Genomic DNA, 70,810 nt, shown 5'->3' with positions numbered 1-70,810 from the left:
ATATCCATCAAGCGCCCCTGTAGAGCTAGTCTGGGCGGTGAGCGGCGGTTCTACAAGATCTGTCAAGGCAGCATAGCCCTCTGCTAAGGCGACAGATGCATCCTCTTCTGCATCAGAGAGGAAGAAGAGAAGCATCAACCCACCGAAGGCGTCATCATAAGTACCTTATCCATTTCTGTGATCTTCATAATGCTTAGTTATTTTCTTAACTTAACACTTTTATGTGTTTTGTTCTGATAGCCAAGAGGCTATCACAGACCAAACACCTCTTGATGAAATTTGGCATATGAATCTACCTATATACCGTTGGACAGGGGCTACTTGGTAAGTCATTTCTCCCTGGGGAGAAGATTATATTTTCAGTTGTGTTGTCTTTGTCGCTGATTATTGTCTTTGTTTCAGAATATTGCCCTGATGTTGAGGGTGAGGTTGCACGCCTGGCGGACCGTGTGGCGGCGATTCCTCATGCTAAGAAGACCAACAAGAGTTTGGTCATATTGGAGGGCCGACTAGGGCAGACCATTGGCCTGCTCGAGAGACTGAAAACAATCTGACGACTAGGGTAACTCACAACTCGAGTGTGAAATCAATCCTTCGCCCCCTCCCCCTCTCGCGACCACGCCGCCCCCGTGGGCGGGCGGCCGCACCCCGATCTCTCCCCCCTCCAGCCCCCCTCTTCCCCTCCTCCCTGCCGCCGTCGCTGGCGCCCGCGGCCGGCCTGGCCCCGGGGTCGCTGGTGGCGGCGGCCCCCTGCCTTTCCCCTCCCGGTGGCTCTCCGTGTCAGGACCCCGATTCCAAGTCACATCGATCTAGCCGGTAACACCTCATATCACTTTGCGGCCTCACGCACGGTATTCCCACGGGTGTCGCCTTACCATGGCCCGGGACCGTTTGCGCCTTTTGGCTCACGTATATGATAGTGTCGCTAGCATCCATATGACAGAGAACCCGGGCCGACATGACTAGTCGTGAACCCAAAGTGGCACTAACTTACGAGGACAGGCATACATGAATCAACATCGAGCATGTCGGTCAGCAGCGTGCGAATTCGGGTTGTAGCACTGTGCTAGCAGGACTCCGGTGAACCGGGCTGTAGCAGGCTAGGCAGGACTCCGGATGTCACCGCGTGACATTTCCCCGAAGGGACAGACACAGGAACGAAGTGAATCACATGCCGGCTAGTCAAGTGTTCCGGAGCAGTAGTGCTGGGCTAGCAGGACTCCGGTGAACCGGGCTGTAGCGGACTACTATGGCTCATGGAAGCACAAGACTACATTTCCCCATAAGAGATGCTACCAAGGACAAACAACTAGGTTGTCGGATCCCACACATACCAAGCATTTCAATCATACACACAATATGCTCGATATGTGCAAATACAACATGGCATCACAACAAGACTCTATGACTCAGAGTATTTATTCATTAGGCTCCGAGGAGCGAGATATTACAAACATGGGTCTCATGACCCAACATTCAAAGCATACAAGTCAAAGCACATGCAGAAGCTTAACATGTCTGAGTACAGACATCTACAAATTAAAAAGGCTGCGAAGCCTGACTATCTACCAGATCCTGCCGAGGGCACAAGATCGTAGCTGAGGTATCAAGCTAAACGTCGAAGTCCACACGGAACTACTAGCGAGACTGACGTCTCTCTGCAAAACATAAAATAGGCAAACGTGAGTACAATTGTACCCAGCAAGACTTACATCAGAACTATCTACATATGCATCAGTATCAAAAGGGGGTGGTGGAGTTTAACTGCAGCAAGCCAGCTTTGACTCGGTGGCTATCCTAAACTACAACTGCCAGTAACTCTTTTGAGGTGGCGCACACGAGTCCACATATTCACCATATCAATACACCACTATGGATCCGCTCCGTCTCCCTACGAGAACGCCATCCATAGCACTCACGCTTATCTTGCGCATTTTAGAGTATCCACTTTCACTTGTCTATGAACTATACAGGCAACCCAGAAGTCCTTTTCCGCGGACACGGCTATTCGAATAGATGATGTTAACCCTGCAGGGGTGTACTTATTCACACACGCTCTCGCCACTTACCACCATGTACACATCGTGTATCTCGGCAACCTTCAAGCAGAAGCCTGGCTAGGGAGTCGGCCACGACCTGACTAACCACACAAGTCTCTCGTCCAGGTTTATCGCCTATTCGGGTTCTATCCGCAAGGAGATCCAGCCGGGGTGTCGCTCACGGCCCCAAATGATGTGTGCAGGGTTCCCAAGCCCACCATCCGGGTGCCACTTGGTACACCGGGCCACTGTGCCTAGTCTGTCCCAAGCCCACCTGTACCGGGTGCCACTTAGTAGACTACTAGCACTACCTACAAACACCAGAAACTAGTTGCAACTCCTGGACAGAGATCATGTTGATTAATAAGTCGAGAGGGGTCGAGTTACCAGAACCCAATGTGTGGTAGTAACTGTTCATGGATCACAAACACAGAACTCAGTTCCTGAGGACGGCTTCAATGAGACAACCCACCATGTACTCCTACATGGCCTCTCACCGCTACCTTTACCAAATCGTGTTCACACACTTAGCTCTCAACAGTAGGACATGTTCACCACATTCCAATTCATCCCCGATGAATCAGACCTGACTCAACTCTAAGCAATAGCAGGCATGACAAACAAGCATGAATGAGTAGGCACATCAGGGCTCAAACAACTCCTACTCATGCTAGTGGGTTTCATCTATTTACTGTGGCAATGACAGGTCATGCAGAGGAAAGGGGTTCAACTACCGCAGCATGTAACAGTTGAATCGTTGTTGTCCTAATGCAGTAAAAGAGAGCAGGAGCGAGAGAGTGGGATTGTATCAGAATGAACAAGGGGGTTTTGCTTGCCTGGCACTTCTGAAGATAGCATTGAGTCTTCATTAGTGTCAACGATCACAACGTCGGAACATCGCCTACCGAGATGGGACAAATACCGGCAACAGAGAAGAAATACAATCAATGCAATGCAGAACATGATGCATGATCATGACATGGCAATATGAATGTGTTTTGGGCTAATGCAAGCTAGAACAGATTGAGATGAGTCCATTTGAACCAAAGATTCAAATGCAAACCCATTTTATAGAGTCATATAAGTGCATTATCTTGTTTCATCTAAACAGCAAGGTTAGGTTGCTCTAACATGCATGAAACCAGCACAGATGGATAGATTGGATTTTTCTGATCATTTTTCATATATAAATGTTTTCATTCTGAGCTATAGATTATTTTCTATGATTTTTAGAAGTTTATAGGATTTTCTGGAATTTCCTATATAAGAATAAATCCAGAAAAAGGTTAACTGCGTCAGCATGACGTCGTGGTGACGTCAGCAGGTTAAAGACGCCAGCCCAGGTCAAACCTGATGGCTGGGACCCACATGTTAGTGTAACAACTAACTAACAGAGTTAGTTAGTGTTACGTTAGCACTAATCTAGGTTAATTAGGGCCTAGGCCCACATGTCAGTGAGTCAAAACTAAGTTAATTTACGCTAACTAAGCTAACACCTAAACTAAACAGGGGCATGGCCCACACGTCAGTGACCCTGGGGGGTCAAATCCCTGGTCAACCGGGGCTAACCCACCGGCGACTCGACGCCAGCGAGGCCAGACGCGGCGGCGAGGTGCGGGATTCCTCCTCCGGTGACCAAATGGCCGGCGGAGGGCATCTACGTGATGCGGACGAACTCGCGCATCGAGTGGTGGTGGCGGTTGGGCTCGGGGTGGCCGGGGTTGTCGCCGGCGTCGTCCTTGGCGGTCGCCGGAGCTCGGGTGAGCTCGGGGTCGACACTACGGTGGCCGGGGAGGCTCGTGCGGGGCATCTACGTGCTCTACGTGGCGCGGGAAGGAAGTTGAGCACAACGGCCGGACCGCTAGGTGGCCGGAGGCTCGTCGGCGGCGGTCACAGGCGGCGGCGCGTGCGGGCGAGCAAGGTGCGGCGGCTACGGTGCACGAGAGCGAGAACGGAGAGGGGGAAACGGTTCGGTGGCTCACGGCGGTTGCAGCAGGCGTCGAAGCGGGCTCGGGGAAGGCCGGACAGCGACGATTCGACGATGGGGATCCGCGGCGGCCGACGATGAAGAAGAGGTCGGGGACGGCGTTTTGAGGCATCTGGCGTCGAGTGGGTCGACGGGGAGGATGAGGGCGTCAAGGCGGAGGCCATGGACACGTCGGCGAGGCGAGGGAGGGCCTGTGGCCGTGGCTACGGCGAGCGGTGGTGACGGCGGCGCTCGGGGGTGTTCGGGAGAGAGCCAGGGAAGGGGATGGGTCGAGGAGGTGAGCGAGGGGGTTCCGGGGGGCGTGGCGTCTCCAGCCAGCTGCAAGCGGTCGGCGGCAAGCAGGAGGAGGCGTGGCGAGCTCGGCGGTGTCGCGGTGTCCCTCCTCTGCCTACTGGCAGAGGTAGGCGATGACTGGCACCAGGCCAGTGGGTTGGGCCGTGCTGGGCCAGGCCAGGTAAGCGCAAGGTAAGTGCTTTCTCCGCCCTGTCTTCTAGTTTTGTTCTGTTTTCTATTTATGCAATTTTGTTTTAATTTGGTTTTTCAAACCAAATTGCTTTTAAAAATTCTAAAAAATAGTTATGGGCACTAAATGAATTATTCCAGAGCCCCTCAACTAAATCCAAAATTGTTGGAGCAGTTAAAATATTTATAGTATTTAAATGCCCGAATTCAAATACAATATGAGTTAATTCAAATAACCGGAATGGCCTAAAAATATGTGCATCATTTTTGGCAGAGGTTTTCACCTTTAGCAAAAATCATGAACTTTTCTAAAGGGCATTCTGGGTTTATTGAAAAGATTTAAACTTGAACCTAGTTGAATTGATTTAGTGCCAGGGCTTGGTCATCCCTAATTCAAATTTCCTTTGAATTTAAACATGATTCATGCTCACTGATGCAACTATTTACAGTCATGAATCTAGGGCTGTGACAACTCACCCCCACTAAACAAGAATCTCGTCCCGAGATTCAAGCGTAGGGTAAGAGGAAGAGGGGACACAAAAGCTAACACAATCTTCTCGATCCAAATTCCCTCATCGAAGATGTTGATTCATTGCTTCAAATTGATCTTGTCGTCTTTGCTTCCGGGATCTTCATCCAACACGATGACGATAGAAGAAACTCTATAGGAACTGATCTTCTTAAAGATCGAGCAACTTACGATCAACTCACGGAATGAGATGTCGAACATCTCTCGAGCTACGACACGAAGCATACATCCAGAGGGATGGAGTGAAACAGAGAATGAGGATCCAAGTTGATAAGCACAATTCCATGCTGAATAAGATGGTGCATGGTTTCAAGATAACGAGGAGTTATCTGCCATGATTCCATAATGGCACCTTAGGGAAGGTGACTTGTAGAAATATTCCCTTAAGTGGCAAAAAGAATTACTTTTGATTCAGAGATCATTGAAACTCTTTATACCAGCCTAAGGCAAATCACAACAATTGTTTGGCGGAGTTCGGAAGAACGACACACTCGGGCTAGAATGGACGATGTGGACTACCTTGTTGAGACGACGAAATGGATGATTTTTGCATATCATTGGAAATGAATGGGACTCATGGTAAGTCCACCTTTGAAGATGGACCTGGACAGCAACTACTGAGAAGGGCAGCCCATGGAAAATTGGCACGATGGGGTGCAAGCTGGGAACAAAATGCAAATGTTGGGAATGTTCCAACCATCATATCTGCCTGAGATTCAGATCTGGTTGGTGTCAGGATATTCCAGACTCATCAAGTCTAGAAAGAAAAATGAAAGTTTGCAACACAAATCGACGAGATGACGTTGCGAGATTCTCGGGGAGTGAACTACGATAGCAAGCTCCAAAACATGAGCTGGTTCTGCTACACACCTGCGAACGCGCTGTCCAAGACAAGCATGACCACGTAGTAGTCTTACAACAAAACGCTACCGAGTTCTGGTAGGGAACCATCATTGAGGATAACAAAATCTTGTGCATGAACTAGTATTAGCACAACAAACTCATTTTCCTTGAACAAATCAATCAGTGGCTTGGTGTGCTAGGGAATACATATGGAGTGGAGGTAATTAATCTACCAAACCATAGAATACATTCGCACATGCATAACTGACTTGGGATGGTACCAGAGGAAACAAAAACAATCTTTCTCGAACTCACGGCGGCAACTTGCACCAATTGCACATGAATTCGAGGAACTCACTTCTTCCATTCAAGCATAAGCTTCATGAACGGAACACGAAGGCATTGCTTACAAAGTTTTCAACACTAGGTTGATGTTCAACATGAATCCTGGGGGAGACAAAATGCTGCTGTTGGGCTCAACAGCAACTCATCGGAATTCCCATATCACTGGACTTCCACCATCATGTGAACACAGTGATAACATTGGTCAGACCCAAGGATGTAATGGTGTATGCTCGAGGGATCAGCCACGAGTAGGACAACATTACGAACATCGTTGGTTCTGATTTGACTTGACGATAGCCCACGGTCAAATCAATGATTGGATAGGACAATAGCGCCAACAATTGATCACGAGGATCAATCGATGAAGATATCATCTTTCTTCAACATACACACCCAGGGATAACCCTTTGGAATGAACTAAGTTAGACAAGATTTTATCTTCCAACTCTCCAAGTTGTTGTTTAGCTTAACCAACTAGCTCAGGGATATCCAACACGGATTCTTGGAGAAGGGGTGGTTTACAAGAAACCAACTTGATCACGAACTTAACATAGCGGTCAGGTGACAACCTGGTAGCACTCCCGAGAAGATATTCGGAAAGTCACGAGCCATCGATATGTTATTAAGCTCGGGAGCAATCTTGCTTTCGAGGCAAGATGATGTGATCAATTAAGCAAGGGATAGAATAATCCTAACTCATTGATCGAAGAGTGCACCGGAAATAAGGACTAGGTAGCACGATCAACCCTAGGGTGATGATTCAATAACCAACACGCTAAGAATGATATTAATGTCCATTAACTACCAAGCAAAGGGTTGCTAGGCGTATTGATTTCACACATCACGATTCACTTGTCGGTATTCCAGTTACAATAACACAGAGACCGAGCAATGAACGATGATGGCGAGAAGTATCACTATATCAAGAGTTCATAGGAGGTGGTGCAATTCCCATGACAACCCTGACATCAAGGCGGTAATACTTCAGGGAAGAACAGAATCAAAAATTGGATTGGCATTTTGATCTGCGGAATACAACTACTTGACCCAATCCTGGATATGGATGAGGTACTGGAGTTTGTTTCTCCTAGTCATTTCGGAATAGAATGGCTTGACGGACCACAAGAATAATAGGCATCGATAACACGGATGCACAACTAGTCCTGACTATCAATTGATAGACAGAGGTCACAATACAACTAAAGAGAGACAACTCAAAGGAACATATGGTTTTCTGAGTTGCGGATGCATAAATTTAGTATGTCAAACAAGTTCAACATATTTCTTCCAGATAATCCATGCAGAAAGGTAGGACTGGCATATTCACAATGCAGAATGGAGGACTCATCAAGAGCACTCTTATTGTGATCTTTTGGTTCAAGAACTTTTGCCATAAGCAGTTCATGGTATTTGGAAGAAGGATATACCACAGACCTCGAGGACTATCGCAAAGGTTACTAATATCCTAAAGGTACGAGCAACACTATCAACACGAGGTAAGTAGAGTGAATCTCGGGTCAAGAACCCAGGAGTAGAATACCTACTACTAAATGGCATCACGGGATGCTTTCAAGAATAATGGCTAGAATCATCACACTGGGGACACAAAGCATTGCTAAATTACTGAGTGGCTCCCTAAAACACCTAGGGTCATAATAATAGCTCCAACATATATGTCGAGGCAACAGAGTAACTCAACTCACCGATTAGTGTGCTTAATCCGGCCCAAAAGGACATCAGGTACGGGAGGAAGGGATTTGCAATGCATCAGACTGTTTAGAAACCTGGGATGACTCGAATAGCATAACGACTGTAAAATGCTCAAAAATACTTGAGACATCCTGCAAAATAGTGGCATGACCACTCAACATCACAATATCAAGGTTCTGAGGCCAGCTATGAACATACGGAAGTAGTAGAAACTGAACTGAGACTTGAAACTATCAATTCTATAAGTCTATGGATTAGTAACACGTCATCCTGATAGATAGATGAGAAGGCCTAGTTCTTAATCCCCGTAGGAAAGAAAAGGTTGACTCATATCAGAAGGCATAAGGTAAAGGAGTAAAAAGAGCCTTACGTCCCCTTCCACAATCAATTCCCTTACATAACTAAAGCATTTCTAGACTCAACTTCGACCAGTTTGGCTTGGTAATCCTACAGGCAGTCAGGCTCTGATACCAAAGCTGTCAGGACCCCGATTCCAAGTCACATCGATCTAGCCGGTAACACCTCATATCACTTTGCGGCCTCACGCACGGTATTCCCACGGGTGTCGCCTTACCATGGCCCGGGACCGTTTGCGCCTTTTGGCTCACGTATATGATAGTGTCGCTGGCATCCATATGACAGAGAACCCGGGCCGACATGACTAGTCGTGAACCCAAAATGGCACTAACTTACGGGGACAGGCATACATGAATCAACATCGAGCATGTCGGTCAGCAGCATGCGAATCCGGGCTGTAGCACTGGGCTAGCAGGACTCCGATGAACCGGGCTGTAGCAGGCTAGGCAGGACTCAGGATGTCACCGCGTGACATTTCCCCGAAGGGACAGACACAGGAACGAAGTGAATCACATGCCGGCCGGTCAAGTGTTCCGGAGCAGTAGTGCTGGGCTAGCAGGACTCCGGTGAACCGGGCTGTAGCGGACTACTATGGCTCATGGAAGCACAAGACTACACTCTGGCGCGGGGCGGAGCTGCGCTGGGGGGTACTCCTCGGCGGCGACGGTGTTGCTGGCGGCGGGGTGCCTCGTCGCAGGGCAAGCGAGCGGCTGGACGGCGGCGTCGTCGTTGGCAGCGGGGTGGCGCTGCGGCACGTCCTGGCGGCGGAGCTCGGCCCAGATCTAGGCCCTACGGGGCCCATCTGGTCTTGGCCAGGCCGGTGGCGGGGCGGGTCGGCGACGTGATTCCCGGGAGGTGGGGGAGCGGCGTTGCGCGACGGGGGCTGGCGGTGCCGACGCCAGCCTGGTGCAGCACGACTGGCGGGGCTTAGCGGGCCCGTTTCAGGCATGGCCGGGCCAGGGGTAGCTTGGTATGCCCCGCTGCCGTTTCCGGTCGGCTACCGCGACGGTGCCGGAGGCAAGGGCTTCTCGCACAACGGCGGTGGAGGTGGTTCCCTCCCGCTCGGTCTTGGTGCTGCTGCTCTTGTCGTGTGGCGCTTCTCTTCGGTCTTCTCGGCCTTGTGTTGGTGCTCGTAGTGAGACGGCGTGGGTGGCGGCGCAACCGCGATGGCGCATTGGGTGGTGGTTTGGTTAGTAGGCTCCGGATGGGCGGTGGTGTTTGGCGTGCGGGAGAAATCCTTGCCGGCTCGTCCGGCTCCGATGTGGTGACACCGGCGGGTGCCACCATTCCTTCTTGAAGGGTGTCGGTGGTAGCCATTCTCCACTTCCCTCCGCGTACCGGGGGAAACCCTAGGACTCGTCCGGGCAGCAGCATCGTCGACGTCGCATACCTTCTTGGAGGTGCTGCTTGGTACGCGGCACTCGGAACCTCGGGCTATGGTGTAGTGTCTCTGGAGGGCACAGCGGTGGCGGGCCTTCCGCGCTTAGTCGAGCTGCCGTTGTTGGCATTTGTTTCTTCTTCCTTTCTTCTTTGGGCTTGTTGTGCTGCTCGCCCCAGCATCACGTTTGTACTGTTGGTTGGTGCTTTGGAATACAAAGCGGGGGGAAACCCTTTTTCGGTAAAACAATCTGACAAGGAGTATGCACATCCTTGCGGCTGGATGAACTTGCTCTAGTCGAAGTCCCCGATTTGGTCAGCCGACTGCTGCAACCTCCAGTTCCTATCACCCAATGGAAGGAATCGCCTGCACGGGCCGAAGAAGGAACATCATTGGCTCTAGTGCAAGGTTGTTTTCCTCGCGCCAAGGGCCTCACCTCTGCCAAGAAGGTCATGCCTCTCGATGATGAAGGCGTACATGTTAACCTTGACGAGCACCTCCTGAAGTTCCAGTATGTTGCCAACCGAGCGGCCACATTTACAGAGCTGGACAACTTCGTGGAGGAGACCATCGATGATGCTGAAGTTGAAGAGGAGGAAGACTAGTCCGATGAGTTGTGACCCAAAAAACAATGCCTTAAATTAGCCTCAGAATGTCGAGTGATGGCGTGAGACTTTAAGTTCGACTAGTGGTGGTGCTACTTCAAGTTTTATCACGCTAGGTGCTTTTTCTAAACCCGACTTAATTTTCTTTGCTAATTTTCTAACTCACTCACCTTTGGTTCTTTTGCAGTCAATCATTTAGCCATTCAGTTTTTTCTTTGGCTTTTGCTCTTGCCAACCAGGCAGACGAAATATAGTCAGGTTGAAGATAAGGAGTGGGCCTTAGGGACCCAACCAACTTACTTTTATGTTTTTACTAAGAAAGCAAGGAAAACAAGTCAGTGACATACCGACTGGCAATGCACCCGGAGGGTGGAACTTATGAAGAAAATCACCAAAGGAAAATTAAATGCAATTCCAACTGAGTTATATGGCTCAGAGGCGGTGCAGGCCCCGGGTGTGGTGAAGCCCCTGACTGTGGTGCAACCCCCATGGCACAAACCCCAAGCGTGTTGTAACTCTTAAAGGTAAATCAGTCGAAAGATAAAACAGTAAGTAAAGAACTTGCAAAATTTATTTCATCGTGTAGCACCCGGAATTGAAAGACAATAGTTCAATAATCTTAAACAAAAGTGAAAAAATCATGTGTAGAATCGTCGAAGGAGGTCCGCATTCCATGTTCGCTTTGTCTCCTCATTTTTCTTGAGGTCGTACAGTCGGTTCATGCTATCACTCAGAGCTTGGGAGATAACAAATGATCCTTCGCAATGTAAGGCTAACTTGTGTTGCTTCTTCTTAGTTTGGCGTAGTCGGAGCACCGAATCACCGACTATGAATGCTCGTCCACACACTTGTCAACTATGGTATCTTCACAAGGTCTATTGGTAGACGACAAAGAGAGGAAGTGCAAGTTAGTGGGCTTCTTCAAGGAGGTCGACTCCATCTTGGCGTGCATCTTCAGCTTCAGCCTATGTGTACGCCAACACTCGAAGAGAGTCATGACGTACATCAGCCGACATGATTGCCTCCACTCCATACATCATAAATAAGGGTGTGAATTGAATGGAGCGATTAGGAGTCATCCGCGGCCCCAGCGGACTGATGGTAGTTCTTCGACCCAAGCTCCGACAGCTCTCTTCAATGGGTCAGTAAGCGTGGTTTTAGTCCCTGGAGGATTAGACTGTTTGGTCACTCAACCTAGACATTGGATTGGGGTGTGCTACGGAAGCAAAATGCAGCTAGGTGCCTTGACTATGTGTAGCCATCCAAGTTTTTTACTAGTTTTGCTTCGATCCATTTTGTGAATTTGTCGACTGCGATAAGAAGATGAGTGAAACCACCCAAAGATATTTTGAATGGGCCAATCATATCCAAACACCAGACCACAAAGGGACATACGAGTGGAATGGTTTTCAGCCCAAAAACTGACAAGTGTGGTTGTCTTGCATACATCTGGCAGCCCAGGCACTTTTCGTCAAGATCAATCGTGTCAGCATGCGCACTTGTTCTGAAAAAACCGGCTTGAGAAGCTTTAGCGATCAATGCCCAGGAGGACGCGTGGTGGCCAATGCTACTTCTTGAGCTTGCATTGTTATTTCCCTTGAAGAGGAAAGGGTGATGCAGCAAAGTAGAGATAAATATTTCCCTCAGTTAAGAACCAAGGTATCAATCCAGTAGGAGGAACAAGCAAGTCTCCAATAGATGCACCTGCACAAACTAACAAACACTTGTGCACAACGCGATAAAGGGGTTGTCAATCCCTTCACGGTCACTTGCAAGAGTGAGGTCTAATAGAGATAGATATAAAAGATAAATAAAAGGCAAAATAAAGTAAAGGTAAATAAATTTCAGCAAGGTATTTTTGGGGTTTTTGGTTTTATAGATCTGAAAATAATATGACGGAAAATAGACCCGGGGGCCATAGGTTTCACTAGAGGCTTCTCTCTTGAAAGAAAACATATGGTGGGTGAATAAATTACTGTTGAGCAACTGATAGAAAAGTGCATAGTTATGATAACATCCAAGGCAATGATCATGAATATAGGCATCACGTCCGTGACAAGTAGACTGAAACGATTCTGCATCTACTACTATTACTCCACACATCGACCGACTCCTGCCTGCATCTAGAGTATTAAGTTCAAAAGAACAGAGTAACACATTAAGCAAGATGCATGATGTAGAGGGATAAACTCAAGCAATATGATATAAACCCCATCTTTTTATCCTTAATGGCAACAATACAATACGTGCCTCACTACCCCTACTGTCGCTGGGTGAGGACACCGTAAGATTGAACCCATCACAAAGTACCTCTCCCATGGCAAGATAGATCAATCTAGTTGGCCAAACCAAATCAATAGATCAGAGAGAAATACAAAGCTATTTTAATCATGCATAAAAGAGTCCAGAGAAGACCATAATATTCATAGATAATCTGACCATAAACCCACAATTCATCGGATCTCAACAAACACACCGCAAAAGAAGATTACATCGGATAGAACTCCAAGAACATCGAGGAGAACATTGTATTGAAGATCAAAGAGGGAGAAGAAGCCATCTAGCTACTAGCTATGGACCCGTAGGTCTGTGGTAAGCTACTCACACATCATCGGAAGGGCATCAAGGTTGCTCTAGAGGCCCTCCATGATCGAATCCCCCTCTGGCGGGGTGCTAGAAAAGGCCCCAAGATGGGATCTCATGAGAACAGAAGCATGCAGCGGCGGAAAAGTATTTTTGCGGACGCTTCTGATGTAGAGGGAATATTTGGGTATTTATGAAGGAAGAATTAGGGTTAGGGAGTCCCGAGGGGCCCACAAGCCTGGGGTGCGCCCCCCTAGGGCGCGCCCTCAGGGCTTGCGGCCCTCTCATGGCTCCTCTGGCCTCCTCTCCAAGTCTCCTGGGTTTCTTCTGGTCCAAGAAAAATCATCGTAAAGTTTTATTCCGTTTGGACTCCATTTGATATTGATTTTCTGTAGAAGACAAAAACAAGGAAAAACAACAACTGGCACTGGGCACTAGGTTAATGGGTTAGTCCCGTAAAATGATATAAAATAGTACCAAAATGCATATAAAACATCCAAGATGGATAATATAATAGCATGGAACAATAAAAAATTATAGATATGTTGGAGACGTATCAGCCACAAGTGTGTGAGTGAATTTCAGTCCAGATTTTTCCAGCTTATAGATTTTCACCATTTACCGATTGTGGGACCACTGGTGGCTCGACAAAAGAATTCCCCACAACAGTCAGCTCGTCAAGTGCTCAAGAAAAATGCCGGGTGGAATTTTCATCCGAGCGGAACTAAGTTTGGCCAAAGCACCAACAACTTCAATTTAGCTCTCGGGATGTGGACGTCCACTTCCAAATTTTCAAATTTTCGTACTGCGAGTAGTAAGCAATCATTGATTCGCTCCTGGTAATCCACTCTTTCGTCACTTGCTAGACGACGAGATATGAGTCGCCACAGACCAGCATGCAGGTAATGCTGAGTGAAATTGCCATTCAGAGCCCATAGAGTAAGGTTGTGACATTGTTAGATGTCATGAAGTTGATCTACAAGAAAGTTAGCATATCACCCTTAGGCGGTATTGGGACTACACCAACCCCCACACCAACCAACATTTTAGAGACATCAAAATACATGGTCCAAATATCCGACTACAACTATGTGAGAGTGTTGGGAAATGTAGTAGAAAACAAAAAAATCACACCTACGCACACCCAAGATCAATATGAAGATGCATTACAGGTTGGGACCACGATCATTACCATCACTGAGTTGTAGTGGAAGAAGAACATGTCGGTGTAGATCGCACTTGGAGTCCCTGATGAACGACCCACGAATGAGCCCTGGGAGCCAGGAATCCTTCATGATCATCTTCAATCTTTATTGAAGCGTCATCGTGACGGCCAATATTTCGTTGTCGTGGCAACCTGATACATCTCTAATGTATCTATAATTTTTTATTGTTCCATGCTATTATAGTATCAATCTTGGATGTTTTATATGCAACTTTATGCAATTATATATCATTTTTTGGGACTAACCTATTTACTTAGTGCCCACTGCCAGTTGCTGTTTTTTGCTTGTTTTTTGGATTTTCAGGAAATCAATATCAAACAGGGTCCAAACGGAGAAAAGGCTTTGGATTAATTTTTTATGGACTGGAAAAGACCCTAGAAGGTTCGGGAGAAGACTTGGAGAGTCATGAGGGAGCGACAAGCTCGGGAGGCGCGCCCCCCCAGGCTTGTGGACCCCTCGTGGCACTCTTGACCTAATTCCGCCTCTATAAACTCTCAAATATTCCCCTGACATCAGAGAGCCATCCGAAATACTTTTTCCGCCACCGCAAGTTTCTGTTCTCGTGAGATCCCATCTGGAGGCCTTCTCCGGTACTCTGCCGGAGGGGGAATCGATCACGGAGGGGCTCTATATCAACTTTGCTGCCCTTTCGGTGATGTGTGACTAGTTTACCTTAGACCTACGGGTCCATAGCTAGTAGCTAGACGGCTTCTTCTCTCTCTTTGATCTTCAATACAATGTTCTACTTGATTTTTTTGGAGATCTATTCGATGTAATACTTTTTGCGGTGTGTTTGTTGGGATTCGATGAATTGTGAATTTATGATTAGATTATCCATGAATATTATTTGAGTTTTCTCTGAACTCTTTTATGTCTGATTATTATAGCTTCATATTTCTCTCCGATCTATTGATTTGGTTTGGCCAACTAGATTGATTTTTGCAATGGGAGAGGTGCTTTGTAATGGGTCCGATCTTGCGGTGCTCAATCCCAGTGATAGAAAAGGACATGACATGTATTGTATCGTTGCTATTAAGGATAAAAAAGATGGGGTTTATTCATGTGTGAGCAGGGACGGATGAAGAGGGGGCGAGGGGGGCGAGACCCCCCAATGATCGTGCAGTCCCTTGAAAAGATGACATGTTCGCTACATTTTTTTACCTGTGTGCTTGGCTCCAGCCTGCTTCGCCCCCTATTCCCATAATCCCATCGGCCTTTATATATAGCCCATGTACAACCAGTGCAGCCCATTGAAGATTTATAGGCTAAAAGCACAAGGCTGAGCCGAGTAGGCCATCAGGCCCTGTTAGTTGACTCTTGCTTGACTAGATAGGCACGCACCACGACGCGCCCATGAGGCCATGACTACGCACCCTTCACGCAGCCGATGCACATATCGCCAATCTCTTCGTCTGTTCATTTGATTGTTCGTCTCCAAAAAAATAGTGATCGGATCTCTGACTGCCTCCACGCCGGCGCGCTGCCAACGCCCGTCGAGAATCCAGGATGGGAAGGGGACGCCGCAACGCACGGACATGCGCTGATCCACAGACATGTTGCCGGCAACCCGAAGGCCGGAATCCCAGACACAATGATGGCAGACAACGGGATAAGTGGTACCAATACAAGGGGAAAAGGTAATTTACTTTCAAATGGATTAGTAGTTCATGCCTTAAAAATTGTAGAAGTATAATCATACAAACTATAGGCCTTAATGATTAATCATCAATATAATTTTTTAAATTATTTTGTGCTTGTGTAGGCATGACGAGGAAGAGAGAATCAATTCATAATTTTTTCAAACCCGTTGGTTCAAGCTCTCGGCCATCGAACATGATGCTACTGCAGACAATGTTCAACCTAGTGAACAGAACCAGCCTAATTGTACCGATGGTGATGCTCAAATTGATCATGATGTTTCATGCCAGAAGCTACGGAAGAAGCTAGAATTATAACCACAAGTTATGACCGAGAGCCCGGGCGACGTCTTCAAATTTGGGAACTTCCTCCTGACGAGTATGGTGCTGTTAGGCGTTTTTATATATCTAAAGGGGCTTATCAACCAATCTTAAAGCCAGATGAGTATGAATTTACTGGGACAGGGGCTGGCCGTAGGCGATTCCAAAGTGATTGGTTCACAAATCATTTCTGGTTGGAGTATTCACCTCTAAAAAATCGTGCCTATTGTTTGCCTTGTTTTCTCTTCTCAAAGAAGCCAATTGGGAAGTGTGGTTCAGACACAATCACAGTCACCGAATTTGATAAGTGGAAGAAAGTTAACAATGGAAAAGAATGTGCTTTTCTTAAACATATGGTCACTACTCCTAGTTCGGCTCGCAATTTTGCAGTTCGGTGTTATGAAAACTTGAGAAACATAATTAATCATGTTGATGAGGTGATGAAAAAGCAAACTAAGAAGCAGGTTCTTGATGCAAGACTAAGGCTAAAGACTTCCATTGATGCCATGAGGTAAGCAAGAATTATTTAATTTCAAACATTTATAATTTCTTAATACTGGACATCTAATAATTAATCTATGTTGATTGCATCAGGTGGCTAATGTTCCAAGCATGCCCCTTTAGAGGAAATGATGAGTCTGAGGATTCCAAGAACCAAGGTAATTTCAAGGAAATGATTAAGCTTTTGGCTTCTTATAACAAGGATGTACATGAAGTTGTACAGAATGCTCCAAAAAATGCAAAGTACACCTCACCAACTATTCAAAAGGAAATTGCTAGCATATTTGCTGAAAAAGTGAAGACCTCAATTAAGAATAACTTGGTAATAGCAAATTTTCTATCTTGGTTGATGAATGTAGAGATGAGTCTAAAAAAGAGCAGATGGCAGTAGTTCTTCGATTTGCAAACATAGAAGGGGTGATAAGATAACATTTTCTTGATCTTGTTCATGTTAGAGACACTAGTGCTAGCTTTGACTCTCAAGAACACAATTATTGCCGTCCTAGTTGATAATGGGTTGAATGTGCAAGATATTAGAGGCCAGGGATATGATGGGGCAAGCAACATGAGGGGGAGTGGAATGGGCTGAAAGCTCTAATTCTCAAAGAGTGCCCTTATGCATACTATATCCATTGTCTTGCACATCAACTCCAATTGGCTCTTATTGCTACTTCAAGGGAGGTACATGAGGTCCATAAATTTTTTTCAGCATGCAAATTTCATTGTTAATACAGTTAGTGCATCTCCCAAACGCAATGATGAGCTATTAGAAAATCAGGCTGCTAAAATTGCTAGAGAGATTGAATTGGGAGAGCTTGACACAAGAAGAGGGTCCAATCAAATAGGATCTTTACAAAGGGTCAGAGACACGAGATGGAGTTCCCACTACAAATCTATCAAAAGTTTGTTAAAGATGTTTGCCACGACTGTTACAGTGCTAAGAAGTGTAGGAGCTGATCATTCACCTACAAGGAACTCAAGTGGTGATGCTGGAGGTGCCCTGAAAATCCTACTCACATTTGATTTTGTGTTCATTCTACACTTAATGGAAATAATCATGAAAATCACGGATGTCTCATGTCTCAAACTTCAACATAAATCTTTGGACATTGCAAATGCATTAGATTGTGTTTATAACACAAAGGTGTTGCTTGATGAACTAAGAGAAGATGGATGGGACATCCTTTTTGAAGATGTGAAATCCTTTTGTGTGAAACATGAGATTGACATCCCGTACATGGATCAAAAGTATGCATCTTTTCCTATCTCTATGATTATTTAAATTGGAATGTAGAGATTTGGCCACTTACATACTTATCTCATCAATGTTTAGATCATGCAACTAATTCATATTTTATATATATATATATATATATATATTAATTTTAGGTATGTTGATGTGACAAAATCTTGAAATAAGCATGACAACACCATAGTTATCCATCATTACAAAGTAGATGTGTTTAATGTTGCAGTAGATCAACAAGTGACAGAGTTGACCGATCAATTCAGTTCTCAAGTTACTGAGCTTCTAGATCTTTGTTCATCATTGCACCCCGAGGCATGATGCCTTCAACAAGTCAAAGATATGCAGACTAGTGGAGAAATTCTATCTTGCAGATTTTTCTAGTCAAGAAATAGATCGGTTGGAGTGCGCTACCACATTTCCAGCTTGATACATTCAACCATCCAGAGATCAAGAACCGCAAATCACTTGCTGACCTAACAAAAGGAATAGTTAAGACTGGCAAGTCTTCTGACTATCCAATGGTTGATATGTTGTTACGATTGGTGATAACTCTCCCGGTGTCAACTGCAATAGCAGAGCGAGCCTTTTCTGCAATGAAACTAGTCAAGACGCGGGTTCGAAGCAAAATGGGAGATGATTTTCTTTGCCATTGCACGCTAGTTTACATTGAGAAGGAACTTGCAGCCAAGTTTAGCTCTGAAGAAATAATCAATATCTTCGATACTGGTGCTCGTAAAGCATAATTCAAATTGATAGAAATGTAATTTATTCTTAATATTGAATAAAAGACATATACTTACTATCTATATGTCCTAAATCCTATTATTTACTATGGTATCTTTTCATATATCCTATGACTCTTTTGTGGCAAATATATATATCCTATGATTTTGAAGGTTTTGGTTCTTGCCCCCCATCTCAATTTTTTGGCTTCGTCCTTGTGTGTGAGTTTACTTTGTCTACATCATGTCATCTTGCTTAAGGCGTTACTCCATTCTTTATGAACTTAATACTCTAGATGCATGCTGGATAGCGGTCGATGTGTGGAGTAATAGTAGTAGATGCAGGCAGGAGTCGGTCGACTTATCTCGGACGTGATGCATATATACATGATCATCGTCTTGGATATCGTCATGATTATTCACTTTTCTATCAATTGCCCAACAGTAATTTGTTTACCCACCGTATGTTATTTTTAAGAGAGAAACCTCTGGTAAAAACTATGGCCCCGGGGTCTATTTTCATCATATATCAAAAACCAAAAATACCTTGCTGCAATTTTCTTTACTTTATTTTATTTTGTGTTTTATTTATCTATCTACCTATACAAGATTTGATCCTTGCAACTAACCACCGAGGGATTGACAACCCCTTGTTCGCGTTAGGTGCAAGTATTTGTTATTTTGTGTGCAGGTGCTGTTAACGAGGTGTTGCGTGGTTCTCCTACTAGATTGATAACCTTGGTTCTTAACCGAGGGAAATATTTATCTCTACTGTAGTGCATCATCCTCTCCTTCGAGGAAATCCCAACGCAGCTCACAAGTAGCAGGAAGAATTTCTAGCGCCGTTGCCGGGGAGACATCATCAACATCTATCAAGTACCTATGCATAAAATTTCATCTCCTTGCATTTACATTATTTGCCATTTGCCTCTTGTTTTTATCTCCCCCACTTCTAAAACCTTTTTACAAAAATATGAAAACATTTTTTGTTTGCTTTTTTCGTGTTTGCTTCTTTGCTTGCTTGTTATCTTGTTTGCCTAGTCACGATGTCTCAAGAAAATACAAAATTGTGCGATTTTTCCAACACTACTAACAATGATTTTATTAGTACTCCGATTGCTCCTCCCGCCACTAGTGTGGAGTCTTGTGATATTAATGCCGCTTTGCTAAATCTTGTTATGAAAGAACAATTTTCTGGTAGTCCTAATGAAGATGCCGCATCCCATCTTAACACTTTCGTTAAATTGTGTGATATGCAAAAGAAAAAAGATGTGGATAATGATATTGTCAAATTAAAATTATTTCCATTCTCACTACGAGATCGCGCTAAAAATTGGTTTTCGTCTTTGTCACGAAATAGTATTGATTCTTGGGATAGGTGTAAAGATGTTTTTATTGACAAGTATTTTTCTCCCACGAAATTTTTTCCCCTTGGAAATCAAACTATGAATTTTAAGCAACTTGATCATGAATATGTTGCCCAATCTTGGGAGAGGATGAAATTAATGATAAAAATTGCCCAACTCATGGTTTAAGTTTGTGGATGATCATACAATTTTTTTATGCGGGATTGAACTTTGTCTCAAGAAATCTTTTAGATTCCGCCGCGGGAGGTACTTTTATGGAAATCACATTAGGAGAAGCTACTAAATTGCTTGATAATATTATGAAAAATTATTCACAATGGCATACCGAAAGAACTCCTACTAGTAAAAAAGTGAATTATGTTGAAGAAATTAGTACTTTGAGTCATAAAGTAGATGCGCTTATCAAAATGGTTGCTAGTAAAAGTGCTAATATTGATCCTACTAAAAAAGTGCAGGTGCTGCTAATGAGGTTGTGTGATTTTCCTACTGGATTGATAACCTTGGTTCTTAATTGAGGGAAATACTTATCTCTATTGTACTGCATCTCCTCTCATCTTCGAGGAAATCCCAATGCAGCTCACAAGTAGCACCTCCACTCTTGCGTGATGTTGCACTAGCACCATTGTCGGCGTCGTTCCTCTCAACCTCCTCTCCCGTGTCCTACCACCCTCGCGCATTCGTTGTTTCTCTCCGCATTCTCTCCCATGTCGTGCTACACTAAAGCCATCGCCGGCATCGTTCCTCTCGGCCTCCTCGCTCACATCCTACTACACTGGGGTCTTCGTCATCACCGTTCTCTCCTTCATGTTGTTGCACTAGCGCCACTGCCGGCATCGTTCCTCTCAACCTCCTCTCCCATGTCCTATTACACTTGTGCAGTCTTCGTTTCTCTCGGTCTCCTCTCCCATGTCCTACTACACCGAAGCCATTGTCGGTGTCGTTCCTCTCGGCCTCCTCACTCGTGTCCTACTCAGTGTTCAAAATATCATCAGATTCACTGATTTATCGCTTATCGACGATTGGCCATTAAATTTATGCCTTATCTTTGCTATTTATCCTTTGGGCCAATGTATTGCTCTGACAAGCGGTTAATTGGGAATCTAGCGATTAATTGGGCCGATTCCCTGTGTGTGAGGGGATGGATAATGTCTCTTGATCTAGCACGACATAGCCATGGATTCGATTACAACTGGATTACAAGCTAGGGTTCATCCAAATTGGGGAACAGAGTAGGTGGAAGAGAGAGCCGGTTTCATGCCATTCTGATCCTTTGGATACCGAGCCCTTGGTCATAGGAGGGATAAGTAGGGTGCCACTGGGCTGACCTGCTACACCCACTTCGGCCCAGCCACACTGGGATTGTCCATGCGAGCCGCGCCGGTCTTTTGTGCGCTGGCGAGCTGCTGTTGGCTTGGACCCGCATGACAAGCATTTCGGGTGCGTTGACATCCCCCCTTCCATGAGCCGAGGTTTGACCCCAAGCCTTTGCAGCCGGGGAGCAAGCTTGGAGAGCGTTTCGATCTTCCCATGAGTCCGCCATGGCTGTCAGGTTTGACCAACGAACCAGCACTTGCTCCACCATGGCGCCGATGTGTTTGCTCAACGTTGATCGAGGATTTCCATAGGCACTACAGGTATGTCAAAGTGAATAGGTGGTGTGAGACGTGGAAGACCGGATGCACTTGCGACTGCTCTGGGAACTAAAGCTTGTAGGCCACCGCATTGACACGGCTGATGATCTTGTAAGGCCCAAAGAAACGGAACGCCAGCTTGTGACAAACACGGGTCGCCATTGGTGTTTGGATGTAAGGCTGTAGCTTCAAGTAAACGAGGTCGCCAACCTCAGATTCTCGAAAGGATCTTTTTTGTTGGCCTATAGCTTCATGCACTGACGAGCGTGGTTGAGGTGCTACTGCATCAAATCTTGCACTACGGCCCTTTCATCCAACCAGGAGCGTAGAGCAAGAACAGAGCAAGCATTTGTCGCCGTGATGCCCCACTGGCGAGGCTCATGCCCATACATTTGAAAGGTGACATGCTAATGGACGAGCGGTAAGAGGAGTTGTACCAAAACTGTGCGAGAGGAATCCAGAAGCTCCAACAACGTGGGTAGGACTGAGTGAAGCAGCGAAGGAAAGTTTCTAGGCATTGGTTCACCCGTTCCATCTGTCTGTACATCTGCAGATGGTTGGCTGAACTCATGCGTAGCCCGGTGCCCACATACTTGAACAGTTCCTGCCAAAAGTGGCTGGTTAAAATTGGATCACGGTCGGACACAATCGAACCTGGGAATCCATGGAGACAGTAGACTTGATTCATGTACACTAGAGCGACCTTAGAGGCCGTGTACGGGTGAGTTAGGGGCAAGAAGTGGGCAAACTTGGTGAACTTGTCGACAATGATGAGGATGCAATTGACCCCTCACGAGTGAGGCAGGCCATCGATGAAATCCATAGTAATCATGTCCACGATTCTTTTGGAACTGGCAGAGGCTCGAGCAAATCTGGATATGCAGCTCGATCGGGGCTTTGCTTGTTGGCAAGTTGGGCAACATTTGACATAGTGTTTAATATGAATCTTCATTTTTTGCCACGCAAAGAGGCGACGCACCTGTCACCATGTGACCGGCAAACCTGAATGTCCGCCGAGAGGGGAGTCATGGAAAGTGGCAATCACTTGTTGCTGCATGGCAGTGGTGCCGCCAAGACAAATACGTCCGCAGAATTGAATAAAGTGGCCTTTAGGATCAACACGGATTGCCAGTTGCTCAAGAAGCTTATGTGCATGAAGATTGGAGTTATAGCTGTCAATGACATCCTCCATCCAACTTGGCTTGCAGGAAGAGATGGTTTGGAGCTGATTCGAGTGTGTGGCGCACGACATAGTGTCGGCATCGCCGTTCTCAGTCCCTTTTCTATACTTGATGATGTACCGGAGCCCAAGCAGCTTGGCAAAGGCCTTCTTCTACCACGTGATTGTGAGTCGCTACTTTTCAAGGTGGATTAGACTCTGCTGGTCCGTTTGAACCACAAACTCACTATACTAGAGATAGGATCGCCATTGGTCAATTGCTACCACAACTGCAAGATACTCTTTGTCGTAAGTTGACAAGCCTCTTTGGGCACAACGCCTTGCTCATGTACGCAATTGGGTGTCCTTGTTGCTGCAGAATAGCTCCCACGCCCGCATCGCATACATCTGTCTCTACCATGAAAGGCTTGGAGAAGTCGGGCAGTGCTAACATAGGCGCTGAGATCAACCCTTGCTTCAACAACTGAAAAGCCTCCTTTGTTGACTTAGTCCACACAAAGGGGGCTCCTTTCTTTAATAGGTTAAGCAAGGGTCGGGCCACCATCCCAAAGTGGCGCACGAAGCGACGATAATACCCAGCCAGACCAAGGAAATGGCGCACCTCCTTTGCATCCATTGGTGTGGACCATTGGGCCACAAATTGGATCTTTCTAGGCTCCATAGCAACCCCCTCTGAACTAATGACATGCCCTAAATATGAGAGCCGCCTCTATCCAAAACAACACTTCAATTCCTTAATCTTCCAATGGTCTTTTTGCAGCAGCTGAAAGACTTGGGCCAGGTGAGCTATGTGATCTTGTAATGTACGGCTGAACACAAGGATGTCATCAAAGAACAAGAGGACACACTTGCGTAGAAGAGGATGGAGTGTCTCAGTCATCGCCCCATTGAATGTGGATGGTCCTCCCACCAGACCAAATGACAACACCAAAAACTCGAAGTGCCCGGAGTGCATCTGAAACGCTGTTTTGTACTCATCTCCTTCTGCAATCCTGATTTGATCGTATCCAGCTCGAAGATTGAGCTTAGAGAACCAAAATTCTCCATGGATCTCATCAAACAGCTCCTCAATTACTGGAATTGGGAACTTTGCGACAGACGTCATGTCATTTAGATGGCAGTAATCGATGCAGAGGCGCCATGTTCCATCCTTCTTTTTTACACGGATAAACAAGTGAAGCGAATGGACAGGTGCTTCGTCGGATGATCCCTTGCTTGAGCAGCTCAGCGACTTGCTCCTCGATTCTGTTTTGTGCCCGGGCCTGTGGCGATACGGGCGAATGTTGACTGGCTGAGCATTGGGAATCAGCGGTATGTGGTGATCACAGCTGCGCCGAGGTGGCAACCCTTCAGGCTCACCAAAAACTTCTGGGTACCGCTGAAGGAAATATGCCCTAGAGGCAATAATAAAGTATTATTTATTTCCTTATATCATGATAAATGTTTATTATTCATGCTAGAATTGTATTAACCGGAAACATAATACATGTGTGAATACATAGACAAACAGTGTGTCACTAGTATGCCTCTACTTGACTAGCTCGTTAATCAAAGATGGTTATGTTTCCTAGCCATAGACATGAGTTGTCATTTGATTAACGGCATCACCTCATTAGGAGAATGACGTGATTGACTTGACCCATTCCGTTAGCTTAGCACCCGATCGTTTAGTATGTTGCTATTGCTTTCTTCATGACTTATACATGTTCCTATGACTATGAGATTATGCAACTCCCGTTTACCAGAGGAACACTTTGTGTGCTACCAAACGTCACAACGTAAATGGGTGATTATAAAGGTGCTCTACAGGTGTCTCCAAAGGTACTTGTTGGGTTGGCGTATTTCGAGATTAGGATTTGTCACTCCGATTGTCGGAGAGGTATCTCAGGGCCCACTCGGTAATGCACATCACTATAAGCCTTGCAAGCATTGTGACTAATGAGTTAGTTGCGGGATGATGTATTACGGAACGAGTAAAGAGACTTGCCGATAACGAGATTGAACTAGGTATCGAGATACCGACGATCGAATCTCGGGCAAGTAACATACCGATGACAAAGGGAACAACGTATGTTGTTATGCGGTTTGACCGATAAAGATCTTCGTAGAATATGTAGGAACCAATATGAGCATCCAGGTTCCGCTATTGGTTATTGACCGGAGAGGTGTCTCGGTCATGTCTACATAGTTCTCGAACCCATAGGGTCCGCACGCTTAACGTTACGATGACAGTTACATTATGAGTTTATATGTTTTGATGTACCGAAGGTTGTTCGGAGTCCCGGATGTGATCACGGACATGACGAGGAGTCTCGAAATGGTCGAGACATAAAGATTGATATATTGGACGACTATATTCGGACACCAGAAGTGTTCCGGAGAAGTTTCGGATAAAACCGGAGTGCCGGAGGGGTTACCGGAACCCCCCGTGGAAGTATTGGGCCTTAGTGGGCCTTGAGGGGAGAGAGAGGGCAGCAGCCAGGAGGTGGCGCGCCCCCTCCCATGAGGAGTCCTAATAGGACTAGGAGAGGGGGGGCGCAGCCCCTCTTTCCCTCTCCCTCTCCCTCTCTTTCCTTCCCCCCCTCTCTTCCTAGTTGGACTAGGAAAGGGGAGTCCTACTCCTACTAGGAGGAGGACTCCCCCCCTCTCCTTGGCGCGCCCAAGACAGCCAGCCTCCCCCTTGCTCCTTTATATACGGGGGCAGGGGGCACCTCTACACACAAGTTGATATACGATATTTTAGCCGTGTGCGGTGCCCCCCTCCACCATATTACACCTCGATAATATCGTTGCGGAGCTTAGGCGAAGCCCTGCGTCGGTAGAACATCATCATCATCACCACGCCGTCGTGCTGACGAAACTCTCCCTCAACACTCGGCTGGATCGGAGTTCGAGGGACGTCATCGAGCTGAACGTGTGCTGAACTCGGAGGTGCCGTGCGTTCGGTACTTGATCGGTCGGATCGTGAAGACGTACGACTACATCAACCGCGTTGTGATAACGCTTCCGCTGTCGGTCTACGAGGGTACGTGGACAACACTCTCCCCTCTCGTTGCTATGCATCACCATGATCTTGCGTGTGCGTAGGAATTTTTTTGAAATTACTACGTTCCCCTACAGTGGCATCCGAGCCTGGTTTTATGCGTTGATGCTATGCACGAGTAGAACACAAGTGAGTTGTGGGCGATATAAGTCATACTGCTTACCAGCATGTCATACTTTGGTTCAGCGGTATTGTGAGATGAAGCGGCCCGGACCGACATTACGCGTACGCTTACGCGAGACTGGTTTCACCGTTGCGAGCACTCGTTGCTTAAAGGTGACTGGCGGGTGTCTATCTCTCTCACTTTAGTTGAACCGAGTGTGGCTGCGCCCGGTCCTTGCGAAGGTTAAACCAGCACCAACTTGACAAACTATCGTTGTGGTTTTGATGCGTAGGTAAGAACGGTTCTTGCTAAAGCCCGTAGCAGCCACGTAAAACTTGCAACAACAAAGTAGAGGACGTCTAACTTGTTTTTGCAGGGCATGATGTGATGTGATATGGTCAAGACATGATGCTATATTTTATTGTATGAGATGATCATGTTTTGTAACCGAGTTATCGGCAACTGGCAGGAGCCATATGGTTGTCGCTTTATTGTATGAAATGCAATCGCCATGTAATTGTTTTACTTTATCACTAAGCGGTAGCGATAGTCGTAAAAGCAATAGTTGGCGAGACGACAACGATGCTACGATGGAGATCAAGGTGTCGCGCCGGTGACGATGGTGATCATGACGGTGCTTCGGAGATGGAGATCACGAGCACTGTGCTTCGGAGATGGAGATCACAAGCACAAGATGATGATGGCCATATCATATCACTTATATTGATTGCATGTGATGTTAATCCTTTATGCATCTTATCTTGCTTTGATTGACTGTAGCATTATAAGATGATCTCTCACTAAAATTTCAAGATAAAAGTGTTCTCCCTGAGTATGCACCGTTGCGAAAGTTCTTCGTGCTGAGACACCACGTGATGATCGGGTGTGATAGGCTCTACGTTCAAATACAACGGGTGCAAAACAGTTGCACACGCGGAATACTCAGGTTAAACTTGACGAGCCTAGCATATGCAGATATGGCCTCGGAACACGGAGACCGAAAGGTCGAGCGTGAATCATATAGTAGATATGATCAACATAGTGATGTTCACCATTGAAACTACTCCATCTCACGTGATGATCGGACATGGTTTTGTTGATTTGGATCACGTCATCACTTAGATGATTAGAGGGATATCTATCTAAGTGGGAGTTCTTAAGTAATATGATTAATTGAACTTAAATTTATCATGAACTTAGTACCTGATAGTATCTTGCTTGTCTATGTTAATTGTAGATAAATGGCCCGTGTTGTTGTTCCGTTGAATTTTAATGCGTTCCTTGAGAAAGCTAAGTTGAAAGATGATGGTAGCAATTACACGGACTGGGTCCGTAACTTGAGGATTATCCTCATTGCTGCACAGAAGAATTACGTCCTAGAAGCACCGCTAGGTGCCAGGCCTCCTGCAAGGGCAACGCCAGAAGTTATGAACGTCTGGCAGTGCAAAGCTGATGACTACTCAATAGTTCAGTGTGCGATGCTTTACGGCTTAGAACCGGGTCTTCAACGATGTTTTGAACGTCATGGAGCATATGAGATGTTCCAGGAGTTGAAGTTAATATTTCAAGCAAATGCACGGATTGAGAGATATGAAGTCTCCAATAAGTTCTACAGTTGCAAGATGGAAGAGAATAGTTCTGTCAGTGAGCATATACTCAAAATGCCTGGGTATAATAATCATTTGATTCAACTGGGAGTTAATCTTCTGAATGATAGCGTCATTGACAGAATTCTTCAATCACTGCCACCAAGCTACAAGAGCTTCGTGATGAACTATAACATGCAAGGGATGAATAAGACAATTCCCGAGCTCTTCGCAATGCTAAAGGCAGCGGAGGTAGAAATCAAAAAGGAGCATCAAGTGTTGATGGTCAGTAAAACCACTAGTTTCAAGAAAAAGGGCAAAGGGAAGAAGAAGGGGAACTTCAAGAAGAACAGTAAGCAAGTTGTTGTTCTGGAGAAGAAACCCAAGTCTGGACCTAAGCCTGAAACTGAGTGCTTCTACTGCAAGCAGACTGGTCACTGGAAGCGGAACTGCCCCAAGTATTTGGCGGATAAGAAGGATGGCAAGGTTAACAAAGGTATATGTGATATACATGTTATTGATGTGTACCTTACTAATACTCGCAGTAGCACTTGGGTATTTGATACTGGTTCTGTTGCTAATATTTGCAACTCAAAACAGGGGCTACGGATTAAGCGCAGATTGGCTAACGACGAGGTGACGTTGCGCGTGGGAAATGGTTCCAAAGTCGATGTAATCGCCGTCGGCACGCTACCTCTACATCTACCTTCGGGATTAGTATAGACCTAAATAATTGTTATTTGGTGCCAACGTTGAGCATGAACATTATATCTGGATCTTGTTTGATGCGAGACGGTTATTCATTTAAATCAGAGAATAATGGTTGTTCTATTTACATGAATAATATCTTTTATGGTCATGCACCCTTGAAGAGTGGTCTATTTTTAATGAATCTCGATAGTAGTGATACACATATTCATAATGTCAAAGCCAAAAGATGCAGAGTTGATAATGACAGTGCAACTTATTTGTGGCACTGCGGTTTAGGTCATATCGGTGTAAAGCGCATGAAGAAACTCCATACTGATGGACTTTTGGAATCACTTGATTATGAATCACTTGGTACTTGCGAACCGTGCCTCATGGGCAAGATGACTAAAACACCGTTCTCCGGAACTATGGAGAGAGCAACAGAATTATTGGAAATCATACATACAGATGTATGTGGTCCGATGAATATTGAGGCTCGTGGCGGATATCGTTATTTTCTCACCTTCACAGATGATTTGAGCAGATATGGGTATATCTACTTAATGAAACATAAGTCTGAAACATTTGAAAGGTTCAAAGAATTTCAGAGTGAAGTTGAAAATCATCGTAACAAGAAAATAAAATTCCTACGATCTGATCGTGGAGGAGAATATTTGAGTTACGAGTTTGGCCTACATTTGAAACAATGCGGAATAGTTTCGCAACTCACGCCACCCGGAACACCACAGCGTAATGGAGTGTCCGAACGTCGTAATCATACTTTATTAGATATGGTGCGATCTATGATGTCTCTTACTGATTTACCGCTATCGTTTTGGGGTTACGCTTTAGAGACGGCTGCATTCACTCTAAATAGGACACCATCGAAATCCGTTGAGACAACGCCTTATGAACTATGGTTTGGCAAGAAACCAAAGTTGTCGTATCTTAAAGTTTGGGGTTGTGATGCTTATGTGAAGAAACTTCAACCTGATAAGCTCGAACCTAAATCGGAGAAATGTGTCTTCATAGGATACCCAAAGGAGACTGTTGGGTACACCTTCTATCACAGATCCGAAGGCAAGATATTCGTTGCTAAGAATGGATCCTTTCTAGAGGAGGAGTTTCTCTCAAAAGAAGTGAGTGGGAGGAAAGTAGAACTTGATGAGGTAACTGTACCTGCTCCCTTATTGGAAAGTAGATCATCACAGAAATCAGTTTCTGCGACACCTACACCAATTAGTGAGGAAGTTAATGATAATGATCATGAAACTTCAGATCAAGTTATTACTTAACCTCGTAGTTCAACTAGATCAAGATCCGCACCAGAGTGGTACGGTAATCCTGTTCTAGAGGTTATGTTACTAGACCATGACGAACCTACGAACTATGAAGAAGCGATGGTGAGCCCAGATTCCGCAAAATGGCTTGAAGCCATGAAATCCGAGATGGGATCCATGTATGAGAACAAAGTATGGACTTTGGTTGACTTGCCCGATGGTCGGCAAGCCATCGAAAATAAATGGATTTTCATGAAGAAGACTGACGCTGATGGTAATGTTACTGTCTATAAACCTCGACTTCTTGCGAAAGGTTTTCGACAAGTTCAAGGGATTGACTACGATGAGACCTTCTCACCCGTAGCGATGCTTAAGTCTGTCCAAATCATGTTAGCAATTGCCGCATTTTATGATTATGAAATTTGGCAAATGGATGTCAAAACTGCATTCCTTAGTGGATTTCTGGAAGAAGAGTTGTATATGATGCAATCGGAAGGTTTTTTCGATCCAAAAGGAGCTAACAAAGTGTGCAAGCTCCAGCGATCCATTTATGGACTGGTGCAAGCCTCTCAGAGTTGGAATAAACGCTTTGATAGTGTGATCAAAGCATTTGGTTTTATACAGACTTTTGGAGAAGCCTGTATTTACAAGAAAGTGAGTGGGAGCTCAGTAGCATTTTTGATATTATATGTGGATGACATATTGCTGATTGGAAATGATATAGAATTTCTGGATAGCATAAAGGGATACTTGAATAGAGTTTTTCAATGAAAGACCTCGGTGAAGCTGCATATATATTAGGCATTAAGATCTATAGAGATAGATCAAGACACTTAATAGGACTTTCACAAAGCACATACCTTGACAAAGTTTTGAAGAAGTTCAAAATGGATCAAGCAAAGAAAGGGTTCTTGCCTGTACTACAAGGTGTGAGATTGAGTAAGACTCAATGCCCGACCACTGCAGAAGATAGAGAGAAAATGAAAGATGTTCCCTATGCTTTAGCCATAGGCTCTATCATGTATGCAATGCTGTGTACCAGACCTGATGTGTGCCTTGCTATAAGTTTAGCAGGGAGGTACCAAAGTAATCCAGGAGTGGATCATTGGACAGCGGTCAAGAACATCCTGAAATACCTGAAAAGGACTAAGGATATGTTTCTCGTTTATGGAGGTGACAAAGAGCTCATCGTAATTGGTTACGTTGATGCAAGCTTTGACACTGATCCGGACGATTCTAAATCGCAAACCGGATACGTATTTACATTGAACGGTGGAGCTGTCAGTTGGTGCGGTTCTAAGCAAAGTGTCGTGGCGGGATCTACGTGTGAAGCGGAGTACATAGCTGCTTCGGAAGCAGCAAATGAAGGAGTCTGGATGAAGGAGTTCATATCCGATCTAGGTGTCATACCTAGTGCATCGGGACCAATGAAAATCTTTTGTGACAATACTGGTGCAATTGCCTTAGCAAAGGAATCCAGATTTCAGAAGAGAACCAAGCACATCAAAAGACGCTTCAATTCCATCTCGGAGTTAGTCCAGGTGGGAGACATAGAAATTTGCAAGATACATACGGATCTGAATGTTGCAGACCCGTTGACTAAGCCTCTTCCACGAGCAAAACATGATCAGCACCAAGACTCCATGGGTGTAAGAATCATTACTGTGTAATCTAGATTATTGACTCTAGTGCAAGTGGGAGACTGAAGGAAATATGCCCTAGAGGCAATAATAAAGTATTATTTATTTCCTTATATCATGATAAATGTTTATTATTCATGCTAGAATTGTATTAACCGGAAACATAATACATGTGTGAATACATAGACAAACAGTGTGTCACTAGTATGCCTCTACTTGACTAGCTCGTTAATCAAAGATGGTTATGTTTCCTAGCCATAGACATGAGTTGTCATTTGATTAATGGGATCACCTCATTAGGAGAATGACGTGATTGACTTGACCCATTCCGTTAGCTTAGCACCCGATCGTTTAGTATGTTGCTATTGCTTTCTTCATGACTTATACATGTTCCTATGACTATGAGATTATGCAACTCCCGTTTACCAGAGGAACACTTTGTGTGCTACCAAACGTCACAACGTAAATGGGTGATTATAAAGGTGCTCTACAGGTGTCTCCAAAGGTACTTGTTGGGTTGGCGTATTTCGAGATTAGGATTTGTCACTCCGATTGTCGGAGAGGTATCTCAGGGCCCACTCGGTAATGCACATCACTATAAGCCTTGCAAGCATTGTGACTAATGAGTTAGTTGCGGGATGATGTATTACGGAACGAGTAAAGAGACTTGCCGATAACGAGATTGAACTAGGTATCGAGATACCGACGATCGAATCTCGGGCAAGTAACATACCGATGACAAAGGGAACAACGTATGTTGTTATGCGGTTTGACCGATAAAGATCTTCGTAGAATATGTAGGAACCAATATGAGCATCCAGGTTCCGCTATTGGTTATTGACCGGAGAGGTGTCTCGGTCATGTCTACATAGTTCTCGAACCCGTAGGGTCCGCATGCTTAACGTTACGATGACAGTTACATTATGAGTTTATATGTTTTGATGTACAGAAGGTTGTTCGGATTCCCGGATGTGATCACGGACATGACGAGGAGTCTCGAAATGGTCGAGACATAAAGATTGATATATTGGACGACTATATTCGGACACCGGAAGTGTTCCGGAGAAGTTTCGGATAAAACCGGAGTGCCGGAGGGGTTACCGGAACCCCCCGGGGAAGTATTGGGCCTTAGTGGGCCTTGAGGGGAGAGAGAGGGCAGCAGCCAGGAGGTGGTGCGCCCCCTCCCATGAGGATTCCTAATAGGACTAGGAGAGGGGGGCGCAGCCCCTCTTTCCCTCTCCCTCTCCCTCTCTTTCCTTCCCCCCCTCTCTTCCTAGTTGGACTAGGAAAGGGGAGTCCTACTCCTACTAGGAGGAGGACTCCCCCCCTCTCCTTGGCGCGCCCAAGGCAGTCGGCCTCCCCCTTGCTCCTTTATATACGGGGGCAGGGGGCACCTCTACACACAAGTTGATATACGATATTTTAGCCGTGTGCGGTGCCCCCCTCCACCATATTACACCTCGATAATATCGTTGCGGAGCTTAGGCGAAGCCCTGCGTCGGTAGAACATCATCATCGTCACCACGCCTTCGTGCTGACGAAACTCTCCCTCAACACTCGGCTGGATCGGAGTTCGAGGGACGTCATCGAGCTGAACGTGTGCTGAACTCGGAGGTGCCGTGCGTTCGGTACTTGATCGGTCGGATCGTGAAGACGTACGACTACATCAACCGCGTTGTGATAACGCTTCCGCTGTCGGTCTACGAGGGTACGTGGACAACACTCTCCCCTCTCGTTGTTATGCATCACCATGATCTTGCGTGTGCGTAGGAATTTTTTTGAAATTACTACGTTCCCCAACAACCGCTCCACTATAGCACGCACACATTCAGGGGTGACCTCTTGCGCCTCTCTCGTACCCAAAGTGACTTGATACAGCTGCACTATATGTGAGACAGCGCCCTGGCGACACAAGCTACTGAGCTGCATACTGTTGATTACCTCACAAGAAGTTGTCGACGGCTGCCCGTGTAAGTGTATTGTTCCTCGAGCATCTGGAATGGTGATGTGCTTGCCTTTCCAATCCAGTGTCATGGGGCTATGCTCCTCAAGCCAATCCATACCGAGAATCACATCATAAATTCCCAGAGAGAGAACCTTCATGTCTGTGGTGAAATAGTGCCCTTGCGACGATCATTTGCACCTGGGAATTAACGCCAAGCACTACAACTCCCCGCCACCCGCGACCTTGATATGACCAGCGCGAGCCAATGGGGTAACACCAACCAATTTGGTGGCGAGCTGCATGTCGGCGAAAGACTAGAGTTGTCGGAGTCCACCAGCATGAGAATCTCGTAACCTTGGAGCCACGCATGGAGCTAAAATGCCTTGGGAAATTTGTTGCCCGTGAGAGCGTGCTTAGAGATGGCCATCACAGTCTCTGTTTGAATAGACTGGTTGTCGTTAAACATGGCATCGGTGCCGAAGAGCTCCAGTAGTTCCTCCACCACATGGAGTTGCACAGTGGTGGGACACGTGTGATCGTGGCCCCAACATTCGCCACGCTTGAAGCAGAGTCCATGAGCACGGTACTCGTTGAGAGCCTTGACCTTGGAGCTGTCAGCGCGAGCACCATTGAGCCCGCGCTGATCTGCTGTTGTTGGTGCAAACGCCAGAATGACAGACCATGGTGGGGGCGGTGGTTGTGGGAACGCTCCACCTGAGCACCCCCAGCATCCTGGGCGCGTGGCGACGACAGCTGGTGTGACCGCGGAGCAGCACAGCCCGCTACGTCCTCCTGGAGCCGCGCCAGCGAACATGTCGTGTCGAGATCCGGTGGTCTCTATACAAGCACCACCGCGCGGATGTCGGCTCGAAGTCCCTCCACAAAATGAGCGAGGTAGTAGTAAGGATGAATCGCATCAGAATAATAAGCTAAGTGATTAATAATGAGCTGGAATTGTTCTGTGTAATCCGCCACTGATGTAGTTTGTTTGATAGTGTAAAATTGACGAATTGGTAACTGATGGCGATCTCTACCAAATTGAGTACACAACAAGGTAGAGAACGACTCCCAATCAAATCCAATGAGTTTTTTCTGAATTGATCGCAGCCAAATAGCTGCTGAACTCGAGAAGTTCAGAGAGGCCATCGGCACCCAGAAGGAAGTATGTATTTCAAACATGGAGAAATACTACTCACACAAGGTTTTCCAGAGTTTAGGATTCTCCCCAGTGAATTTGGGAAAGGAAATGGAGGGATGGGTCGGTCCCAATCCCGCGAGCAGCTGATTGACATGTGAAAGCGGGGAGGAAATGGGAATCGCCGAGGGGGATGAAGGTAACTGACCTATACCCTGGAGAGGCACCGGCGTCGCCACCGACCCCTGCTCCCAGTGGAGGAATGCGCCGCCGTGGTCCTCAGACCCGTGGGGCAGCTCCTGCAAGCTGGTGCCGGTGCCGAGGAGGCTGCCGGCCGCTGCGAGGAGTGGATCAGGGGCCGTGGGCCCGATCACTGCCGCACTAGGCGCCGTCATCGTAGATGCGCGCCCATGTTGCAGATCGGCCACCGTCGTGCCTAGATCCGCCACGCGACGCTACATGTCTGGCCGCCACACGAGCAGGTCGTCGAGCCTGACGGTGCTGGCGCGCACCACCGCGGTGTTGTTGCGCAACTCGGGGTGGAATTCGTCTATGGATGATGTGATCTTCTCCATGTACTCCTTCATGGTAGAATCCATGGCCTCAATTTGAACTCGAGCGTGGCGAAGACGGTGTGTTTCGATGAACTACGCTAGAGCGAGGGCATGGAAGAGGTGGTTGGTCTCTGATACCAGGTGTGAGGGGATGAATAATGTCTCTCGATCTAGAATGGCGTAGCCATGGATTTGATTACAACTGGATTACAAGCTGGTTATAGGCTAGGGTTCATACAAATTGGGGAACAGAGTAGGTGGAAGAGAGAGCCGGTGCCGTGCCGTGCCGTTCTGATCCTCTGGATACCGAGCCCTTGGTCGTAGGAGGGATAAGTAGGGTGCCACTAGGCTGACCCGCTACACCCACTCCCGCCCAGCCACTCTGGGGTTGGCCTTGCAAGCCCGCACCGGTCTTGTGCGCGCTGGCGAGCTGCTGTTGGCTGGGGCCCGCATGCCACGCGTGTCAGGTGCGTCGACACTGTGGTTATAAACACCAAAAGAAGGGCCTCCGTAGACTTCCACACATCACACTTTATCCCCCCTTCGATAGACCATGTGTTGTAGTGTTGTCCTATTTTATTTTTCATTGACACATTGTTTGACATGCAATATGTAATTATGTATTGATATAGTGTTCCTATTTAAATGCCGACAACACACTTATGATCGTTGCTATGTTTACCTTATTAGTGCTTGAAACCTGGAAATTACAGGCAAAAACTGGCTGATTAATAGTCGACCTATAAAATCATTGCCGATTTCGATTAATCTCTAATCCTCAGTCGATCAAAACATTAACGATAAGCAATATCCTTAACATTGGTCCTACTACACTAGCGCCGTCGCCATCGTCATTCTTTTTTGTTTTTTTCGGCCTCCTCCTCCACGTCCTACTACTTTGACGCTGCCATGGCGCGTACTGTGCAATTTTTTCTCCATCATCCTCTAACGATAAGCATCAGCTCAGAGTGTCCGGCGTACTCGTTGAGGTTGAGATGCAATGCAGCTAGTGTGCCAGAAAGAAATCGGGACGAGATGGAAGATATAAAGTTTCAGAGATCTCGCCGTATCATTCGTGTAGTACACGAGATATATCTGCACGTACCTCTCTTCCTTTTGAGAATTCCCATGATCCTGCACAAATGTACACACACTGGTCCATGCACATCCATCCATCGATGCAGCGACATCTCCAGCGTACGTTGCATTACGTCTTTTCTGTTACCAGATTGCCCAAAAGCTGCAGAGAGAGACTGAAGAACCCCCTCCGATCAAATAACGCACTGCTCGATCTTGCGCCGCAGCATCTTGTACCGGAAAGAAAGAAATCATAGGATGTGCTTCAGAGATCTCGCTGTACCATCGTCTGCTGCACCTGTACCGCCCATTTTCGAAATCATAATGCCGATGAGCGCCATGACCATATGGCTATGGCCTATGGCTGGACGCAAAATGACCCAATCACACCTGAAACTTTACCACCTTTTCCATTGGTAACCGTGAAGAGGGGATGACAGTCAACAGCGCAACCAACCGCATCAGATCAGGTGCCGCCGCAACTAACTCGGCTCTCTCACCACCCCGGACACGAGGAGGGAGGGAGGGAGTCTCATCTCACTTGCGTTTGCGTTGGAGCCCTTCCTTGGCGGTTGCTTTCCCCGCGAGATTCCTCTCCTCAGCCCCGTCCCGTCCTTATAAGCTACCACCACCCGAGGCGCAAGATACCCACAAGGCACCGCACCGCCACCGGCACCAGCACCAACACCAGAGGGAGGGAGGGAGGGAGGGTGAGTGAGAGTGAGTGACACTGCACTGCACTGCACGGCGCTGCCCTCTCCTCTCGTTGGGTGGGTGGGCGACCGGGAGGCACGCAGCCAGCCAGATTGATCTTTTTCCTCGATCGACCCTCCTAGCGGCCAGCGAGCAATGCCGCGCCGCCCGAGGGCTTCCCGCGGCGGCAGCGGCGGCGAGGAGGTGAAGATGGAGGACTTCGTTGAGTCGATGCTGAACCTGGGCGGCGGCGGCGAGGGCGAGGAGAGCGAGGAGGGGGAGCAGCTGCCGGCGGCGGACGCCACGCAGTACAAGTCCAAGAACCTGGACGCCGAGCGCCGGAGGAGGGGCAGGCTCAACACCAACATCCTCAAGCTCAGGGCCGTCGTGCCCAACATCACAAAGGTGCTTCCTTCCTTCATCCTCTCTTCCAGCAGCGATTAACTGCACTGATCACACACCCACCCCACCCAACAATTGGGCGGGACAGAGCAAGTTGCCTGTTGCCTCTGCTTCTCCGGACATATCTGATAATAATAATAGTCTTGAAAAACAACTGCTTCTTCCTGGGAGAAAAATGAAAACTCGGTTGACATTCCTGACACTCATCGACCTTGTTGTTGTGTTGTTTTCAGATGAGCAAGGAGTCCACCCTGGCGGACGCCATCGGTCACATCAAGAAGCTCCAGAACCAGGTCCTCGAGCTGCAGAGCCAGCTCGCCGACTCGCCCGGCGAGGCCTGGGAGAAGCAAGGCAGCGCCTCCTGCTCCGAATCCTTCGCCCCCAACGACAACATCCATTATCAGGTACGTACGTAATAACCCCTGCTATGAGGCATGAATACCTATATATACCAGAGTAAAAAGACATAACCAAACGAGAACCAGAAATTCAGATCAACCAATGCCACAATCTGCAGAACACGATCGCTCAACCTCACCACACTGGCCAAATACTTCTCACCAATTGATGGCCGCCTTTTTGGTTGCAATATAACCACTTCTAAACACAGCCAAAGCAAGGCGAGAAATTCACACTTTTATTTGCTCTAGTATAAAGTAGTCATGCATTTTTCCCCCTAATAAAAACCCGAGTATTTCTAGGAGGCCAAGTTTTACAAAAGAGAACAGATTTTTGTACAAGGTACAAAGCTATAACGTATTGTTGCTTCATCGCTTCCAAAGTTAGTTGTGATATCGAGCCGATTTCTCGCACGCTAACCGAGCTGTTCATGTTCACAGGGTCAGGTGGAGCTGATACCTCTAGGGAGTTGTAAGTACAACCTCAAGATCTTCTGGACCAAAAGGGCAGGCCTCTTCACCAAGGTGCTGGAGGCACTCTGCAACTACAATGTGCAAGTGCTTAGCCTCAACACCATCACCTACTATGGCTATGCAGAGAGTTTCTTCTGCATCGAGGTAAATCCCCCTCACAATTTTGGGCTGCAGCAGAATTTGGTAGATTATACTGCTTAACTTCTGATAAGGCAGCCGGCTTCTTCTGCATGTCTCCATTTGCAGGTTAAGGGTGAGCAGGATGTTGTGATGGTGGAGCTAAGGGACCTCCTGTCCAGTATTGTGGAGGTTCCAAGCATTTGACCATTCGAGGCCCTTGCAAACAATAATAACTCACAGAATTCATACGAAAGAAACCATATATGATTCTGTGGAAATGCATCCTCTTTTTTAGAAAGAAAGAACTCTAGCGTGGCGTGGTCTGTGTAGGGACTAGGGAGAGCATACAGAGATACAATGTTGAACTGACAAAACTGACGGGAAGAAGTCTGAATTTTGTGTTGAACTTGGGAATCATTTCATAATTCACCTTTGTATTTTCTACTAATGGTGTGGGTGGTAATAAATCATGCATACAGCAGTCCAGCTCAAACTTTAACGGATGGGATTGCCTCAAGCCATTTAGTTACCAGTGACAGTGTGCCTCCCGAAATTGCAATGCGTGCAAGGACTAGATGCAAAACATCTTTCAACCGGATGTATTTGGTGTTTACTAGCTGAATGTTTCTTTCAAGAGACACCAAGGGTGTCTGATATTTATTAAGGAAAATCATAGTCAATAAAATGGAAAAACAACTGGATGCTGACCAGACAGTAAATAAAATTACATTGCAAAACATACTAGCTTTTTTCTCCCTTCGATTATAAGCTGTCGGCTGAAGATTGAAAATTGCACTGAACCAACAAAAAAAAAGAAAGGGATACCTGCAAATGTCTTCGCCATACCAGGCTTTAAAGACCGCAATAACCACTTGCCGCTTGAGACGAGATTTAGAAATCGCTGAAAAATCATCGGTTGGAGCATTGCCCTGTAAAACATAGGGTTTGGGAAACTGGCTCGACACCCTAAAACGGGGTGTGGCTATCTCATTATATAGACATACCAAGAGGTGACGTACCAAGAGGCCGGGGTGATCCCCCTTTTCGAAAAAAAAAGAGGTACAATACAAGGCCTATACAAGACTACGTATATACAGTCTAACACCCTCCCTCAATCTTAACTATAGCCTGAAGTACAAAGTAAGTTAAGATTGCGCCTACAGCCTACACACTGTGGTTGTGGAAGAGGCTTCGTGAAGATGTCAGCAAGTTGATCCTTTGAGGAGAATAACTTGATACAAAGTAGTCTCTGTGCAACACGTTCCCGAACAAAGTGATAGTCAACCTCAATGTGTTTCGTCCTAGCATGAAACACCGGATTAGATGAAAGGTATGTAACACCGATGTTGTCACACCACAGAACTGGAGGATGACCTGGAGAGATTCTCAACTCCCGCAATAAGGACTGTACCCATATGATCTCAGCGGTGGCATCAGCAACTGCTTTATACTCAGCTTCAGTACTGCTACGAGACACGGTGGCTTGCTTGCGAGCATTCCAGACGATCAAGTTAGGACCAAAGAACACTGCATATCCCCCCGTGGATCGCCGATCATCAGGACTTCCAGCCCAATCCGCATCAGAGAAAGCCGAAAGTTCACAAGACGATGCAGACTGAAGGAGCAGACCATACGAGGCAGTGGAAGAGACATGCCGCAGAATGCGCTTAACTGCCGAGAAATGAGTGGTACGAGGTGCATGAAGGTACTGGCACACACGGTTGACTGCATAAGAGACATCAGGCCTGGTGATAGTGAGATATTGCAGACCGCCAACAAGACTGCGATACTCAGTGGCGTCATCAGTAGAAAGAAGATCTCCATCAAGAGCAGACAACCGATCAGTCGCATACATGGGAGTGATAGCATGTTTGCATTTGAGCATCCCAGCACGACGCAACAAATCCAAAGAATACTTCTTCTGAGTCAGAGTCAACCTAGCAGAAGACCGTGACACCTCCAAACCAAGGAAGTAATGCAGGGCACCCAAATCCTTGACAGCAAACTCCTCACTCAATGCAGACACAAGGCGATCAGCAGCAGCATCAGAGGAACTGACAAGGATGATATCATCAACATAAACCAATAGATACATCGTCACCTCAGGACGCTGAAGGAGGAACAGTGATGTGTCAGCAGTGGAGGGAATAAACCCAAGAGTCCGGAGAACAGAACCAAGGCGCGCATGCCACGCACGAGGCGCCTGTTTAAGTCCATACAACGCCTTGACCAGACGACAGAGATGATGCGGACGTGTAGGATCAACAAAGCCTGGTGGTTGACGCATATAAACCTCTTCCTCAAGAACTCCATGGAGGAAGGCGTTCTGCACGTCAAGCTGACGAAGAGACCAACCACGAGTAACAGCAAGAGGCAGCAGTATACGAATAGTAGTAGGCTTGATAACTGGACTAAACATGTCTTCATAATCAAGACCATACCTCTGCTTGAAACCCTTGGCAACCAGCCGTGCCTTGTAGCGCTCAATAGAACCATCTGCATGTCGTTTTACCTTAAACACCCATTTGGAGTCAATGATGTTGCTGCCAGAGACCGGAGGAACAAATTGCCAAGTGCCATTTTTCAGCAAAGCCTGAAATTCCTGTTCCATCGCAGCACGCCAGTGAGGAATACCCAATGCGGCCTGAAAATGACGCGGCTCAGCCATCGGATCCGTAGCAGCATGAGCCACACATGCGGCAAGCCACGCCACAGTGCCGTCTGTGCGTTCCTTGGGCCGAAAAACACTAGACCGGCTGCGTGTGTGTGGACGATGAGCGACCACAGCAGGCGGCGCCGGCAACACGGGGCTTGCCACAGGAGACGAAGGCGAGACCGATCCTGAGCTGGAGGAGCCAGGTTCATCAGGCTCAGCACCGGACGACGGGGCCGAGACGGGGTTGCCGAGCCCAGCCGACGACAAGGCCGGCTCGCGAGGAGCCGAGGGGGCCGAGGCGGGGCTGGCCGGTGCAGCTGACGTGGCCGCTGGGCCAGTGGCTGCTAGGCCAGACAAGGGCGACGCTGGCGGCGTTGACTCGTTAGCAGGCCTAGGTGACGCGGCCAGGCAAGCCGGGCGAGCCGGGCGCAGCTGCGGGCGCTGCCGACACCCGCGGGGCGGCTGTGGATGCATCGGGCTGGCGGGCACGACCCGCCATGCATGGGCCATGCACCGGACCGACGTGACCATCGTGAGTGTTGTCCATAGCCTCATCATCCAGGAGTTCAAGACGGGCACCACATCCAATACCTGCAACATGGTTAGGAAGCAACATAGGAGCACTTGCAACATCCACAAATTGATCAGGCGAAGGTGTAGCTGAGTGCACAGGTGGTAAACTAATGGTAGAGTGGTTCGAAAGAGCACGAAACGGGAACACATTCTCATCAAACATGACGTCACGGGAAATGTAGACACGATTGGTGGGAACATGAAGACACTTGTACCCTTTGTGGAGAGAACTGTACCCAAGAAAGACACACTTCTTAGACCGAAACTCTAACTTACGCTTGTTGTACGGCCGCAAGTGCGGCCAACATGCACACCCAAATACTTTGAGAAACGTGTAGTCTGGGATATCATTGAGCAAGAGTTCAAGAGGGGTTTTCATTTTCAGTAGTCGCGAGGGAAGCCTATTTATCAAGAAACAGGCGGTGGAGAAAGCATCACTCCAGAACCGAAGCGGGACGGAGGCATGAGCTAGTAAAGTAAGTCCAGTCTCTACAAGATGACGATGCTTACGTTCAGCGGTGCCGTTTTGCTGATGTGTATGAGGACAAGATACGCGATGCGAGATCCCAAGCTTGTTAAAAAACGAGTTGAGGTTGTGATATTCAACCCCCCCCCCCAGTCGGATTGAACATGAATAATTTTGTGCTTAAGGAGACGCTCAACGTGTGCTTGGAACTGAACAAAAACATCAAACACATCAGATTTACGCTTGATAAGATATAGCCAAGTAAACCGACTGTAAGCATCAATGAAACTGACATAATAGTTGTGACCACTAACAGACGTTTGGGCATGACCCCATACATCAGAAAACACAAGCTCAAGAGGATGTTTCACAACACGACTAGACTCTGAAAAAGGTAGTTGGTGACTCTTGCCCTGCTGACAGGCATTACAGATAGTTTCAGCACTTTTATTTGACACAACTGGTAGTTCATGGCGATGCAGCACATGACTAACTATAGGAGCAGCAGGATGACCAAGGCGCGCATTCCAGTGCGTAGGCGACACATGAACACCACTGAACACCTGAGGAGAAGACGGCGTAGGAGATGCAGGCGGTGCGTCAAGTGCATACAAGCCATGGCGAAGACGACCACTAAGCAGAATGGCCTTCGTGTCCCGATCCTTGATAAAGAAACGAAAAGGGTGAAACTCAGCAAGGACATTATTATCACGAGTAAGTTGAGGAATAGACAACAAACTACGTGTAGCAGAGGGAACTCGAAGGACACTAGAAAGATGCAGTTTGCGAAAATTGTGTGCAAGAAGTGATGCCTGACCAACATGGGAGATGCGCATACCTGCTCCGTTGGCGGTGTGCACCTGATCATGTCCACGATATGGTTCCTGAGTGGAGAGCTTGCCCGTCTCACTAGTGAGATGATTCGTCGCTCCTGTATCCATATACCACGCCGGATCAAGAGAGTAGGACTGGGGGCGTCCGTGCTCGTGCCCCGTCACAGCAACTGCTGCCTGCTTATCATTGTTGGAAATATGCCCTAGAGGCAATAATAAATGGTTATTATTATATTTCTTTGTTCATGGTATTGTCTATTGTTCATGCTATAATTGTGTTATCCGGAAATCGTAATACATGTGTGAATACATAGACCACAACGTGTCCCTAGTAAGCCTCTAGTTGACTAGCTCGTTGATCAACAGATAGTCATGGTTTCCTGACTATGGACATTGGATGTCATTGATAACGGGATCACATCATTAGGAGAATGATGTGATGGACAAGACCCAATCCTAAGCATAGCTCAAAGATCGTGTAGTTCGTTTGCTAGAGCTTTTCCAATGTCAAGTATCTTCTCCTTAGACCATGAGATCGTGCAACTCCCGGATACCGTAGGAGTACTTTGGGTGTGCCAAACGTCACAACGTAACTGGGTGACTATAAAGGTACACTGCGGGTATCTCCGAAAGTGTCTGTTGGGTTGGCACGGATCGAGACTGGGATTTGTCACTCCGTATGACGGAGAGGTATCTCTGGGCCCACTCGGTAATGCATCATCATAATGAGCTCAATGTGACTAAGGCGTTAGTCACGGGATCATGCATTGCGGTACGAGTAAAGAGACTTGCCGGTAACGAGATTGAACAAGGTATTGGGATACCGACGATCGAATCTCGGGCAAGTAACATACCGATTGACAAAGGGAATTGTATACGGGATTGATTGAATCCTCGACATCGTAGTTCATCCGATGAGATCATCGTGGAACATGTGGGAGCCAACATGGGTATCCAGATCCCGCTGTTGGTTATTGACCGAGAGGCGTCTCGGTCATGTCTGCATGTCTCCCGAACCCGTAGGGTCTACACACTTAAGGTTCGGTGACGCTAGGGTTGTAGAGATATGAGTATGCGAAAAACCGAAAGTTGTTCGGAGTCCCGGATGAGATCCCGGACGTCACGAGGAGGTCCGGAATGGTCCGGAGGTGAAGAATTATATATAGGAAGTCCAGTTTCGGCCACCGGGAAAGTTTCGAGGGTTATCGGTATTGTACCGGGACCACCGGAAGGGTCCCGGGGGTCCACCGGGTGGGGCCACCTATCCCGGAGGGCCCCATGGGCTGAAGTAGGAAGGGAACCAGCCCTTAGTGGGCTGGGGCGCCCCCCATGGGCCTCCCCCCTGCGCCTAGGGTTGGAAACCCTAGGGTGGGGGGGCGCCCCACTTGACTTGGGGGGTAAGTTACCCCCCTTGGCCGCCGCCCCCCTATCTAGATGGGTCTTGGCCGGCGCCCCCTCCCAGGGGGGCCTATATAAAGGGGGGGAGGGAGGGCAGTAGTATTACAGCCTTGGGCGCCTCCCTCCTCCCCTGCAACACCTCTCCCTCTCGCAGAAGCTCGGCGAAGCCCTGCCGAGATCCCGCTACATCCACCACCACGCCGTCGTGCTGCTGGATCTCCATCAACCTCTCCTTCCCCCTTGATGGATCAAGAAGGAGGAGACGTCGTTGCACCGTACGTGTGTTGAACGCGGAGGTGCCGTCCGTTCGGCACTCGGTCATCAGTGATTTGGATCACGGCGAGTACGACTCCATCAACCACGTTCATTGGAACGCTTTCGCTCGCGGTCTACAAGGGTATGTAGATGCACTCCTTTCCCCTCGTTGCTAGTATACTCCATAGATGGATCTTGGTGAGCGTAGGAAAATTTTAAAATTCTGCTACGATCCCCAACAATCATTCCCTTTTCCATTGTTACCAAGGCCAAGGAAGTCTTGCTTGTAGCGTCTGTGGCAGGGAGAGGCGAGGTGACAATCTATGCCACAAAGCTGACAAGCCTGAGGAGCACCGCAACTAGAACAGCAAGCAACTGGGCGACTCCCGCCAGTGATGGTCGGCGCGTTGCCCCTCGCGGCCTGCGACGAGGAAGCTGGTGGTTTGCCACCTGATGGGGCTGGCTTCTGAGGTTTGCCGCGTGTGGCGGCGTTGGCGGAGACGAAGCTGGGGGAAACACGGCGCGCCTTGATGCGCTGCTCACGCCCAAGGAGGCGCGCATAGAGCTCATGACGCGGGAGCGTATCCTCTCGACCATGGACGTTCTCAATTAGATTGTCATAATCATCATCGAGCCCGTTAAGCACAAAGGTGGTGAAGTCCTCGTCCTGAAGCGGCTGACCAACAGAGGCCAAGGTGTCGGCGAGGCTCGTCATCTTGTTGAAGTACTCCGTGATGCTGAGATCTCCAAGCTTGGTCTCACCCAGCTCGGTGCGTATAGAGTGTGCACGCGCCTGAGACTGAGAGGCGAAACTAGTGTGGAGGGCCGCCTACGCCTCCCTGGACGTAGCGGCGAAGATGACCATCGACAAAACACTCGGCGTGAGCGAAGACTGGATGGCGGAGAGAATGGCCTGATCCTGCGCCACCCATGTGTGATATGCCGGATGGTGAGGGGGTGGGCACGGGATGGACCTGTCGACATAGCCCTCCAAGTAGCGGCTGCGGAGTAGAGGCAAGACCTGAGCACGCCATGACAGGTAGTTGTCCGGCGCGAGCTTCACCGGCAGCAGGTGCGAGAAATAAAACGGCGGAGGCGCCGCGGTTTGAGCAGTGTACGCCTGCACCAGTGGTGCATAGGGATCCATGGACAGGGCCATCTCTAGACGAGGGACCATCGCGTAGGCGCCAGGCGGGGAGTAGGATCCGGGAGAGGCGCCTGCCAAAGCGCCGTGGCCGGGCGCTGCAGGAGGACCGTAGGTGCCGGGCGCGGCGTAGGGGCCAGCACCCGCAGCAGCCGAAGCACCTTGGCCGGGCACTGCAGGGGCGCCATACGGCGAGGTGGCCGCGCCCCCATAGGACGGCTGCGGCGGCGCCAGGTAGTAGTGGTGCGGTGGCGGCGGATGCAGCACCGCCGTGTAGGGTTGCGGCGGCGGCGCAGCATAGGCCGACCCCGGCCATAAGGACGACGGCGGAGGGGGCGCACCATAGGATGGCGCGGGGGCGCCGTACCATGGCACCCCAGCACCAGGGTGCGAACTCGGCGGAGGAGGGCCGCCATGGGCCGGCAGCGCCGCGGGCTCGGGCGGGGCGATCAGATCGTCCGGAGCCCCCAAGGCCTGCGGGGAAGCGGGCGGCGGCGGCAAGGCACCGTACGTCGCCGCGAGGGGCCGGGAGGCCAGGAAGGGCGACATCGGGGCGAGGGCCGGCACGGCGGCGGCGGTCGAGATCGGCGCGGCGGCGGCGGGAGGTGGTGCAGCGGAAGACATCGTAACCTAAACTGATACCATGTAAAACATAGGGTTTGGGAAACTGTCTCGACACCCTAAAACGGGGTGTGGCTATCTCATTATATAGACGTACCAAGAGGTACAATACAAGGCCTATACAAGACTACGTATATACAGTCTAACATGCCCCATGCCAAACAGGCTTGCAATCTATATCTACTGGTCCAGAGGGTTGGAGAAACCGGACCATGCTGCAAAACAACGCAGAAGAAGATGTTAAAGTCGTCGCACCAATGGTCAGCCAAATGCTTTCCTTGAAAGACACACCAACTAACAAGATTTGAAGAGAGCCAACAGTTCCAGGGCACAAACTCTCATAGGCCTTTTGTCGACGCCAAATCTAACGTCATCGAGGTAGAGGGAGAGATCGAGACCTTATTCCAACACTCTATAGCCGCCACTACCAGCTGGTCGATAGCGCCGGGAAGACAAAATCTATAAGGAGAAAAAAAGGGACCGGATAGACGGGTCCCCACTCCTCTTGCTGTCGGCGAGGCCGCCTGACGAGGAAGAGGATCGATGCGATGTCTAGGGTTTCGAGACTTCAACGAGAGAGACGCTTAGCCGAATGATTTCTAGGGTCCTTTGTATCCCCAAGGAAGCAACGGAATGTTAGCGCATACAAACGGTAAATAACCATTACAAGATTTTGTTAACCTCTTGTTTACGCAAATATGGTTGCTATTTCTCGATCGATTGAGAAATAGTTATAGCTCAACTGATGCTATAGCCGTCGAATTTTACACGAAGAATCATGTTGATTTTTTTAATTATTGATTGTTATTTTATTGTCTTTCATAGAAGACAATCAAGAAATAGTTTTTCTAGGCTCTCCTAGGCAGAAGTAGGCAGGAGATCCTACCTTGGAAAACCCATAGATGATCTTGTCTCGGCCTATCTTGGAAAACCTAAAGAGGATCTTGTCTCAACCATCGCAACACTAGGACACCCAGGAAAAAAAATCCACTTTAGTTCATGAGTATTTAGTTGAATACCCATTATTTTTTTACAAAAAAGCCATATATAGAGAAAGTTACAAAGTAACAGGCTACTCAAGCATTCGACCCATGAGGAGTAATTCAACTTGCGACTCTTCCTCCGCATACTCCATCTTGGTTTAGTACCCTAGTATTCACTCTCCAAGCTCCAATTGTCAAATTCCATGATAACATCATCACACACACAAAGACCACGAGTTAGTTCTGAAATCCCCGACGACCACGGGCAGCGCACGAGAGCACACACCACGAAGGAAGTGGCATTGCGCGCAGGCATCCCACAGTCTCTGCGTGACTTCGTCCATCCCTCAGTTTTGCCCCTCTACACTCCAGCTTGGCGGCATGCCGTGCTTGGAGGCGTCCGCAACCATAGATTGCAACAACATACGAGCAACATCGTAGTCACTGAACATCTCGTAACATGAAGGGTTGACAAATTATGCCATGAGATGCAAGCTTTCTTGTCATTCAATATTCTTGATTCTCTATATATTTTAGATATCGTCACTTTGATATCTTGAAGAAGTAGTACTTCTAGCCTCGCAAAAAAAGTTAGCACTTCTATATGTTGGACAACTTCAAATTATGATCTGTTTTATCGGGTGGTGCTGCTCCAGGAGGAGAGGAAGTTACTCGTAAACAAAGAAAAAGGAGGAGAGGAAGTTTTTTTTTTCATGAGTGACATGGCGAGAAGTTCTTTTTATAGATGGCAGGGCGACAGAGTTTCAGGTGATTTCGAGTCTTATATGTTACCATGATACGGGCTCTAGCAGTTGGATCTTCGATCCAATGCATCTGAGGAGCTTCTGTACATGCGCACAATTTTGAGACTCTTGAGTGTTTTTTGACAAAATGTTCAAGAGCTCCTAGGAGCTGTTGGATCTGAGATCCAACGGTTCTCGAAAGCCCATAGCATGGTATCATCAAAGCCTCTGAAGCACCTGATATTTCCCCAAGTTTTTTTAGGGGTGATATTTCCCCAAGTTACTAAACCACCGTTGAGCGCTTGGAGATTCGCGCCAAGGGATGCAGGTGAAGCCGACCACGACACCTCCTCCACGTGGCCAAGTATGCAACGTGGGTCCCACCTCCTTAAGGACTCGGCCACTCGTCTCCCTCCCTAATCTTCTCTCCCTCCCTCCTGTCTCTCTCAGATCTCTTCCCCCCATCGTCCCCAACCTACCTCCTCCCCGTCCTGATCCCTCCTCCGCTCGCCCATCGGCGCCAGGTGAGCCAGAAATCCGCGATCCCGCCCTAGGTTATTTTGCTCCGTCCGCCCGAATCGCCTGCCCTCGCCGGTTGATCCGCGCGGGGCCTTTTGTCTTCGTAGCTGCGGTGGTGGTTCCGTCGCTTCGATCGGATCCTGTGCCGCGGGGGCGATTCCGATCTGATCCGTGACTCGGATGTTTCTGATTTTGCAGGCGTGGGCGCTCTCAGGTGGGTGGAGCTTGACCTGCCGGGATGGATCGCGCCGAGCTCACCACCGAGCAGGTCAGTTGATGCATTGGGATATGACTGCCCTCCTGATTTAGTTTTGCCGGTCCGGAGTGTGCATTGAAACTTGTGCTGCTAGCTTTGGGGTATCGAGATTTTAAGATGTGCTGCTGGCGCACATTACCTGGGTGCGACGTCTCAAGGAAATAGGATTCAACAGTGTTCAAGCGAAAATAGATGTTTTTGTAATGTTGTTTGGAAGTGAGCAATGTTTCATGGGCCTTCTTCATTTTTGGAATTGTGCGGAGCAAGCGGTTAGAGAATTTAAATAGAACTAGATTCTGCGGTTTGCTGCTCTGAAGTAGTTAAAGGCAGATTCTGTTGTATTGGTAGTTCGTAGTAGTGTAGATTTTTCATCTCCATGCAAGATTTTTGTGTTGCAACGATGGTTGGCATTTGTGTGGTCATTTCATTGTGCTACTCTAGGATGCAGTCACTTGACCTGGTACTGTCCAGACTGCAGCTATCACGGAGGGTTTCTTGTTAGTTAGGCCTCCTTTGGTTCATAGGATAGACATTTTATAGGAATAGAAAAATCATAGGAAGTGAGATGACATGCATCTCAATTCCTGTAGAGGAAGAGATGTCATTTGGTGCATAGGATAGGAATTTTTCCATTGAGTCTAGGCTAATGTTTTTTCCCCTCCAAAATGTGAAGGATTGATTCCTATCCTACATAGGAATAGGAATCCATTCCTACAAACCAAAGGGCTTCAAAGGAATTTTTCCTTTGCAAATCCTATCCTATAGAATTCCTATAAAATTCCTACAAACCAAAGGAGGCCTTAGAAGATGCCCTGTTTCTGTGTGATAATTTAAGGTATAATCATCTATTGTTCTCTCAAAAGCATGGAAAACTGATTGTATGAGGGGCACAATTTCCGGGCAGACCCATAATACTTGCCATCTGCTCCTTGTTAACTAGGATTGTTTTTTTCATGAATTATCTGCAAGCGTTAGTGTTCTTTGAGTTGGATCACGTCTGTTAAGTGTATGTGAGGATGGTACCTGAATGCATGACGATGTCACCCTCTGTAAGTGTAGATACCTAGAAATAGGAGGGCAGTGCGCAAATAGAATGCATGCATGATTTGCTTCTGTCTGAACTTGACAACATCAAGGGGAGATTTTTAAGCTGCATTATTTATCTGATTCTTGTTTGTATTTCAAGGTTCTCAAGCGGGACATTCCATGGGAGACATATATGTCAACTAAGCTGATCACTTCGACATGCCTTCAGCTTTTAAGGCGTTATGATCACAAACCAGAAAGTCAGAGAGGTCCGTTGCTTGATGAGGTTAGTAGTAGCATTATCATCTTAAATTATTTTTTCCTGTGGGTAAATAGCTTATGAAAACACAATTGCATAACTGTATTTTGTTTGCCATCTTAGGGCCTCTTTGAGTCGCAGTATTTCTAAAATGCAAGAATAGGAAAAATGTAGGATTGGAATGTCATGCCATCTTGAGTACTACAGGATTTGATAGTTATTTGATTGTGTATAGGAAAAACAATTGGATTCTTTCCAAGAGGTTGGAATGGATGCAAATTTTCTTATGAAACCTGGTACAAATGAATCATATCATATGGAAAAATTTCTATGGTTTAAAATTCTATGAATCAGACAACCTATATAGGAAGATTTCCTCATTGTAGGATTTAGTCTGCTAAGTGAGGTAGGTTCACTTTTAAACAGACTTGTATTTTTTTTCTCCTTCAAGAGAATCCCGAGCCATAACTGTCTACAAATACATCCTATTTGTCTTTGCACTGATCCTTGCCAACTTTTCACTTCTATTTGACTAAATCCATATAATTTATTTTTTTATTAATTTTCTAATAAAGGTTTTCGGGAAATTTCTATGTTTTATAGGATGGGCCATCGTATGTTCGTGTTTTTTTGAATATTTTGCGAAGCATCTCCAAGGAAGAGACTGTGGAATATGTGCTTGCCCTCATTGATGAGATGCTTGCAGGTGCTCAACGACTCATCTACTAGAATAAACCTTTTGTGTTAGTATTATAGACATAGTGTTAAACCATTGCCTTTGTTTTCAGCGAATCCTAAACGAGCAGCACTGTTCTACGACAACTCTCTCTCTGGTGAAGACATTTACGATCCTTTCCTAAGGCAAGTATTAATTGATTTGATACTTTTTTAGTCTGTGTGCCTTTTTGTCATCTTAAAATCCGCACATCTCATTCACTGCGCAAATAGATCAACATAGGCTGCAATAGGTTGATTGTGCACGAATTCCTGTTCAAAAGCCATTTGGTGGATGGCCAACCCATATGGGGACAGGACACCTTTTGCCTCTCATGGTCTGTGAGTGGAATAGTGTTATAAAAGCCAATTTTTCCTTCCACATCCTACCAATGTCAACCAGTTTTGGAATGAATTGGTCTTAGGATGGTTATAATCCATTCTACTAGGTTGCTTTCCACTCAGGCTGATAAGGGTATTCTGTAAACCAAAGGGGTCTTTAGTTCTCACTGTCATTATCAACATTTGATGTATATACTGGGAGGCTGCAAATATATTTTCATGGATGCCATCCAAAATGGTGTGACTTAATAATTGGTCTTTAAGCCAAACTGTTTTCCCCTTCGAGACTTCATAGCTCTTAACTTCTTATTATTCAGTATCCCACCATCCAATCCCTTCAACTAAACTTGATAATAAGCCAGCCCATGGGCCAGCCACTCTACCTTGCACCATCTCAACTGGGATGAGCTGAGCACATACTACCTTTTGTTGCCAGTTTTTTTCCTTTGTGTTAGTCCCTTCTCTGGCTGTCATATTTAACTCACAAAAAAATACCATTTTCCAGGTTGCTCTTGAAAGGTAACTGGTTCGTACAGGAGAAGAGCTGTAAGATATTAACTCACTTAATAAGGTACATTCTCTTTAATTTCAAATGATTGTATTGTGGTTCTCCTTGTTCTGGACAATCTAACTTCACTATGATTGTAGTGCGAGACCTAAGCTTCAGAACGGCATGGTTCCAAATGGAGAGGCTTCAAATTCAAAGAGCAAGCTTACATCAATTCATGATGTGTTAAAGGGCTTAGTTGATTGGCTCTGTTCTCAGGTTAGAACTTGTGAAATGGCCTGTTAGTTTATTATTGCTTTGTATCTATTGTGCTGTGAAGCTAGTGTTCAGGAGCTCTAAACTTTGAGAATGGTGTTCTTTGCAGCTCAGGAGCCCCACCCATCCGAACTGTTCTATTCCTACTGCTACCCATTGTCTTGCCACTTTGCTGAGGGAGACATATGTTCGAACCTTATTTGTTCAGGCAGATGGTGTAAAACTGCTCATTCCTTTGATATCTCCAGCCTCAACACAACAGTCAATTCAGGTATTGCCGAGTCCCTTAATTATATAGAAGATTAAAAATATGCAAATTGTTCTATTTAAAGAACATAATTTCAACTTTCTGTACTCAAATTGCTTATGCGGTTCCCTTTAGATTTATTGGATGCATGCATGTCACTGTTCCACGTTTTAACATCAATTGACTAATTTACTTAACGTGGCAATCATCATTAGGATGAGATGAGCATTTATCAATTTACTCTAAGCAGCTCAGTTTTATGTAATTATAACCTTTTCATCTTCTCTAAATTGTGAACTAATTTGCTAATCTACTCTTCGCCCCTTGTTGCATCTTATGCAGCTCCTCTACGAAACTTGCCTTTGTATCTGGCTTTTATCCTTCTATGATGCAGCCGTTGATTATTTGTCCACTACAAGGGTTATGCCAAGACTTGTAGATGTTGTCAAAGGCTCTACTAAAGAGAAGGTGAGCTTTGAACTTTTCATGTTTTAATATGCTATAAATTTCTTTCATATCAGAAATACTAACATAATGTTATTTTATTTTCTGTTTTTTCAAGGTTGTCAGAGTTGTTGTCATGTCCTTCCGCAATTTGTTGGCAAAGGGTGCATTTGCGGCCCAAATGATTGATCTTGGGTTGCCGCATATAGTACAGAATTTGAAAGCTCAAGCATGGAGTGATGAGGTGAGGATACTAAAAAACCTTTACATTTTCAAGCATTCACTAGAAGATTGAAAGGCTGAAACCTCGTTTAAAGCATTTTTTTTCTGTTGCTGGTATATAAGTTCGTAAGAATGAATGATCTAAGATAGATTCCCTTCTAAAAGTCCAGTGAAGTAAATGATATATCTCTTTTTGGTTCCCTAAATGTTTTCAGGAGCAGCCTTGTACTCCCTCCGTCCCAAAATGTAAGACGCTTTTTTGTGTAGTGCCAAAAAGCGTCTTACATTTTGGGACGGAGGGAGTATTTATTACTGTTTACTCGAAATAAACACTGTCATTCTAGAAGAAGAGCACTATCTTTAGTTTATTTATTTTTGTTCAGTTAAAATTTCTGTGTTCTTGTCCAAACTCCTCATGACAACTATGTTAATTTGATGTATTCATTTGCCCTTTAGCTCACATTGACAATTCCAAGTTCAAACACATCCATTTACGGGGCATGAAAATAATAATTCAGCAATGAATAGCGACGAACAGTGATTCATTGCTGGATTTGTTTTCTTCATACCTCCTAACGAATTTGTGTCTGAACTTGGAATTTCACATGCTAATAGAACATCACCCTTAACATACTGTATTGTTTTGAGAATTTTTGAAAACTGTCAAACATGGTTTCCTTGTAACTTGGTTTCCACTGAATATTCTCTCTGCCTGTAGTATAGACATACCCTAATACTCCCTCCATCCCATATTAGTTGTCGCTCAAACGGACGTATAGTATGATATGGTGCGATGTACCATGATTGTAGGATCAGAGTTTTGTTCTATCTGCAAAAATGGTGTGGAATTCTTTAGTTGTGTATTCAGTTGAGTCTGTGTTATTACCTCTTTGAACTGACATTTTCCTACCTGTGCAACCAGGATTTGTTAGATGCATTGAATCAACTGGAAGTGGGTCTCAAAGAGAACCTAAAGAGGTTGAGCTCATTTGATAAGTACAAACAGCAAGTGCTTCTTGGCCATCTTGATTGGTCTCCAATGCACAAAGACCCAAATTTCTGGCGAGAAAATATCACCAACTTTGAGGAAAATGATTTCCAGGTATGTCATGTCCTTTTTTGAATGAAAATATAAAGAAGAATATCTCGTGGAACCACATGCAAAACTGCCCCCCCCCCCCCCTGATTGCATTTCAGGAGCTAATTGCTTGTATAATCCTTTTTTGTGAGTGGAAAATGTTCGTATAATCCAAAGTGGCCTATTTTAAATTTGGTCCGGTTCTCCTACACTGAGGCTAATTTTGCAGTTGCTCAACTGTGCGGCGCTGAATTTATCTGTTGTGGAAAAATAGGCTCAAAAGCAGCAAACAGTTGGTTAGCCAAATGAAAAAGGAGGCCTGCTGAAAAACCTGGAATATATCATAATCCACCTTAATGCCGCAGCCTGAGTCTCTTGGACTGCTTTTATCAGTTCCAGTGCAGCATGTTAAGATACTAGTGCATGAAACACTCTAGGTCGTGTCTACACACCTGGTTGCACCCATTGTGTTCTAGTACCCTTCCATGTGGTTAATTAGTTCTATTAACTTTTTGTCAGGCAAAATACCTTAGAACGATTGTTCAACGGTTCCAGGGTCAAAAAACTTTTTGTCGGGCATGCATATTGCAAAGATAATTAAGTATAAATATGCTAGATTAGTATCTAGATCCAACCCAGCTGTGTTAATGACATCCAATATGACTCTATTTTTTATGTTTGAGTTAGTGCCGATCAGGCGATCAAGATTTGCCTAATATATTATTCAAAGTGAAATGTTATTTTTCTGTACCTTTTTGTGGAGTGACACCTTCAATGTTGCAGATCCTACGTGTCCTTATGACAGTCATCGACACATCAACCGACACCACTGCTCTTGCGGTTGCCTGCTATGACCTCTCACAGTTCCTTCAGTACCACCCTTCTGGCCGCTTAGTGGTGGCAGACCTCAAGGCGAAGGACCGAGTCATGAAACTCATGAACCACGACAATGCCGAAGTTAGGAAGAACTCCCTGCTCTGCGTGCAGAGGCTCTTCCTTGGTGCCAAGTATGCTAGCTTCCTGCAGGTTTAAGACCAAGAAGTTTTGTATTTATATGAAGTGTTAGATCCACCGAACCCCATGCCATTTTTTCAGAATGGCGAAACAGTGATTGAGAATGTAAGACCTCTGAAATTTCCTGTCCGGTATATCTTGCTGTTATTTGATTTAATTAATGGACTGGTGTATAATAAATAATCTCAGCTATGGCTTGCTCGATGTAATAAAATGTCCATGGGCAGTATTTCTCTCCTCTGAACAGTGTTGTCCGAGGAAAGAAAGTAAACACGATTTATGTAAATGTATACGTTTTTTATGGGGACTGATTGGCAGCTTGTCTTTGGTCTTTCTTGTGATTTTCCTGTTATCCTTCATGAGAAGAAGTGAATTCGTGATCATGCAATGTAAGAACTTGACCTCCAATATTCAGCATGGAACTGTCAGTACGTAATATTACTACGTAGTAAAACTTGCACAAAGTAGTCCTCGTGTCAAAGAGGTAAATTTTATGTCATTAACTTTTGAGTGAACATAGATGATTTGCCACTTACTCTGACTCTTATGTTTCACAAATTACCCTAACAGCATCTCCAATAGCAGACCTAAATTTTGGCTACCCAAATCCACTATAGGTAGAGGAGACAGAAAATTTGGGTAGACACATTTCCCCCCTCCTTACAACGAGAGTCCTTCCAAAGGTACTACTCCACTCAGACGTGATGGAAGGCTCAGCTGACTCAGTCATCGTGCTCAATAGTGTGGTGCGTGTTGCACTGTTCTGGAATGCAACATGGAACTTCCTTGGGAGTTCAGTCTTGGTGATTAGGGGAATAACAGATGTGGTGACGTTGGAAGCTATCACATGTAGAGAGGGCTTGGCATTGGGGGAGGATCTTGGGCTACAAAATGTTGTCATTGCCTCTGATTCGAAGCAAGTTATAAATGATATCGACAAAGGTAGTAGGGGAGGCTATGGAGCTGTCGTCAGTGAGATCAAACTGAGAGCATTATCCTTTAATTGTAATTTTCTTTTTGAAGGTAGAGCGTCGAATATCGACGCAGATAGACTAGCCAAGTTTTCACATTCCTTGGACATTTTTTTTTTGAGACAATCACATTCCTTGGACATGGGGAGGCATGTTTGGATGTCGGTACCCCATGATCTGTTTTGTATCCCACAAACTGTGGAATTTGAGTACTAAAGCTTGGTTAAACCCCTCATTTTTTTTGAGGAATCCCCTCATTTTTTTTAACAAACTGTTTTGAGAAAAGATCTAATGTTATTTGGGCCGGCCCGCGCTGGACCGGCCCAGGGGCAGCAGTCGGCGGCGAAGAACATGGCTTTGCTGGGCCAGGATTCCGCCTAATTCGGTCCACCCACCAGATTGGCCTTGCACTCTTCGGCAATCGGCACAAGCGGAAACCCTTCCGCCGCAAGCACGCGAAGCCTCCATTCGCCTCCGCCCCTTCGCAGCGCCGCTTTCGCCACCGACTCATCGAGACATCATACATGGCGGCGGTCGCAGCAGCTCGCGCAGGTGCAGCACGGGCCGGGTTCCGGCGGATGTTCTCCGTCTCCGCCTTCGCTCCCCCGCCTCCCCCCACCGCTCGCCCCGCGGCGGAGCCCTGCAACAACCTCTTCGTCTCAGGCAACTCCTCTTCCCGCGCCTCTTCACTCCCCCTATATTTTTCTGCTGTAAAATCCACTGTATTGTTGCTTCTTCTGTGTCCTGGATTCGAGGCTCGTGCCAAAGTTAGCTACCTGTGGTACGATGCGTGGGAAGCTATTATTACCTGTTGGGTTAAGAGCCGATTGTCACTGTATTTTTGCTACAGTGCCGTGTGGATGTACCCACAACTTTCCCTTTTGCTAATGTTTAGATTTAGAGACTTCGGGTAAACTAAATTATATTGCAGGAAATTCCATCTTATGTTTTACTACGAGATAATAAAATCTACTTATCATGTATGGAAACATCAGCGTACAACAGAGAACATACATTAAGGATATAGCAGACAGATAACACACCACAAGGTTACCCAAATGATAAGCGCCACACGCCTGGCACGAAGCACTCCGGCCCTGATGTTTTTACAACTAAAGTTGCCATCCGAAAAGAAAAAAAAAACAAACTAATAAAAACTGAAACTTGTCATCTGAAAAGAAAGTTGCCATGCTTGACAACTAAAGTTGCCATCCTTGCGTCATTAACTTGCCATAAAAAATGTTCGGTCTTGCCATGTGTTCGTGCCACACGTGTGACACTTATCATGGTCCCAAGCCTGAAGGACATAGACACGGTAGTCAACATTATAAACTGTAGCAGATTGGCTGGGTTAAGTATCAGATTTGCCGAGTCTAGTGCACAGCTAGGGGCATGTTCTCATGTACTCAGTTCATATCATCGTCGCATGTTCTTCTGTATCTGTTGGATTGAATATTTTCCATCTTATTTTGCATGTTTTGAGTTCCTGTTAATGTAATGTGCTGTCTGGAATAAAAATTTAAATTTTGTTTTTGGTTAAATCTACAAGTCAAAACAGACAGTTAGCCCATGAAAGTATGATTTTTAGATAATGTGCAAACATGCGCTTGCATATTTTTGCATTATTAAGAAGTAAAGCATGATAGGCACAAGAGTTTGGCAGATAGTGCTAAAGATCAAGGTCAATACTAGACTGCAGATGAGGCAACTTTTACATCACAGGAAGGCAACATGCACACACTAGGTACTCCTCATGATGGTTTACACAACCGAAAGTTGAATTCCACCTTGATGTTGTATACCACAGCCAGAAGATTCGTCTTGTGCTTCAGAGTACTTCTATGCATAGACAACCTTAGCTGTCAAGGGGATTGCATCGCCATGGCCTGCGCGTCAAGGATAAGATCCAGTAGCTGCTGCCTCTACCACGGGCAGCAGATGAAAAGATGCTCTGCTGACTTCGTCTCTTGCAGCACATGGGGCAGTTTCATGGCTAGGGAGGCCATGTCGCTCCTGCAATGCTAGCCAAAGGAAACATTGGCGCTTCAGGGGTGCACGGCCTTTTAGAGATTGGCAGGGGAAGGTGGTACGGCCAACCGGCCAAGGAAGAACACTTTATGAGCTGATTGCGCCAAGTATTGCAAATCTGAGGACTGACGCCAAAGGACCACACTCTCTTGGCAAGCAATGAGGGTGGTGCCAGAACCACTGCTCCACAGGGAGTGACTAAACTAGGCTAGATCAGTGACCGTGAGCACGCCAGTGATATTGTGGACTTGGTCTAATCCATCCATTGCCTGACCGACCTTCCTCGATTCTTAAATCTCGACAGTCGTGGATCAAAGGGCCCGGTGATGGATTTGACTGATTCTCCATCAATCCAGAACAGCGTGACCTGGCTGTCCCCAAACACAAACTCTGCTGTCGCGCGGAATATCTGCTGGACCTTGTGCTGCATAGTGAGACCGGCCCAGGTGCGCGCGGCGGTGGTGCGGTGCAGGCACATCCACCTAACATGGAGTGTGTAACCAAGAAGTTTAAGATAGGAGACAGCACTCCAAGCGACAAGACAGTGCCTGCCTGCCACATCTTTGGTGCCCTTCCAGAGGAGGGCACAATGGCAATGCTCAATTGCCTTAAGCTGCCAGACTGGCAATGGAAACCACATCATGTGATACACTGAGAGAGCGGAGAAGCATTGCCGTGATGAGCACCAACTGGTTGCCCCTGGTCACCATGCTTGTCTTACAGGTTTGGAGCTTAGCTAGTACTCCTTCTGTAAATTAATATAGGAGTGTTTAGATCACTGATCTAAACGCTCTTATATTTCTTTACAGAGGGAGTACTTTATTTATTGAGTTTCTGGAGCCGGGAGGTCCTGCTTTCGCCACTTCGTAATTGACAAAGGCTGGAGGGCTAGCTGGTTATTCTCCTCAGACCACTCTATGGATTTGATGGTGCCCTTGCTCAGATTAGTTCTGAGGCCGGAAGCAGCAGCATCAAGGTCTAGTGGGTGTGATGGCGCACTTGCTCCAGCAATGCATTCACCGCATCAAGGCCTGACTCGATGGGTGTGAAGAAAACCACCACATCATCAGCATACACCGACACCTGATGACGGATGCCCATATGACCCAAAAGATTGGAACATGTTGGATGGTCCAGCTGTCTGGGAGAAGGCACTTGGGACTTCCATAGCCAGGTAAAGGGTACAGATGGGTCCCCTTTCTGCAGAACCCGACCTGTCTTACTCCCAGGAATCCATTGAGGATGTGGGAGCTTTGAACTGGCAAGAAGGATGGCTACCCAGTTCCTCCAATGCCGCCCAGAACTGAGGCGTGGCAGCACGTTGAACACAAAGATAGGAGGCGAGTTTTTAGCAGGAAAAGCTTTGGCAGCAAGGTGTAGCCATGCACTTCTGAGTCGCACCACAATTCCTTAGGCATTTGTTGCATTGCCACATGAGAAATGTTTGGGAGAACAGGGGGAATGGGGCTCCACCCGTAATACCCGAAATAGACTCAAACTTCAGTTGCCAAACTTTGCCACACTTGTGGTCATTTTGTTTGCCACAGTTTTTGTAGCAGCCACATTTTACCTTGGGTTACTCAACCAAGCATGCCCTTTTTTGAGTAGTTAATATAGTGCAGAACACGAATTGTATGTATTTGGTCCAGGCATATACTATTTTAACGGGAACTAAGTTAATAGTTTAACTGATGAGACTTGGTACTGTCCAAAAGGCATGATTGTCCTTTTTCAATGCTGTTCGAGTGTTCGGAAATACTCTTTTGGGGATATATGGGAAATATTATGGTCAAAAGCCTTTAACTGATGAGCTGCCAGGTCTTCTGGTTGCCCCTTTTCACTATTACTCTTTCTATAAGAAAGCTAAACCAGAAAGAAACATATATTATCTCAGACATATTCACTGTCTTATTGATTATAACTAAGGATAAGATCTTTTAAAACGGTAAGCTTAGCTAAAGTTTTGCACTGTGTTTGGTTCTCTTCACTACAGTTTCCTTTCATGTGTACAGAGTAACTACTGAACTTTTGCTGTGGAAAAGCTAAACTTGGTATATTTTCTTAAGGGTTCTTTGATTTTCTGTAGTCCCAACTTTTGGGATGCCAGTAGTTCATGTGGTTTGAATGCCAATAGTTCATTTCGTTTATAGAAGAAAATGGTAATGACAACGATACACAAATTCCCTCTGGAGTTTCACTTGTGTTTGTTTTTAAATTTGTTCTTGTACCTATGCAGGTTTGAATAAGCGCACGACATCTGACGGACTGAGGGAAGCCTTCTCGAAATTTGGCCAGGTTACTGACGGTAAGTGGTTCTCAGCTCTGTAATTAATTCCTATCTGTACCACTACTAAATCCATTTGTCACTGTATTTGCAGCAAGAGTCATCACTGATAGAATATCTGGATACTCTAGAGGGTTTGGCTTTGTGAGATATGCAACCGTGGAAGAAGCTGGTGAGGGCATAAAAGGCATGGATGGAAAGGTGAGTCGTTATATTGATCAGATAATGCACTACCTGGATGGTTCATGGACTTAATCTACTCTGATACTAGCCCCTTTTTTTGGTGTAGTTCCTGGATGGTTGGGTGATATTCGCGGAGTACGCCAAGCAGAGAGAAGCCCAGCAGCCGCCACAATCAGCCGGGACACAGTCATCTGGCTACCAATACCCTAGCTAGTTAGTTCTCTCGATCAGAAATGGCTTGTTCTCAATTTATATGCTACCAATTGGAAGTCGATTTCCAATAAATTGTTGGGGAAGGGATAAAATCTAGTGTTGGTCGCTTGAACTATTCCCAGTACGGTTATGGACTTGATTATAGTTTCACTTGTGTGCTTGGCTGTTGCCTGCTGGCTAATGCTACTTTGTGTACGTGTGTGTGTGTAACTGTAACATACGCCAGCAGCTATAATTTAGAACTTCGTTACATATACAATCAGTGTGTACTAGCAGTCAGGCTCTGTACAGAAAGCCTTGCGTGTGTTTGTGTCTATGCAGTCTTCTGCTGCCTGCATTGGTGTACCATACCAGCCGGAAGATCAGCTGCATTGCAACAGCAAACTGCCAACGGTAAAACTGATGATATATGCAGGTATGCATGATGTTTATCTATACTAATACTAAAAAAATAGATTGGTGTTAATAAAAATGCATCCAGAATGTAGATGATATACATCTAACTATCAGCTATTCAGGGAGAAATAAAACTAGTAACTTTATACTCCCCTCCGTCCGAAAAAGCTTCCTCAAATGGATGTATCTAGCACTTAGGAACAAACTTGGGACAAATTTTTTCGGACGGAGGGAGTATATATATAAATATATAAAAATATTGTTTTAAGTCAGCAGTAGAGAATGAGTATCCAACACAAAAGCTTGAAAACCAAACTTAGAGGAACCTTGTGGAGCCTCAGATCCAGCAAGTCAAGATGGGAGAAATAGTACTACCTCCGTCTAGGTGAATAAGTCATTCGCGTAGTTCTAGGTCATCGATTTGATGAATTAAATATGTGTTATATATCATGAAAAGTATATCACTAGATTTGTACACGGATGTAGTTTTTAAATATATATATTTTATCACATATAATACATATTTAGATAGTTAAATCATCAACCTAGAACTACGCGAATGACTTATTCACCGAGACGGAGGTAGTACACAAAGTGGTTCACTCCCCAAGCAAAAATCTACCAAACTCAGGACTGGCCGCCATGGATCTGAGCGTCAAGCAAAGCGAGTAGTTGGCTTTAACCTCTCTATAAAGTTCGAGTGCCTCCTCCATGACCTTGTGTTGCGACAAGAGCTGCAATCTTGTCTCAGTGGAAGGATGAGTGGCGCATGCTTTCCTTGATCCTAGCTTTTCCTTGACTGTTTCAATGGTTGCCGGGGCTATGCGCGGATCGTAACCAGCAGCGCCTAGTAGTAGGATTCCAATGTGATCTGCCTCTAGCTCCTGCCTATATGAACATCATTAGGAAGGCCTCTAGACATATATTATGCTTGCATATACTCCCTCCGTTCCTAAATATAAGTTTTTTTAGACATTCCAACAAGTGACTACATACGAAACAAAATGAGTGAATATATATTCTAAAATATGTCTACATACATCCGTATGTTGTAGTCCATTTGAAATGTCTAAAAAGACTTATATTTAGAAATGGAGGGAGTACAAGAGACAGTAAATTTGTGAATGCATCACATAATGCGAGATGACCATGGAATGCGAGGTATTGAATTCCATATATATACCTCTGTAGCAAGTAGTGCCTAAGGCAGGACGGAAACCAGCTCCTCCTGTAAAGGTTCCGCTCCACTGAATGCCTCGCAACAATGTGCCCAATCTATAAATATACAGAAAAATAAAGGTTCAGAAGTACCATTACTAGATTGGATCCTCCCAAAATTAAGCACAAATGAGGACATTATAGGTTAACTGACTTAACCTCGTGTGCAATAATAGAGGCTATCTCCTCATCGGTCTTGAGAAGGTCGAAGCACCCGGTGTGCAGGATAATCTTGCCACTAGGCGTGCTGCGAGCTCTGAACTCCTTATCTCGGACAAGGATGACGTCCCAGTCGAGGCCGTCGAGATGCGCCGTGTGCCGACGTGCCGCCTCTGGATCATCCCCTTGCTTGAGGCTCTTGATGGCGAGGCCTCGGTGGACGGCCCGGACGAGCTCGGAGGTGATGAGGTAGACCCGGACGCTCTCGGGGTGGAGCCGGTCGACGATGTTGGAGGCGCCGTACCCTGACATAGCGGAACAAGAGGTCACCCAGCCGGCGCTCGTACTCGATAGAGCGGACGATCAGGTGCTTGCGGTCGGTGTAGGGCACGGTCTCGAGGTATAAGCTGCAGACCGCGGTCGCCGCCGCCGCGCTGCTAGAGACGAGAGTCGCGGCCGCGGCCGCCGCGGCCACCTTCCACCACCGGGAGTGCCTTCCTGCGATGTGGGTCGCCGGTCTCTGCGAAGAAGTGCCGCACTTGTGCCGACGGAGCGGCAGCGCAATCTGCTTGAGTAAGGCTTGCCCATTAGAGCCCACGACTTGTGGTCGCCTCACGGCGGCGTGGTAGAGCTGGTGCGAGGGCGGGGGACGGAAGGAGCGGAGGAGACGGGAGACGGCGGAGCTCATCATGTTCGAGCCGGGGGAGCGTTTGACGTGTGTCGGTGTTATTGGCGCAGGCCGATAGTGGCTCCGCGCGTACACGCGATACGTACCTGTGGCAATCCGTCCCGGAGAAAAAATCAGCCTGCCACGGCGTGTGCTAGCTGTGTTGCTGAGTTCGGTACGAACCTGTTTTGTTCAACTTGGAGAGTAATAATCAATGTGCGGAGGTAATAAGGGCATCTCCAACATGTATACTATCACCAAACGGACACCATCGAAGTCCACCGGATGTGTCCATGGATGCGCAGGTAATAAGGGCATCTCCAATGCATGCACTTTTGTCAGCGAGCAGGAGAAGCGCGAAGATGAATTTCAAGCCGTGGGCCGGACAGCCTCGCTTACCCGCTCGGCTGGCTGGGCCGGAGTGGGCCAAGTAGAGTGTGGTACTTATTTTGTGGGTGTTAGGCGAGAGAGATAGGAAGGCAAAAACGGCTAGGTGTGAGGTGTATGTTGCGTGTGTGCTTCTCTTCCTGAGGAAGACGGCTCTCTCCTCCTTTGTAATCCTCCCTTGTAGCTTGAGATTTGAAATCAATGGCAGAATTCGAACCCTAGCCCTCACAATCTGGTATCAGAGCCCCAAATCCTGGAGTTCCCAACCCACTTTCGCCATACTCGCCTAGCAGTTCGTCGACGGGCGGAAGCCATGGACAAAATTCCGACGGAAACTCGCGCGATCTATGAGCTCCTTCGCGCGGATTTCGATGCCGCCCTCGCCAAATCCTTGTCAGATCGCAACGAGGAGTTAGTCACCGCCTTCACCAAGTTGGACCAGCTGTCGGGGCGCATCGACGACGTCAAGCTCGCCATCGGCGTCGACCTCGACGAGCTTCGCGGTGAGATTGGAGCCAATTCGTCTTCTCCTTCGGCTCCGGTGTCTCCGAGAGAGCCGCAACCAGGGCCCCATCCAGCAACGACCGGCGGGGGTTCGAACGGGATGGAAGGATTTCGATCAGATCTGGAGTAGAGGAATTCGGGCTCGGGGTATGTTCCACCCCCAGCCAGAGGTGTACAATCAGAGGCAGTTCAATCGAGTCAATTGATTCCAGCCCCTGAAAATTTGCGTTCCCTGTTGCCTGATGCTCTGAATTTTGGCCCTCGTATGGAGTTATCACGTTTTGATGGCTCTAATCCGAAGCTATGGCGGTCACGCTGTGAAGATTACTTTAAGTTGTGGGGTATTCCATCGAGTCAATGGATATCGTTTGCTTCCGCCCAATTTGAAGGTCCTGTAGCACATTGGCTTGAATCTGTACAGCGTCGTGCCCCCAATGTCAATTGGTCTGAGTTTTGCTCATTACTGCAGTCCCGTTTTGGACGGAACAAGCATCAGAATCTGGTTTGTCAGATGTTCCACATTCGTCAGACCAGCTCTGTCGAAGATTATGTCGAGCGTTTCTCTGAACTGTATGATCAACTGACATCATATGGACCGAATCCTAGTATTGTTCATTATGTTACAAGGTTTATGGAAGGGTTGGTACCATCAGTTCGCTTATTGGTTGGGATTCAACAACCCACTGACTTGGACTCAGCATATGCCCTTGCACTTTTGTCTGAAGAATTGGGTGACTCCTCTCTGATTCAGAATACTGTTTCTGCTAGTACCAAACATTCTGCGGCACCGAATTTTTCTCGTGTGTCTAATACCAGTTCTGGTTCCAAAACACCTGATGATAGGAAGAGTAATGATGTGATTCGGACAATTGTTCCTACTGATGATCGCTAGGCAGCATTGCCTGCTTACAGGAAATCCAAAGGGCTCTGTTTCATCTGTGCTGAACGCTGGGCTAGGGAACATAAGTGCAAACAGGAAGTGCAGCTGCATGTAGTCCAAGAGATGTTGGATTATGTTCAGAACATGCCATCCGAGTTCAGTGATACTGAAGAGGAAATAATTGGTGAAGCTAATGATATCTGTTTGTCAGCTGCAGCAATGGGAGACACATCAGTTCCAGCAGTCTCTACAATGAAATTGAAAGTTAAGATGCAGGGTCTTTCTTTGGTCTTCTTAGTTGACTCTGGCAGTACTCACTCTTTTGTAGATTGTGTTGTTGCTTCTAAACTCCAAGGAATCTCTCAAATCCCAATTCGCATGGTTAAGGTGGCTAATGGAGGTTTAATTCCTTATACACAACAATTACAGAAGGGCTGCTCGAGTTATGCTGAGCATACTTTTATGACCAGCTTCAAAGTCTTTCCCCTAGGATCTTATGATGGCATTTTAGGGCTTGATTGGTTGGCTGCTCACAGCCCTATGCAGGTTGATTGGGCAAAACATTGGCTATATATCTTTCCAGTTGAATGATACTATTGTCACTTTGTTGGGACAAGATGCTGCTCCTCAACTTTGTGCTGTGATAGAGGTTTCTGCATTATCAGTATCTGAAGTTTCAGAACAGCCTGACCTTCCTGATGAGATTAGAGAAATATTGACTCAGTTTGCTCCTGTGTTTGAAGCTCCAAAAGGTCTGCCCCCAAGAAGGAAATATGATCATACTATCCCTCTCATTCCTGGTGCACAACCAATGTCTATTCGACCATACAGACTTGCCCCAGCTTTGAAGGATGAAATGGAGAAGCAAGTAACTGAAATGTTGCAATCTGGTATCATCAGACACAACAACAGTGCCTTTTCTTCTCCCATGCTTTTAGTCCAGAAGAAAGATAAAACATGGAGACCAGTGTTTGATTACAGGCACTTGAATGCAATTACTGTCAAAAGCAAGTTTCCTATCCCAGTTATTGATGAGCTCTTGGATGAACTTGCAGGCTCTTGTTGGTTTTCCAAACTTGACCTGAGGTCTGGATATCATCAAATCAGGTTAGCTCCCGGAGAAGAACATAAAACTGCATTTCAGACTCATTTTGGACATTTTGAGTTTTTGGTCCTCTCACAAGGATTAACTGTTGGACCTAACACCTTCCAGTTTGCTATGAATGACACCTTGTCACCCTGTTTGAGGAAAAATGCAGTTGTTTTCTTTGATGACATATTGGTCTTTAGTGCTTCCTATGCTTTGCATCTACAACACCTGGCAGAAGTATTGAAGTTGTTGATGCAACATCAGTGGCAAGTTAAATTGTCTAAATGCTCTTTTGCTCAGACGCAAATTTCTTATTTGGGGCACATCATTAATGGACAGGGTGTCTCTACTGACCCAGCAAAAATTTCTGCTATTCAGGATTGGCCTGCTCCTGAATCTGCTAAAGAAGTTAGGTTTTTTTGGGTCTGGCTGGCTATTACAGGAAGTTTATTCGTCATTATGGCATTGTGAGCAAACCCTTGACCAATTTATTGAAAAAAGGGGTGCCATTTCACTGGACAGCAAATGAACAACAAGCTTTTGCATTGCTTAAACAGGCTTTAGTGACAGCTCCTGTTTTGGCTCTTCCTGATTTCTCTTCCACCTTTGTGATAAAGACAGATGCTTGTGATGTGGGTATTGGGGCAGTACTCATGCAAAATGGGCATCCACTGGCTTATGTTAGCAAGGCTTTGGACCCCAGGAATCAGACTCTTTCTGTGTATGAAAAGGAATACTTAGCAATACTGTTGGCTGTTGACCACTGGAGGCAGTATTTGCAGGTTTCAGAATTTGTAATCCGAACTGACCAATGAAGCTTGGCTGGTTTATCTAAACAACGGTTGCACACTAAATGGCAACAGAAAGCTCTCACAAAGTTGTTGGGCCTTCAGTACAGCATTTGTTACAAAAAGGGGTTGAAAACAGTGCTGCTGACTCTCTGTCCAGGAAACCACACAAATCTTCTGATATGCTACCTGAAATACACCTTGTCTCTTCAGCTCAACCTGCTTGGCTTGAAGATATTATGCAGAGCTATGTGGGTGATAAATTCTGCACTGAGTTACTCCAGAAATTGGCCACCAGTCCCTCTGCTGATAGTAATTTTAATTTGACAGCTGGCATTCTCCGTACTGATAATTGTGTTTGGGTGGGTGATACTCCTGAGTTGCACAAGAAGATTGTATCTGCTTTCCATGATAGTCCCATTGGAGGACACTCGGGCTTTCCGGTTACTTATCGTCGTATCAGGCGGCTGTTTCGTTGGAAACACATGAGGGGGTTTATCAAACACTATGTGTAGCATTGTCTCATTTGTCAGCAAGCAAAACCAGAACGTGTGCCCTATCCTGGTCTGCTGCAACCACTACCTGTTCCTAAACTCCCTTGGGACATGGTGACAATGGATTTTGTCGAAGGGTTGCCATCATCTGGTCAGTACAACTGCCTGTTTGTGGTCATTGATAAATTTTCTAAATATGGTCACTTTGTCCCCATGCACCATCCATTCACTGCAGAAATAGTTGCTGAAACCTTCCTCAACTCGGTGTATCGTTTGCATGGGATGCCTTAGTCTATTGTTTCGGATAGAGAACGTATCTTCACCAATGTTTTTTGGCAAGAACTGTTCTCTAAGTCCGGTACTATGCTTCGAATAGGCCCTGCTCGACATCCACAGTCTGATGGGCAGACTGAACGAGTTAATCAACAAGTGGAGTGCTTCTTGCGATGTTTTGTCAGTGCTCATCCTACTAAGTGGGCTAAGTGGGTTCCCCTCTGTGAGTTTTGGTACAATACCAACTGGCATTCTGCCACAGGTACTACTCCCTTTGAGATCATATATGGGCATGCGCCCCGTCACTTTGGTATCTCTCCAGATGCAGTGATTCAGTCAGTGGATGCAACAATGGCTAGATGATCGCAAGGTGGTGTTTGCCTCTGTTCGACATCATTTATTGAGGGCTCAACAACGCATGAAAACCGAGGCTGATAAACACCGTACTGTATGTGTGTTTAATGTGGGCGATGTAGTTTTTCTGAAACTTCAACCATACCTACAGTCTTCAGTAGCGCCGCGTGCCAACCACAAGCTTGCTTTCAAATTTTATGGCCCCTTTGAAGTGGTGGAACGTGTGGGTGAAGTGGCTTACAGACTAGCTCTTCCTCCTACCAGCCGTGTGCATCTAGTCTTCCATGTTTCACTATTGCGTAAGGTCCTCGCTCCGGGATGTCAAGTGCTTCCTTTACTTCCTGCTCCTGATGATCAGTTTCAGTATCCAGAGCAAATTCTTCAGCAACGAGTTGTTCGCCAGGGTGCTGATTCATTGATCCAAGTCCTGGTCAAATGGAGTGATGCGCCTGGAGAAATGGCCACTTGGGAAGATAAAGTGACATTACGCCAGAAGTTCCCATGTGCGTCGGCTTGGGGTCAAGCCGCTTCTAAGGCGGGAGGGATTGTCAGTGAGCAGGAGAAGCGCGAAGATGAATTTCAAGTTGTGGGCTGGCTCAAGCGACATCCTCGCTTACCCGCTCGGCTGGCTGGGCCGGAGTGGGCAAGTAGAGTGTGGTACTTATATGTGTGGCTGTTAGGTGAGAGAGGTAGGAAGGCAGAAACGGCTAGGTGTGGGGTGTATGTTGCGTGTGTGCTTCTCTTCCTGAGGAAGACGACTCTCTCCTCCCTTGTAGCTCGAGATTTGAAATCAATGGCAGAATTCGAACCCTAGCCCTCACAACTTTCCACGGATGCGAGCACTGCTCTGTTGACATCGACGACGTCCGAGTCCACTTGAACGATGGCCGTGACGGTAGCGTCAGAGGCATGGTCGACCTCCAGCTACGTCTCCACCGCGAGTTGCTCTTTCAGGAGTGCCAAGTAGTTGACAGGTTGTATATCTGCTCCACCTGCATCAGAGTAAACTGGACGTGGTGTCGACGACCATCTCCTCTTCTGTGAGCGCCTCCTTCTCCTCCTCCTCTGCCATGGCCATCCAACTTTTCTCCTTCTCCATCTCCTCCCCAAGCTTCGACGAGCTCGGAGGATAGCCCGCCTCAATGTGGGCCTGGTGTCGGGCGTCCGTGCCGATTTCATCGCGGCGCTCGTGGGGTCCTGCGAGACGACGACAACAGAAGTTGCCTAGCACCGCGCCAATGTTTGTGTCAAGATCTTGGACTAAATTGCCAAAAACCACCACAACTGAGACAACCAGTGCCGAAAACCACCAAAACCACCTCGGCGCCGGGAATCCGCCGCTGACCTCGACTCTTTTTCATGGCACCAGCCGAGCAGTCCCGGCCGCTGCCACCGCCATCGCTGTGCGTCGCCATGAGCGGGAGAGCGGGAAGACAAAAAGGGGAGAGCACGGGATAACCGGTCGGTTAGATCCGACCGATCACTAGGTATACGATGCGCCGTCTAACGGCCATTTGCACGGTGCCGTCCACCCACGCCACATGGGCACTGACAGTGGGACCGGCTTGTCGGGTATCCCGTCGAAACGTGGTCAATCGCCCATTTAGTGTTTTCTGCAAACTTTTAACGAAAAACAATGGTTCTTGCAAACTTTTAGTGTTTTGGTAGTTTTCAACATTTTTTTGGCTCAATTGTGATGGTTTTTGGCAATTTAGTCCAAGACCTTGCCTCACAGGATGTTTTGGTTCTCTATTTGTGATGGTGGATGTGGTGTGGCCCAGACGAGGTGCAGGGCTGTTTCGGCGGAACATTGCCCTTCGGCACGATCTGCGGCTATCTGTGTCGTGACGTGGCTAGGCAGTAGGAAGCCCTTCGACGGCGGTTGCGAGTCTCCTAGTTCTTCAAGGTGCAGAGGAGTAAATTGCATAAAACCACCACTTTGAGGGCTAGGTTTGCGAAAAACACTAGGTTACAGAATCGTTGCAGAAAGCACCACGTCTATCGTAATTGTTTTGCAAAAACCACTGATCGGCAGATCGGGCCGTGTTAAGTGAGTTTATGACAGGTCGGGCCCGTTTTTCGCCTACATGGCACTCCAGGCCGTCCCGACAGCCGGCAGTCGGCGTTAGACGGCGCCGTTAGGGCTCGTCTTTACTCATCCACTCCCGCATCCGTCTCTTTCCCCCTCCTCGCTCCCGCCGCCGTCGCCGTCCCCCATTCTTCTCCCCCCTCCTCCTCGCTCTCGCCGCCGTCGCCCTCCCCCATTCTTCTTCCCCCTCCTCCTCGCTCCCGCTGCCGTCGCCCTCCCCCATTGGTGCCGTCGCCATTCCATAGAAACACAGAGATGTGCAGTCTGGCGAAAGGTGGAGATGCTGGTGGCGGCTCTCCGCCCGGCGGCGCCGCACGCATCATACGTAGTGGAGGAGGACCCGCAGTGGATCTAGGCGAGCTGTGCGCGAGCTCGAACCCTAGCAAGCCGTCGGAGGAAGAGGAGGAGGAGGACCCGCAGTATTCGATGGAATACAGGGCGGCCAGAGCATTCGCCGAGGCGGTGAAGGCCAATCCGACGGGAAGCCAGCACATCACGTCATCCTTCGGCGGCGTATAGTGAGATCCACTTTTCTTTGCTCTTCCCTTCCCGTTCTCCATTCAATTGCGTTGCCAGGGTACTCCTAGGGTTAGTGTTCATATTGTTCTATCCTATCAGATGCAGTACAAGTGTCAAATGTTGTGATTTTGTTGTCATGTGCCCTAGGACATTATTTAGATTAGTTCAGATTATGTGCTTTGTTTGTCCTGTGCCTAGGGTTGACATTTTTAGATTAGTTCTGATGTTGTGCTTTGTTTGTCCTGTGCCCTAGGGTTTACATTTGGTTATTAGTTTTGTTAGTGTTTCATTAGTGCTTTATATTATTTGCAGTCTGGATGATGAGGTTTGGGAATTGAGGATGCATTTCCATGACAGAGACAACATTGAGAGATCTATGATGGTGTCAGACATAACATTTTACAACCTAGTAGCACTGATAGAAACAGAAGGTTATGGATTTAAAGATTACATGTACTATGTCAGGGATCCTGGGCTAGGGATATAAGGAATGGAAGAAATAGATGATGATGACAAGCTTGAGGAAATTCTAGACAACATAGCATTGCAAAATCAGAAGATATTGAATGTGACAGTTGTTAGGGCCAGTTCTCCCAATGCTGCAAGTATAAACACCAGCTCCAATGTTATTGAGCAGCAAATCCCTCTAGAAGAAATTGGAGAGCCCAAACTATATCAGATAGATGAAGAAGGAGTGCTGTTCAGTGCACCAGATGTGCATGTAGCAGCAGCAAGTTCAGAAGCAGCAGAAGTGGAGCCAATGCCCATACAGTTTCAAACACAGCATAGCACCAATTTGGAGGAGCAACTTGCTTTAGGTTATGTACAAGTGGAAGAAAATCATGTATACAATTCAGAGGAGCAAATGGAAATTGAAAAGGTTATGGAGAAGACAAGGAGGAAGGAAATTGAAATGTTTAGAAAGAATAAGAAAAATAAAGAGAA

General features: G+C 46.7%; 4 protein-coding genes across 6 annotated transcripts; 3 read left to right on the top strand and 1 right to left on the bottom strand.

Annotated features, from left to right (window-relative positions):
* Positions 1-36,440: 36,440 nt before the first annotated feature.
* LOC123052454 (transcription factor UDT1) lies at positions 36,441-38,279 on the top strand. 2 transcript variants are annotated; one of them, XM_044475642.1, is made up of 4 exons: positions 36,441-36,823; positions 37,054-37,224; positions 37,660-37,836; positions 37,939-38,279. In XM_044475642.1, the coding sequence occupies exons 1-4, from the start codon at positions 36,575-36,577 to the stop codon at positions 38,014-38,016; spliced, it is 675 nt and encodes a 224-aa protein (XP_044331577.1). In that variant the 5' UTR covers positions 36,441-36,574; the 3' UTR covers positions 38,017-38,279. The 2 variants fall into 2 exon arrangements, with proteins under 2 accessions (XP_044331577.1, XP_044331576.1); XM_044475641.1 differs by having other exon boundaries at positions 37,909-38,279.
* Positions 38,280-47,871: 9,592 nt separating this feature from the next.
* On the top strand, positions 47,872-54,679 carry LOC100146099 (probable V-type proton ATPase subunit H). 2 transcript variants are annotated; one of them, XM_044475639.1, is made up of 12 exons: positions 47,872-48,008; positions 48,202-48,271; positions 49,446-49,571; positions 50,148-50,250; positions 50,333-50,405; positions 51,106-51,171; positions 51,249-51,366; positions 51,473-51,634; positions 51,953-52,078; positions 52,173-52,298; positions 53,199-53,378; positions 54,138-54,679. In XM_044475639.1, the coding sequence occupies exons 2-12, from the start codon at positions 48,242-48,244 to the stop codon at positions 54,384-54,386; spliced, it is 1,359 nt and encodes a 452-aa protein (XP_044331574.1). In that variant the 5' UTR covers positions 47,872-48,008; positions 48,202-48,241; the 3' UTR covers positions 54,387-54,679. The 2 variants fall into 2 exon arrangements, with proteins under 2 accessions (XP_044331574.1, XP_044331575.1); XM_044475640.1 differs by having other exon boundaries at positions 47,928-48,038.
* A 1,043-nt stretch (positions 54,680-55,722) lies between these two features.
* LOC123052453 (organelle RRM domain-containing protein 2, mitochondrial) lies at positions 55,723-60,306 on the top strand. Its single transcript, XM_044475638.1, has 4 exons — positions 55,723-56,002; positions 59,604-59,672; positions 59,746-59,852; positions 59,941-60,306. The coding sequence occupies exons 1-4, from the start codon at positions 55,864-55,866 to the stop codon at positions 60,046-60,048; spliced, it is 423 nt and encodes a 140-aa protein (XP_044331573.1). The 5' UTR covers positions 55,723-55,863; the 3' UTR covers positions 60,049-60,306.
* On the bottom strand, positions 60,153-62,666 carry LOC123052452 (mitochondrial metalloendopeptidase OMA1). Its single transcript, XM_044475637.1, has 3 exons — positions 61,821-62,666; positions 61,627-61,718; positions 60,153-61,331 (listed from the first exon to the last, which is right to left on the bottom strand). Exons 1-3 carry the CDS (start codon positions 62,130-62,132, stop codon positions 61,043-61,045), a joined length of 693 nt encoding a protein of 230 aa, XP_044331572.1. The 5' UTR covers positions 62,133-62,666; the 3' UTR covers positions 60,153-61,042.
* Between the last annotated feature and the right edge of the window lie 8,144 nt (positions 62,667-70,810).

This window comes from Triticum aestivum, chromosome 2D (assembly GCF_018294505.1).
Source record: "Triticum aestivum cultivar Chinese Spring chromosome 2D, IWGSC CS RefSeq v2.1, whole genome shotgun sequence".
NCBI classification, from domain to species: domain Eukaryota; kingdom Viridiplantae; phylum Streptophyta; class Magnoliopsida; order Poales; family Poaceae; genus Triticum; species Triticum aestivum.
Note: the sequence above shows the minus strand (reverse complement) of the source record. Positions and strands in the feature narration are given on the sequence as shown.

Excerpts from the sequence above, each read along its gene's own strand:
- LOC123052454 (XM_044475641.1), top strand. The coding sequence starts at position 36,575 with ATGCCGCGCCGCCCGAGGGCTTCCCGCGGCGGCAGCGGCGGCGAGGAG. Across the intron at positions 36,824-37,053 it reads TCGTGCCCAACATCACAAAG|ATGAGCAAGGAGTCCACCCT; the intron begins GTGCTTCCTTCC and ends TGTTGTTTTCAG. Across the intron at positions 37,225-37,659 it reads ACGACAACATCCATTATCAG|GGTCAGGTGGAGCTGATACC; the intron begins GTACGTACGTAA and ends TCATGTTCACAG.
- LOC100146099 (XM_044475639.1), top strand. The coding sequence starts at position 48,242 with ATGGATCGCGCCGAGCTCACCACCGAGCAG. Across the intron at positions 48,272-49,445 it reads CCGAGCTCACCACCGAGCAG|GTTCTCAAGCGGGACATTCC; the intron begins GTCAGTTGATGC and ends TTGTATTTCAAG. Across the intron at positions 51,172-51,248 it reads ATATTAACTCACTTAATAAG|TGCGAGACCTAAGCTTCAGA; the intron begins GTACATTCTCTT and ends CTATGATTGTAG.
- LOC123052453 (XM_044475638.1), top strand. The coding sequence starts at position 55,864 with ATGGCGGCGGTCGCAGCAGCTCGCGCAGGTGCAGCACGGGCCGGGTTC. Across the intron at positions 56,003-59,603 it reads CAACAACCTCTTCGTCTCAG|GTTTGAATAAGCGCACGACA; the intron begins GCAACTCCTCTT and ends GTACCTATGCAG. Across the intron at positions 59,673-59,745 it reads ATTTGGCCAGGTTACTGACG|CAAGAGTCATCACTGATAGA; the intron begins GTAAGTGGTTCT and ends CTGTATTTGCAG.
- LOC123052452 (XM_044475637.1), bottom strand. The coding sequence starts at position 62,132 with ATGTCAGGGTACGGCGCCTCCAACATCGTCGACCGGCTCCACCCCGAG. Across the intron at positions 61,719-61,820 it reads CCTCTATTATTGCACACGAG|ATTGGGCACATTGTTGCGAG; the intron begins GTTAAGTCAGTT and ends GTATATTTATAG. Across the intron at positions 61,332-61,626 it reads AGGCACTACTTGCTACAGAG|GCAGGAGCTAGAGGCAGATC; the intron begins GTATATATATGG and ends ATGTTCATATAG.